Below are 72,089 nucleotides of genomic sequence, written 5' to 3'. Positions count from 1 at the left end.
GTGTGAGGAGGGGAGTTCATTTTTCTGGTCCACTCTGTTTGGTGTTCGGTATGCTTCTTGTACCTTAATAGTTATCTCCTTTTTGAGGTTGGGGAAATTTTCTTCTATGATTTTGTGGAAAACATTTTCTGTGTCTTTGGCCTGTGTGCCTTCTCCTTCCTCTATTCCTATTCTTCCTAGACTTGGTCTTCTCACAGTGTCCCAGATTTCCTGGATGTTTTGTGCCTGGATTTTTTTATTTATTTATTTAACACTTACTTTGACCGAGGTGTCTGTTTCTTCTATCCTATCTTCAGTGCCTGAGATTCTCTCTTCCATCTCTTGTATTCTGTTGATGAGGTTTGCCTCCGAGTTTCCTGCTCAAGTTCCTACATTTTTCACTTGCAGTTTTCCCTCAGTTTGAATTGTATTTATTGATTCTATTTGCACTTGTAAGTCTTGAACTGTTTTCTTCTTCTCATTACACTGTTATTGTTCTCACAGATTTCTTTAACCGATTTGTCCATTTCCTCTCTAAGGAAATGAACAGAGTGTATTCATAAAGGCCATTTTTGAAGTCCTTGTCTGGTGCTTCAACTACATTGCATTGCTCAGGGCCTGCCGTGGTAGGGTTGCTGGGCTTTAGTGGAGACGTATTGTTGTTGATTGTGTTTTTACACCAGTGTCTAAGCATCTGGGTTTGGGGTGATTGTAATTGTAGGAGCTGATGGTGTTCTCATCTTTGGTTTCTGTTGCCCTTTCTGGTTCTTAAGGAGTGCCATGGCTATGGGTTGCCTGGTAGGGAGCACGTCTGGGATCCTGCCAGGTATGGCCACTGGGTATTCAAGGAGTGCCTGTGGAAGTTGGAGGCTGAGATAGCAGGATGGGGTGCTGAGAAGATCCTTGTCATCTGCTAGAGGTGGGGCTCAGAGGAAGGGGAGGCTACATAGTGGTATGCTGCCGAGATGTGGATGAGCAGGAGGATTGGATTTGGAAAAGAGGAGGGAGACCAAGAGCCTGAAGGTCGCCTACCTGCTTCCCTGCGTTTTGATGTTGTTGACGCTCCCCCCCCCCCCATGCTCTCTCTGTTGTGTCTTTCTGGATCTCTTACAACATTCATGCTTAGTGCCTCTTCTATTTCCCACGTCCCACTATTTTCCCAAAACAGTCTTCTCATGTATCCCAAGCTGGCACTGAACTCATTGTGGTGTTGGCACTGATTTTCCTATTCTCCTGCCTTTACCTCCAGAATGCGGGGACTATGGCCATGCACACCTGATTTTATTTGGTGCTGGGGTGAAACTCGGAGCTTTAAACATGCCAGGCAAGCACTCTACCAACTGAGCTTTGTCCCCAGCCCTGACTTCCCATTTTTTCAGGAAACTATTTACAGCTCTATCTTCTAGTTCCTGTACGGAAACACACTTTTAAACTCTGTAATTATTTTGGAGATTTGTTTATTTTATGTGTATGGGTATTTTGCCTGTGTGTGTATATATGTGCACCACATGCATGTCTGTTGCCATGGATCCTGGAACTGGAGTTACAGACAGTTGTGAGCCACCACGTGGTTGCTGGGAATTGAACCTGAGTCTCCCAGAGGAGCACTCAGTGCTCCCAAATGCTGAAACGTTTCTCCAGGTCCTCAACTTCGTATTTTGAACTGAGTGTATAGACAGGAAGTTTCAAGAAGTCCCCATGGGCATGCCTTCCTGCAGGCTAGAGTTATTGGCAGAAACTTGGCTCAGATCCTTCGGTCTTACCTCCGTGGCAGGGTTTGGGAAGGGTGCCTACGAAGCTGGCGGGTGCTCTCAGTTGCCTTCCGGCACCAGGAGCAGGGCGGGCAGAGGCCCTGCCATCTTTGCAGCCTGGGGTCTCCTAACCATGCCACTCTTTGCTATCCAACTCTCTGAAGTCCCTTTCTCACGGCCTCTGGTTCACCTTCTGCACGGATGGGCCCTGCAGGTGAGAAAAGGGGAGTCAAGCCACGAGGAGGGCCCTCCACACCCCTCTTGTCGGCTCACACCGTGCCCCAGGTGCAGTCATAGCTGAACTGCCCCCACCCCAGGGGTTTAGAGGACTCCTAAAGGGTACTGTGTATGAAATCCCAGTCTCTGGGAACTTTGCTCCTAGGAGGGACTTTTGCTTCTCAGTTTGCCAAGTCAGGTACTGTGTCTACCTACTGGCCGGCTTCTGGAATTTCATTGCTGCTGCCCGCTTTCCATTCTGTCATTCCTCACTTGCCCTGCAGATGGCGTCCCTCTGTTTCACCAGTTAGATTTCCCCAACTAGCATTCAACACTCAAAGGAGCAGATCTTGCAGACCATCAGCCCCCGGATTTCCGATGATGTGCCCACTGCTGTGGGAAGAGAGGCTTCGGAGTGATGCTTTCCGAGAATCACCCAGAGCGGGAGACAGCTCGGTTGATAAAGAGCTTCCATGCAAGCACAAGTTGGGACCCCGGCATCCGCATAAAAAAGCCAAGCATGGTTGTGTGCGTGCGCCTGTAACCTCAGAATGCTGGCAGGGAGGGCAGAGACAGTAGGATCCCGAGGAGTCACCGGTCAGTCAAGCTCTACACTCAGTGAGAGCTTGTCTCAAAACTAAGGCATAGAAACAAAGAAAGACACTCAATGTTGACCTCCGGCTTCTACATGCATGTGCAACTGGACACGCGCGCGCGCGCACACACACACACACACACACACACACGCACACACACACACCCTTCTGGGGCTGGTAAAATGTCTCAGCAGTTTAGAATACTTGCTGTTCTTGCAGAGGACCCTACTTTGGTTCCCATCACCTACATGACAGCTCGCAACTGTTCTTAGCTCCAGTTTTAGAGGATCTGACGACTTCTCCTGCCTCTGAGGGCACCAAACACACACAGTGTACTTAAATACAGTGTACTTGCATACATGCAAGCCAAACACTTAGGAAAAAAAAAAAGAATACTTAGCTCTTTCTCCATAATCTGCCCCCCACACACACACACACTTTGAGAGAGGGTCACATGTAACGCAGGCTGACTTAAAACTCACTATATAGCCCAGGCTGACCTAAAACTCACTATGTAGCCTAGGATGATCTTGGACTTCAGATCCTTCTGTTCTACCTTCCCAGTGCTGTGGTTATAGATGTTCGTTACTCTGTTTGGTTTATGCAGTACTGGGGATCTAATCCAGGGACTTAAGTGTGCTAGGCAAGCATTCTAGAAACTGAGTTCTATTCCCCAGATCAGTCCATGTAATTTCTTATCCCCCTAGGAGCTTGGTAGCATCTGAACAGGAGCCTTCCCTTATGTATCTCGGGGATGATCACCCATAGCCCGGGAGTATGAGTCCGGGATATCTTTCCTCATCAGTTCAGGGACACTTAGGTAGTAACAGTGCTTGGCCAGTTCTTGTGCTTGGCCAGTTCTCACCAGTAGGTGGCACTATGTGATTGTGAGTCCCAAGCTGCACTTCTTGAATCCTCCATGGTGGCTGCCTAGCCTGCAGAGGACAGACGGGCCTGGGGAGCCTTGCCTTGGAGGCCCTTTACCACCTCTCTTTTACGTTTAGTGAATTTCCCATGCGGGAAGCTGGGGAGGCGGATAGAGAAGAAACGGAAGAACGTCAAACGGGACACAGACCCAGAAGATGAACAAGAAGTAGACCCAAGGATCGTCAACGGAACGCTGACGAAGCAGGGAGACAGTCCTTGGCAGGTGAGGGGGAGACAGTCTTCTGGGACCCCTGCTGGCTCGGGACAAGTGTTGCTGCTTGAGGGGACAGGGTGAGAGCTGGTAAGGCTAGGAGCTGGCATGTGCTGGGAAAGGCATGTGTCTTAGTTAGAGTTACTGGTGCTGTGATGCAACACCATGCCCAAAGAAACTTGGGAAGGAAAGAGTTTGTTCGGCTTACATTTCTACATTACAGTCCACAATCAAAGGAAATCAGGACAGGGATTCAAGCAGGGCAGGGACCTGGGGGCAGAAACTGATGCAGAGGCCATGGAGAGGTGCTGCTCACTGGCTTGCTCTCCATGCTCGCTCAACCTGCTTTGAAATAGAACCCAGGACACCAGCCCATGTGATGCCGCACCCGCAATGGGCGGGGCCATCCTCTGTCAATCATAAATTAAGAAGGTGCCTTCCAATTGGATCTTACGGAGGCATTTTCTCAATTGAGTGTCCCTCCTTTTGGATGACTCCAACTTGTGTCAAGGTGACATAAAACTAGCCAGCACAGCATAGACGGGAGCAAGCAGGAGGAAGCGTTCCAATGTTGAGGAAGGGATGGAGAGACAGAGCTTTTGTGGCTGGGAACTGAGGCGGGGACTATGTTTCTGGAGCAGGGTCTTGTATAGGAGAGCTAGAAGAGAGTGCTGACCCGAGCATCCCCAGCTTCGACATAGGAGTAAAAATTGGTTGTTTCTCACCTTTGCCAGGCTCTGGATGAGGAGTATACTAGTAGTCCACTGATTTGGGGAGTTTAGAAAACTCTGGAAATAGCTCATTAGGATGAGAACCAGGATGGCCACCAGGACAGGGGCAGAGGGAGGCCCAAGAGAGATACCTCAAGCAGCCTGAGTGCCACAAAGGTTTCCCTGAGGATGCAAGGCCTGGCCCAAGGCCCAGCAGGAGAGTACTTTGACCCTGGTCTGGCAGAAGGCGATTATAGGAACTGTGTAGGCTATGTCGGGGAGATGCCCTAACACAGGCCAACACCAGACCGTGTAACAAAGAGAAAACACTGGGAAAGACCTTAAGTCTATGTGTGCCAGTGGGACCAGGAACGCAGGGGAGTGTGCTTGAGAACTTCTGAGAGCCATGTAAGCCTTGGATCCCGTGCTAGGAGTTGTCAGAGGCAGCCCTGTGATGTTACTTTCAGGCAATCCTTCTGGACTCCAAGAAGAAGCTGGCCTGCGGAGGAGTGCTCATCCACACCTCCTGGGTGCTGACGGCGGCCCACTGCATGGAGAACACCAAGAAGCTTACCGTGAGGCTTGGTGAGGGCTGCAGCTGGGCAGGAGCAGCCGGAGGCCAGGGATGGAGCAGGGGAAGCAGGCTTGCTGCCCCAGGGTTGGCAATGCTGACAGTGACTTAGGCTCCACAGAGGACGCTTGGGGGACAGAGGCATCTATCTGTGTTAGCACAGGTTCACACTGGGACTCCAGTCAGCTGGGAGATTTTCTGGGGCTCATTTCAGACCTAGGTCCACACGTTTGTAAGTGAGGGGTGTCACACAGCCAGGTCTCCTCACTCCCACTCCTAGGGAGCCAGTTCTGTGTAGGCCTCAGCACCTGGCCATGGTCAGATCCAGGACACTGTGTGTGTGACCTTCACAAAGACTGACAGGGTGGAGCAGTGCAACACTGGCCTGCCTTGCTAGCTGCTCCCCCAGGAGTCTGAGGGTCCCCAAGTCTAGGCCCTACTCTGTGACGATTTCTGGAGGGACTTTTAGCAGACACTACACCAAAAAGAAGAAAAGTGGGTCAAGGAATAGCCTAGGGGTCAAGATGAGGACTCTAGTTCAATGCCCAGCACCTACGTGGAATCCAGATGTGGTAGTGTACGGCTAAGAGGCAGAGACAGGAGGGTCCCTGGCCTGCTGACCAGCCAGTCCACCTGCATCTGTGACCTTCAGCTTCAGTGAGAGGTTCTGCCTCAAATATAAGGCGGAGAGCAATCGAGGAAGACACTCAACATTGATCTTTGGCCTCTGTATGCACTCACACACACGCACAGGCACCCTCACACACAGGCATCCTCCATGGACGCAAGCACATACATACATATGCAACACATACATAATAAGAGAAAGGGTGCCCTGAGAATGACAAAATCGATATGATATACCTTCAGCGTGGACAACGGCCTGTGGCCCTGCTTCCCAGAGCCATCAGCTGGTAGGGAGGACCTGTCTCTTCTCTGTGGTCCAGACCATTCTTCCTAGCAGTGTCTGGGGCTTGCTGATGATCCCCTTTGGGTCTGGCCGCCATGGACCTAGTCTCTCCAGCAGTGTTGATCTTTGTTCTCTTCCTGTCGTCTACAGGCGTCTCTGGCTTCTCTGCTCTTTCCACTGTGAATTCTGAATGCAGAGCAGCCCCCTGCCCCTTAGGAACTTATGCCCTTGGGCCCATCTCCTAATGCTCCTGGCAGGAAAACTCACCTCTGCTAAGGATCTGGGTGGGGCACAGGGACCCAGCTCAGGACTTCTGGGCAGCAGAAGCACTGAGGTCAAGCAGGCTCCTCCCGCCCCCTCCCAGCCTACTCTGATAGCATCCTTGCTTTGCAGGTGAGTATGATCTGCGGCGCAGGGACCACTGGGAATTGGACCTGGACATCAAGGAGGTCCTCGTCCACCCTAACTACAGTCGGAGCACCAGTGACAATGACATCGCCCTGCTCCGCCTGGCCCAGCCAGCCACTCTCTCTAAGACCATAGTGCCCATCTGCCTGCCGGACAATGGCCTGGCAGAGCGGGAGCTCACTCAGGCCGGCCGGGAGACGGTGGTGACAGGCTGGGGCTATCAGAGTGACAGAGACAAAGACGGGAGGAGGAACCGTACCTCTGTCCTCACCTTCATCCGCATCCCTGTGGCCCCACGGAATGAGTGCATGCAGGTCATGAACAATGTGGTCTCGGAGAACATGCTGTGTGCGGGCATCCTTGGTGACAATAGAGACGCCTGTGATGGGGACAGTGGGGGACCTATGGTGGTCTTCTTTCGGGGCACCTGGTTCCTTGTGGGCCTAGTGAGCTGGGGTGAGGGCTGTGGGCACCTCAACAACTATGGCGTCTACACTAAAGTAAGCCGCTACCTAGAATGGATCCACAGCCACATTGACGACAAGGATGCCTCCCTGAAGAGCCAGCGGGTGTAGCACCTCTCCCTGCTCATGCCTGGACCTCACTCTTAGAGTGAGGCTGGGCTAGTGAATACTATAGCAGAGGACATTAAAGGGGCATGTAACAAACATACCCACTTGAGTTCCTGTCTGTCTTTCCATCCTTTTTTATGGGCTATACCGGAGAAAAGTAACATTAATTGAGCATCTACTATACACCAGGTGCTTTATGAAAAGAACCTGCTTAACTCCCAAAGCAGTTCTGTGGGGTGGGGGTAGGGGAAGATCCAGCAGGATCTGAGGCAGATATAACTTGGGAAGGGTGGTTTATAGACAGGAACTTTTTTTAATGTCACTACAAGAGACTAGAGCCTTTCTCGGGGTCTCAGAAAGACCAGTGCTAGTTGCACATTAGAAAAGCTTACTGGTGGCCTATGACAGAGGCAGGTGGGGCTCAGAAGGGTCATGTGGTGGAGCCAGGATTCAAACCAAGGACACTCTCCCAAGCTCAGCTGCTTCTCCATTGTTCCTGGGAGCAGCTGGAGTGTGGGGTGAGGTGAGGGTGGGGTGGGGGGTGAGTGTGTGTGTATACGGGTGTGCATGCACATATGTGTGTTTGGAGGCAGGAGGACAACTTCATGTGTTGTTTCTCAAGCACTGTCCCTTTTTTTTTTTTTTTTTCAGCCCAGGATATCTAACTGGCCTGAAATCTATGCAGTAGGCTAGACTGGCTGGCCAGCAAGCCCCCCACCCCCACTCCCAGCTTTGACAAGTGGAGACAGAGGATCAGTAGCCCACTGGGGAAGTAGCCAGATGTCCAGAAGGTGCTGCTCAGAATGACCTTACAGCCCTGGTGAGGAAGCTGTTTAAGAACGAAGTGATGAGCTGGGTGTGGTGGTAGCACCTGTATTTCCCGCTGCTCATGGAGCCATAACACCCCCACACACCCACACACACTTTTTCCCTAACTTTCTCAGGCCTTACATGGAAATATGGGCCCAGGTTGGAATGCCAAAATGTAGTGGTTTCACACACACACACACACACACACACACACACACACACACACACACTTTGAGGGCCTACCAACCAGCTCCCAAATAAGTACATGGAGACTTATTCTTACTTATGAATGCCTGGCCTTAGCTTGGCTTGTTTCTAGCCAGTTTTTCTAACTTGAGTTATCCTGTCTATCTTTCGCCTCTGGGCTTTACGTTTGTTCTATATACCTCTTTGCTTCTCACTCTGTGACTGGCTGTGTGACTGGGTGATTGGCCCCTGGCGTCCTCCTCTCCTCCTTTTCTCACGCCTCCCTCTTCTCCTAGGCCTAGATTTTTCCTGTTTATTCTCTCTGCCCAGCAGCCCCACCTGTTTCTCTCCTGCCTAGCTATTGGCCATTCAGCTCTTTATTAGCTCATTAAGGTGTTTTAGACAAGCAAAGTAACACAGCTTTACAGAGTTAAACAAAAATGCAACATAAAAGAATGCAACACGGGAGCTGGAGAGATGGCTCAGAGGTTAAGAGCACTGGCTGTTCTTCCAGAGGTCCTGAGTTCAATTCCCAGCACCCACATGGTGGCTCACAACCATCTGTAATGAGATCTGGCTCCCTCTTCTGGCTTGCAGGGATACATGCAGGCAGAACAATGTATACATAATAAATAAATAAATATTAAAAAAAAAAGAATGCAACACATCTTTGCATCATTAAACAAGCATTCCACAGCATAAACACATGTAACAATGTTAAAATACTATTCCACAACAGGAAGCAGCCTGCTCATTCTCCCCTGGCCACAGCTTCCCAATGGAGCTGACATCAGACTTCTGCCTGGGCCTTTCCACGGCCATGCACCATCTGCCCAAAGGAGCCTCCTGCTGCCTCTTTCTCTTACTTTTTTTTTTTTTTTTTTTTTTTGGTTTTTCGAGACGACAGGGTTTCTCTGTGTAGCTTTGCGCCTTTTCCTGGAACTCACTCTGTATCCCAAGCTGGCCTCGAACTCACAGAGATCCGCCTGGCTCTGCCTCCCAAGTGCTGGGATTAAAGGCGTGCGCCACCACTGCCCGGCCTTCTCTCACTTTTTTAACAGAGACATTCAGCTGTGCTTCATGAATGACCTGCTCACCACGCTAAGTAGCTAATGTATCAGGTTGGATGGAAAATAAGACCTTGCAAAAACTCGGCTTTGCTATAGGAGATGTCAATTTGTAGTGTGATTTAAATAGCCAGGAGTGTCCAGGGACAGATTCTGAGAAGGTTGGACTTACACTATGCTACAGGGCTATGTTGGTTTCTAGAACTCAGACATTCTCGTTTATTAATATTCTATGTAGTGATCCCTGACTACCATTCCAAAGGAAAAATAGAAATCCAAGTTATATGAAACTGAAGCAGCAGGCAACAGCCAGAAAAGGGGAGAAGACACCAGTGTGATCATTAATACCCATTTCTGGCTGGAATATTTTTTAAAACCTTTTTCTGATGTTTATCCATTTGCGGAAAAAATGAAATGGTACAAAGAACACATTTCTCTGGTTTTGTAACATTTGGCTCATTGTGAAGAGAGGATTTCTCCACACTCTAGAAATGGGAGTGCTTTTCCATGAATTAAACGGAAGTCACATTGTGTTAAGAAAACCTTTGTTGTTAGCCAGGCCTAGTGATGCACATCTTTAGTTGCAGCACTGGTGGGCAGAGGCAGGCGGAGCTCTGTGAGTTTGAGGCCAGCTTGGTCTACATAGCAAGTTCTAGACTAGTCAAGTTTACACAGTGAGGCCCCGTCACAAAACAACTGAATATGGAACAGACAACAAACCACCACTGAACCCTTCGCTGTTTCATTAGATTGGAGGTAGCTAAAAGACACAGGACGCAGAAAAGAGACTAGAGAGACTGACTCAGCTGGACTGGTCATTTCAAACATCAGTGGGCAGGCACAGCGGTAAGGAGTGTCTGCCGGAGCGGGAGGGGAGACTTTGGGTTTATATGGGAGGTTTGGGAAATACAACTGCTGGGGCGACATATAAGCCCACAGTTTCTCTCTCCTGGAGCTGTTTGTCCAAACAAGAACATTTTATCTTTAGAAACTGCCTTACCCCAGCTGTCAGGATGTGGGTCACAGTGGGTGCCTGAGTTTGGTAATGGCAGCGATGGGGCTGTGGAGTTTCAGTATAGGGCTTTGGTCAAGGTCTGGCTGAGTTTGTCCAAGGTTTATTCTAATAGTTATATGGAGACAAACTGCCACATTTTTTTTCTTATTAGGTGGTGGTGTATTTATTTTTGTTGTGTTGTTTTTAATTTTTAAAGATTTATTTCATTTTGTGTGGAGTGTTTTGCCTGCATGATTATATGTATACCATGTGCATGCCTAGTACCTGTAGAGGACAGAGAGGGCATCGGATCACTTGGAACTGGAGTTATGGATGGTTGTGAACTATCATGTGGATTCCGGGAACTGAACCCTGGTCTCCTGCAAGAGCAACAAGTGCTCTTAATGACTGAGCATTTTTTCCAGCCCCAAGTGGGAAATTTGTTTAACAGAATTTTCCATTCAAAAAACGTTTACAGGGCAGCAAGATGGCTCAGCAGGTAAGAACTCTTGCCGCACAAGCCAGGCAACCCGAACCCCACGCCTGCAGCCATGTGAAACAGCAGATGTAGTGGTGTGCGTCTATAATTCCAACACTCCCATTTCGAGAAAGAACTGTCTGGAAGCTTGTGGAGCAGCTAGCCTGTAGTATACAGCATGGCAGGAATCCTGCCTCAAAACAAAGTGAAACAAAGCCAACTCCTGAAAGTTGTCCCTTGATCTCCACATATACACACCCACACATATACATCATATATAAACAGACACATACAGAACAGTAAAAATTTTTGAATGTTTGCTTATATTGAAGTAGAATAAAGCAGAAAAGACCAACTATTAGATACTGGTTTATCAGTTTATTCAGTGATTTACTCAAAGCGTTGCTTGTACTGTTTACCAAGCATGACTTCACTTGCTCCCTGGAACGGAATGACCTGGAGACACAGCTGAAAGGTCATTGCCCTTAACAACCTGGTGACTGCCACATATACTTCCGTCAAATCTTACTTCTTTGCCCACCTCACCTTATGGTTTGAGTATAAAAAGAGAATGCAAACTGGCCCCGGGACTGAAGCCTTCCAGGAGCTATCCTGGCTTCAGACCACCAGGGAGATCTCTCTTCCACTCTCATTGGTCCTGGAATGCTTATTCCAGAATGATTCCGGCAACAGTCTCATTTTACATGATGATACTGGGGCTGTTTATGGAGCAGCGTGTGTTGACGTTTAAGTATGAAGCAATATGCTGCTGGTAACGACGAGTGCATTTATCACTCCCTGAACAAAGCTGCCAAATAAACACAGATTCGCACTTTCATCTTCAGTAGATCCGTGGAGTGTTTCAAAAGCAGTTTGGGCAAACATTAAACCGTGGTTTCTGAAACAGTGCATGCCTGTGGCTGGCCAGACTTTCCTGCTTCTGCACAATCTCGTTCTTCTCAGCAATGTCAATGACATGTAAGGAAAAGGAGATAATATTCTTAAGTTCAAGTTTAGATTGGTCAAAATGATAAGTTATTGTCTACTCAGACATAAATGAGATATCTATATCACCCCCTCCAAGGCTCAGGGGACATCAGAAGGGGCAGAAAGAATGTGAGAGCTGGAGGAAGCGGCGGAATGTTGTAGAATGCTGTCTTCCAGGCATGACATGGATGTTGCTTTTATCTTTTCCCTTCTTCTTCTTCTTCTTCTTCTTCTTCTTCTTCTTCTTCTTCTTCTTCTTCTTCTTCTTCTTCTTCTTCTTTCTTCTTCTTCTTCTTTCTTCTTCTTCTTCAAGACAAGGTTTCTCTGTATAGCCCTGGCTGTCCTAGAACTCACTGTGTAGACCAGGCTGGCCTCTAACTCAGAAAGATGCACCTGCCCCGCCTCCTGAGTGCTGGGATTAAAGTCATGCGCCACCACACCCCAAATCTGATCATATAGGAGGGAGGGGCTCACAAGGCCCCGCCCCAGTGAAGGATCTGTTAACTCATGTTAACATCTAATGAAGGTAGTTTTAACTATTGTGGGGGCGGGGGCAAGACATTTTCTTCAGTGGTGTAGCCACTGGTAGGTGCCCATGCTCCTGTATAACCCCTTACCCAAGCTCAGACAAAAAAACCCTAACGAAACTCATTAGGTCACCCCCCACATCTCCACCCCACCCCAAAAAGAGACAGGAAAGTAGAAGGGGACTGGTTGGGAAGATGGATGGGGGGAAGGGGTGGCTGTCCTCGTTAGCTTTGTCAACTTGACATTAGAGACACCTGGGAAGAGGGGTCATCAATTGAATTCTTGATCGGATTGGCCTGTGGTCATGCTTTGATTGATGATTGAGTATGGAAGGGCCAAGCCTACCATGTGTGCACCTAGGCAGGTGGGCCTAGGTTGATTAAGAAAGCTAGCTGAGCATAAGCCAGTGAGCCAACCACTAAGCAGATTCCCGCATGGTTTCTGCTTGAGTTCCTATCCTGATTCCCCAGGATAGGACTACAACTCAGAACTCTTTCTTTTACCAAAATGCCTTGGGTATGGTGTTAATCACAGCAATAGAATGAAACTAGGAGGGTGGGGAAGTAAAAAGGATAAAGGAGGGAGGTGAATATGATCTAACACATTAGATACATGAAATATCATAATGAAACCAATTATAACCAATATATACTAATAAAAGACCAAATGCTCCAAAGTAACTCCATCTCGTGTTGCATCCTACTGCCCTCTAGCCCAGGCTAAACACACCCTGCTGAGCAGAGCATTCTCATGCAGCCATGCCTGTAGCTTCAGGAAGTCCATGGTTTTACAATATAAAACAAACTTTTAATTACACCCGTGTTAGGTAGTGCTGAGGATCAAACTCAGGGCTTTAGACTGCAGGGTGTGGTGGTGTATGCTCTAGGTCTTACATGAAATAGGTTTTCAAATATGAATTGTCCGTCGTATTGGCTAGGTGTTGTAGTGCACACCTTTAACCCCAGCACTCAGGAGGCAGAGGCAGGAGGATCTCTGTGAGTTTGAGACCAGCCTGGTCTACACAGTGAGTTCCAGGCCAGCTAGGACTAGATACTGTGACCCTGTCTCAAAAAGAAAATAGAATTTTCAATAGAAGTCTGGCGCAAGCTTACCTCATGAGGAAATGGTCTTTATAAAGATTCTTTTACTGCACATTCCAGTCAGTACAGAATTCCTATTTCCCTTCAACACTTGAAATACCTTTTATAATTCAAACACATTACCAATGAATGTTTTACAGTAGGTCAATATGACTGCTCGTTTATAAACCAGCTAAATTAAAACTAAATTTAAATGCATTATATAGTGTTAGTCAGGTTTTTCTGAAGGAATAGAATGGTTTGCAAGCTGTGGTCTAGCTAGTCCAGCAATAGCTTCTCCTGACAGAAAGCCTGAGAATATGGTCTATCCATAAGTCTGGATGTCTCAGCCATCCCAATCTGGTGCTGGTGTCTTGGAATATTCATAGAGAGCTGCTGGTCTTCAGGCTACATTGAAATCCTGAAGAAGTAGGTTCTAACACCAGCAAAAGAATGACTCAGCACCAGTATGGATGGATTTACCAGAGTGAGGGCAAGCAGGCAAAAAGCAATGCTTTCTTCTTCCATGTCCTTTTATGTGGGCTGCCACCAGAAGGCGTGGTTCAGATTTAGGGTGGGTCTTCTCCAATCAAGAAAAATCCCTCACAGGTGTACCCAGATGCTTGCATTTTAACTGGTACCAGGTGTAGTCAAGTTGACAGCCAGATTAGGCATGATACCAGATGTATTTGGGCCTCTGTGCCAAAGGAGAGAGAGAGAGAGAGAGAGAGAGAGAGAGAGAGAGAGAGAGAGAGAGAGAGAGAGAGAGAGATTGGTAAGTCATTACCTTCCCTCTAAATCACAGAAAGTGACTTTTCATATACAGTGTAAATACCTTGTAGAGCATCGGCTACTCCATTTCCTAACCTAAAGCACCCAGCATTCCATACACTGAGGTGGGAATCCATACATCTGACTTTATTTTCTTCTTGCCAAGCTTCAGCTAGCTGCTATTGGATATGACTTTTGTTGTCAGTTTCGATGCTATTGTTTTGTTTTTTTGCACTAAGGATCCGGCCCAGGGATTGTGATGCTAAGCACATACTCTACCACTGAGCCATCTTCCATCTTTCTTTCTATACACATTAAACTTTCTAAGACAGCAAGTTACCATGTACAGGGAGTTAGTTCAATTAAAATAACTTCATCTTGCTTTTTCTCTTAAGCCCATGACTGTGTTTACCTAAAGAGAAAGCCAAGTTGACATGAGGTAAAAGTGACATTGCTTCTGCAGACAAGTATTGTTTAGCATTGAGTATCTCGTGTTTACAGCTAATAATGCTTCTTCAGCTAGTCCCACTATCCTATTTAGCCGAATGATATTTACTCTGGCCCATTTCCGAGACTGTTAGAGAAATCTTTTAAGTGTTGGACACAGTGATGGGATTAATAGGCATGAACCATCACACCAGTTTGCTCTGTTTGTAAACTTGGGAAAGTGACATCTAGGTATGTGGGCAGTCTATTTACAGACCTATAAGCTCTCAGTCTGTAGGCAGCAGGGATCCCAGAATCATCTAGGGGATGAAGGTAGAGAGCTGAAGGTAACAGGAGCAGCATCTGGTCTGGGATGTTAACAGTTCTTTGTGTCTGCCCAGCATTTAGTTAAAGAATAAGCTAGAACCAGAAAGAACCATGTTTGAATTTCAGATCCACCAAGTGTGAATTCTATGATCTTGGTCCTTTCTGAATCAGCTTCCTTATCTGTAACTGTAATTCTTGCTTGATAACTGTTCTATTATGTGTAATTTTACTATGTTAAAGTTAAAGCCTTCCTTTTTGATTAGACAAAAAAGAGGATATTATAGATATAATAGGATAAAGGTCAACAACTTGTTTAAAATGTTTTACATTGCTATGGATCTTAGTTTATTGATACAAATTTAAAGTTAATTTTGTTATACTGTATGTAGATTTCTACTCATATTATGTTTGTGCAGCTCATTTGAAATTGTAATGTATAATTAAGAAATACAGATTAATTAGTCATCTATAATAGTCAAACTTATAGTCATATTAGTTAAGTTTTCTAGGTATACATAGATTTATTTCAGTTAGGTAGATAATCTTCAATGTTTTAAAAACTTAGACTTTCTCAACAGTGAGACATGTCTGCTCCTGGCAGCACCGATTTACTTCAAAGAGGAAGATGGGCATCAAAGACACTCTATATGGAGTTTATCTTCTTCTTGGCAAAAATAGCCATTTGGGTAAGAAACTGTTCTTGCCTTGACTGCTTGACAAAATGTTGTATCAACTGGACATGCAGGACCCATGGGAAGGTGACTACTGAACTTTGCAAGGTGAGATGGGCCTTCAGGTTCCTGCTTCACAGAGGAGACTGACAGACATTCTACAGAACACAGGGAGAAGTGACTAAAAAATTCTAGGCCTATGGGCTGAAGAAGAATGTCCCAACATTGCAGAGGAACTTTGGGTGACTGTCCAGGCAGGTAGCTGTCTCTGTCATTTCCAGACTTTTGGAAGTTGCTTCCCATGCATTTCTTGTTTACCTAGGTAATATTACATCCTTCTGAGTTCTTTGATGTAGTTGAAGACTAGATAGTTACAATTATAATTTTCCTTGGTTTTGATGAAAGCTAAATTAGATATGAAACTTTAGACTCACAAATATAGGACAGAATATTTTCTTTAATTTTGCCCAATATAAATAGACTAGATATTGTAACTGTAATTCTTGCTTGATAACTGTTCTATCATATGTAATTTTACTATGCTAAAATTAAAACCTTCCTTTTTGATTAGAAAGAAAAGGTAAAGTGCTGTGGGATGTCTTTCTGTATGCCGTGAATATGTGTTGCTCTGATTGGTTGATAAATAAAATGCTGATTGGCCAGTAGCCAGACAGGAAGTATAGGCAGGGCAAGCAGATGAGAAGAATGCTGGGAAGAGGAAGGCTGAGTCAGGAGTTGCCAGCCAGACAAAGAGGAAGCAAGATGACAAGGCAGAACTGAGAAAAGGTACCAAGCCACAGGGCTAAACATAAATAAGAATTATGGGTTAATTTAAGTGTAAGAGCTAGTCAGTAATAAGCCTGAGCTAATGGCCAAGCAGTTGTAAATAATATAAGCCTGTGTGTTTACTTGGGGGACATGAGTGGGAGAGATTTGTCCCGACCACCAGCCAACCAGGACACAGGAAACTTCCAACTACACTTATCCCCAAAAGTTACATCAGAACTTACGCTATAAAACTTAATAGCATTAATGACACTATATTCAATTGCTTAACAAGGAGAAGCCACTAAGTATGTAGCAGCAGGCTGGAGAGATGGCTCAGAGGTTAAGAGCACTGACTGCTCTTCCAGAGGTCCTGAGTTCAATTCCCAGTAACCACATGGTGGCTTACAACCATCTGTAATGAGATCTGGTGCCCTCTTCTGTATACATAATAAGTAAATCTTTTTTTTTTTTTTTAAGTATGTGGCAGCAAGTCACAATAACACTTATCCTCCACAAAGCTCTCCTGGATCTCCAGTCAAATATCTATAAAGCCGATCACCCTACATTTTAAACTAGCTTTGCTCATCAACCTTCCCTCAAAGCATGACTATATCAAGGTCTTATTGATCTTTGATTCTCTGCTACTTGGTAATGCTTCATACCTAGCAGAACTAATTAGTGAATGAACTATCAAAAGAACACTATTCATTAATAAAGTTTATTGAGTGTGCTGTGGGGCACATCACTGAAAAGCAGATGGAGCTACTGCCCTCATAGGGATTCCTCAATGCTGCAAAATGCCTTGGAGAAAAATAAAGCAGATTAAGGAGTAACAAAGTAAGGGGAAGCTTCACAGGCAAGGTAACATTTGAACAGAGACCTGGAGGAAGCAAGATGCATGGGCATTTGAGAATGCAGAGTTGGGTGCTGGGTGCAAAGAGTATCATCCAGATCAAGAAAATGCGCAAGTACAAGAGTCCTGATGCACAGAAATTCTGGGTGCGGGTGAGCAGGAAGCTGGAGAGTGAGTGGTGGAACTGGAGGGGTTTAGACGAGATCAGAGAAGCAGTGGGGCAGAACAGGCATAGGGATACAGATCATGTGCTGCAAGGGGTGAATTAACAATTTAATTGGAGTACTAGTGATTAAACCAAGCGCTTTGCACATGCTAGGCAAGGGTCCTCTCACCAACCTACACTTGCAGTGTCAATCATTCTTCATTTCATTCATTTGGAGACAGTATCTCTCTACAGACCCCTGGCTGTCCTGGAACTCACTATATAGAGCAGGCTGGCCTCAAACTGACATCTGCCTCTGCCTTCTGAGAGCTGGGATTAAAGGTGTGCACCAATGTACCAACTACACCAGCTAAATCACTTTTTGAAAATAAAATTCATTTTTACTTACTTAGTATATGTGTTTGTGAGCGTGCACACACGCACTGCATGGAGGTGGCTGTGGAAGCTCAAATGGGGCATTGAATCCTCTGGAGCTGGAGTTACAGGCAGTTGTGAGCTGCCTGATATTAGGTGTTAGGAACTAATCTTGGGTCCTCTGGAAGAGCAGCAAGTACTCTCATCCACTGAACCATCCCTCTAGCTCCCCCTTTGTAAATACACATACTCTGTTGGTGTGGGTGCCACAGTGCATGTTTAAACGGCAGAGGACAAACAACTCTGGGAGCTAGTTCTCTCCTGTGATATGGGTCCCAGAGATCAAACTCAAAATGAAAGGCTTGTCTGAGAGTGTTTTTACCCACTGAGCCATCTTGCTGGCCTCTACATCATTCTTTAATAAACATGGAAACTATTAGCCAAGCATGGTAGTGCATGTCTTTAATCCCAGCACTCGGGAGGCAGAGGCAGGTGGATCTCTGTGAGTTCGAGGTTAGCCTGGTCTACATAACAGCAAGGTCTGTTACATAGAGAAACTCTGTCTCAAAAAACAACAAAAAAGATGTAAACTATTTTTCTTGAGCATCTTGAAAAATCTCTATTTGTCTATTTTAAAATGCAGCAAAAGCCAGGTCTGATGGTACACACCTGCTATTCCAGAATTCAGGAGTTCCAGGGCACCACAGGGAGATCATGACTTAAACAAATGATAAGATGCAGTAGAAAGAAAAACTGTTTCGGTCTTAAATCACTTCATGTAAGGGCGGAATTCTCAAGGGCTTTGCATTCTCATCTATGCAGACAGAATACTGTACAGCAAAGAAAAGCCTTCTCCGAGAATTCTAAGGATGTATGCCTGTCCCCCAGTGCTGGGGTAGGTCACACTTTTATTGTTTCAGGATCTGATAGCTCCTCAGATACCACCACAGGGAGCTCTACTCATGTTCCCACCTCCTAGGTTGGCCAGAGACTCTGCATGTCTGGGATGTCCCAGAGCATCACTAGGTATGGATCCAGGCTACCAACTGTGCCCTACTCTCATCAGGTGAGAAAGCTCATTCTGGGCTCAGCACAACTCTGAACCTCATTAAAGTATCTTTATCAAGGCTCACATCTACATCCCTCCTTTCCCTGGAGTGTACCAGACTCTGAATCGGCTGGGTGAGAACAAACCTACAACTACAGCCCACCTACACAGTTGCCTCTCCTTAGGCATTTGGGCTGTTGGATTGGCCCTTCTCTCAGTGCTGTGTTTGCTCTGGGAATTCCCAGTCTTTACAAGTGCCAGGGCTACTGTAACTGACTCAACCTGTGGATAATTTAACCCAACAGTGGAAAGGATTTAAGACTACTCAGGTCCTAACAAAAATCTCTGAACTTGATGTTTGTTTGAAGACAACTGCCTAACCATGTATGAATATGGCTGATATTTTTTTTCAAGACAGGGTTTCTCCATGCAGTTTTGGTGCCTGTCCTAGATCTCACTCTGTAGACCAGGCTGGCCTCAAACTCACAGAGATCCACCTGCTTCTGCCTCCCGAGTGCTGGGATTAAAGGCATGAGCCACCACCACCCCAGCATATGGCTGAATCTTATCTTTTGCCCACTTGTACACTACCAAGGAGTTTCATTAGGATTATTAGCTTTACTGGTACTGTAAAGTCTTCCATTTATCGTTTAAGGAATGAGTGTATTGAGCAGTAACAGAAAAAAAAAAAAGGCAGGAAACTGGGAAAGACTACAAATAGATATTACTTTAGATGGTAAAAGTTTACACCATCTAAGAACAATTCTAAGAATGCATTTTAAATACCAGCATTTTATACAAAACATACAATATAACCGAGAACTCTGGAAACAATGAATTAACCTTAGGGCCAGTGAGATGGATCAGTGCATAAAGGCATTTGCCAGACAAGCCTGACAACCTGATTTTAATCCCTGGAACCCATGTAAAGAACAAATGAGAGAACTGATTCCACAAAGTTGGTCTCCAACCTCCATGTGTGCTGTGGCTCACAGGCACTTTGCTACTATATACATACAAGCACTAAATCAATTCAAAGAACTGACTTTTGGTCTATGGAGTGTCTACTTACTGTGGGGCTTTTGACAGGAGTAATTAACTTTGGACTTAGCTTTCTTCACTTTTACCTTACCTTACCTCACTTTTAAAAAGGTAATGACAACTACTGCTTATGGAGCTGCATCAGCTCCAGCACATGGACCTAGTGTGAAGCAGGCACAGGGGGCGGTTCTGCTTCCTCTCTGTTGGGGTGAGATAGTTCCTGTCATGCATCTGTGCCATGGGGTTGGCTTGCAAGGTTTTCCATTAAAAGCTTTTTGTCGTTATAGGGATTGAACCCATAGCTTCACACTCAATAGGCAAGCATTGGGGAAACAATATCCCCAGCCCTAAAAGTTTTGTTTTTTTTAAAGACATGGACACAATGTATAGCCCTGACTGGCCTGGAACTCACTATGTAGAACAGCCAGTCTAGCCTTGAATTCATAGAGATCCACCTGCCTTGGTCTTCCCCCGTGCTGTGATTAAAAGTGTATGCCACCATATTTGACCCGAAAAGGTTTTTAAAAGCAGAGTTTGTTGATAAAAGATCAATTTCATTCTGAATTTAAGGTTAACATAATTATGCAGGTTATTTTGTCTCATTTAGGACAGGGTCTCACCATGCAGCTCAGACTGTATCTTGGAATTCACTTCATAGCCCAGGCTGGTCTGTGTGTGATCCTTCTGTCTCACTCTCTCAAGTGCTGGTGTTACAGGAATACACAACTACACTCAGCTTCTTACTTCACCTTAAACATTATTCTCAAGAAATGCTTGAGTAGCTTTATCCATGGTTAATCTTGAATGTCAACTTGAGGGGATTTAGAATCCCCATGAGATCAGAATCACCACCTTTGGGCATATTTGTAAAGGATTATCTAGTTCAGGTTAATTGATACGAGAAGACCTACCCTGAATATGTTTGAATGGACCCATTCTCTGGGCTGGAGTCCTGAACTGAGTCAAAGGAGAGAGGGGGCTGAGCACTAGTGTTCACCTCTGTTTCCTGACTGTGGATGTGATACGACCCTGCCTCCCTGTATTCCCTCTCACGGTGCACCCTCAGACTGTGAGCCAAAACAAACCTTCTTCCCTTAAGATGGTCTTGTCAGGTATTTAACTAAGACACGGGGTTTTCTTTCTTCTATCAATAAATCAATAATAGCAATGATTAAGAAAGATCTTTAGGTAAAAGCCAAGGAATGTTAAAATCTGAATAATGAAAGTGAATGCACTTTCTACTCCATGTTAAGATCCATGCTACAACATGGGTGGTGGTGTCACACGCCTTTAATCCCAGCACTGAGGCAGAGGCAGGAGGATCTCTGTGAGTTCAAGGCCAGTCTGGTCTACAGAGTGAGTTCCTGTACAGCCAGGGCTGTTTCACAGAGAAACCTTGTCTCGAAAATCAAAACAAAACAAACAAAAAGGAAAGTGACCCAGATGTGCTGGCATACATTTTTTTAAAATGGGGCTGGAGAGATGGCTACTGCCTGTAACTCCAGAATCCAATACCCTCACACAGACTTACAGGCAGGCAAAACACCCATGCACAAAAAATAAAAATAAATTAAAAAAAAATCCACGTTACACTTTCTACTCCATGTAGAAATGATCCAGTTACTAAGGTGGCCAAGGGAGCAGGAATCAGGAAGGCTCTGGAATCAGACCTTGGTCTCAACACTTGCTCTGCAACTAAACGAGTGGAACAGTGGAGTCTTCATGCCATTTTCCTCATCTGTGATGCAGGAATAGTATCTTACAGAATTAGGATATACTTCTGTCCTAGTTGTGTATCTGTTTCTGTGATCAATTACCCTGACAAAAAGCAGCTTAGGGAAGAGGGCGTTTATTTTTGCTCACAATTCCAGGTTACAGTCCATCACTGTGAGGTGAATGCAGGAACCTGAAATGGCTAGCAGCATTCACAGTCAAGAACAAAGAGAATGAATGTACACATGCCTCCTGGGCTCTGCTGGCGTTCGCTACTCTTACAGTCTAGGGCCCACCCCCAGGGAATGGTGCTGCCCACAGCAGACAGGCCTTCCAGCCTCAATTAATATAATCAAGACCATTTCCCAGAGACATGCCACAGCCCAACCAAATCTAGACAAATCCTCATTGAGGCTGCCCTCCTAGGTGATTCTAGATTGTAGAACTAACCTGCCACAATGTCAAAAGTGAAAGGTTACATAGTAGCTCAGCTCAACAAACTGAATTAAGAAAATTAGACAGAGCCAGGTGTAGTGGTGCACACCTTTAATCCTAGCACTCAAGGAGCAGAGACCGGCGATTCTGTGAGTTTGGGGCCAGCCTGGTCCACACAGTGAGTTCCACAGCAGCCAGGAGCTCATTCTTCTGGCTTGGCCTTTCTTCTTCCCTGACTTGACTTTCAAAGGAGGCTTGGAATAGCTGTGTATGACTATACTGGCTGACTTCCACAAGACCAGTGCTTACTACCTACTAGCCTCTGATGGTCTTAATATAGAACTTCTCTGGGAAAACTTACTCTACTTCCTTCTTACTTCTAGTTAAAACCCTTCTTACTGCTCAAGAAATGTGCACCAAAGAGAATTAGGAATCATGCCTTCTGAAAACTCAAAGGGCAGGTGATTCTCTCTCTCTGATGCTCAAACTATGGGTACTGAATTCTGTATCACAAGAAAACCTCATATGTTAACTGACAATTGGTGTCTGCATCCTTTAATTGATGTGAAAAAACACCAGGACCAAGGCAAGAGTTTATTTGGGGCTTATAGCTCCAGAGGGTTAGAATCCACAATGGCAGAGTGAAGGTAGGAAGGTTCGGGTGGAAGCTACACCTCAGCTCCCCTCCCCCATCTCAGAAAGTCCTCCCCCAGAGATGCTCAAGACCACACTACAGGGTATTTAAACTGTCTCCCAGAGAACAGCCATGTGGTTTTTCAGTGTCTTCTCATCTCCTCTTTGGGGGCCAAGAAATCACCTAGGAGCATTTTACTCATTAGACCTGGACTTTTTTTTTTTTTTTTTTTGGTTTTTCGAGACAGGGTTTCTCTGTGTAGTTTTGTGCCTTTCCTGGGACTCACTTGGTAGCCCAGGCTGGCCTCGAACTCACAGAGATCCGCCTGGCTCTGCCTCCCGAGTGCTGGGATTAAAGGCGTGCGCCACCACCGCCCAGCTAGACCTGGACTTTTAATTCAGTTTGATTTGGTTTAATTTGGATTACTGTGCCAGGGGAGAGGCTTAATATCGGAGTATGGAAACTTTTCATCTGGTGCTGAGGTGAGTCCAGTCTTCCTGTGACCACCGGCACGGCCGTGGGAAGCTACGCTCACTCTCTCTCCCCACACTTGCTCTCCGCCAGACTGAATCAACTTTTGGTCAATGAGTTGCCCATTCCAAGTCACTGGCTTTAGGGGTCTGGGACCCCTCCCGATCTTGGGGTACCTTGCCAAGATGTGGCCACACCAGGGCAACCCCTTTCCACACACTGGCCTAACGCCCCCACCCCACCCCTGACTTCTCACACCGGGTCTGCATGACCTCTATGTCATTCAGGCCTCTGCTCTCACTCCGGAGGAGCAAGGTCGAGTTCAGGCAGCAGGGAGACAGTATGCAGACCAAACCTACCTAGAGGACAATACGGTCCCTGTGGGTGATGTGGCAGTGCCAGCTGCAGAGCCCTACTGGGACAACCAACCGGGTCAGAACAGCCGCCAGAGGTGAGATCTCATGGTCTTGCAACTGCCTCCTCCAGGATATAGAAATGGTCTCGGACAAAGCTGTTAATTTGATAAGCTCTGAGAGATTACGCAGTGTGCTGATGAAAATCTGGCTGTTTTTCTAAGTTGACTACAAGAGACCATGGTTCAGTAATACCTGCCTTGACCCAGCCTCCCCAGTGGGAGCCACAGTCCTGGCCACCCTTTTCATTTCTCAGTCGGTACTGGACATTAGAAAGAAATTAAAAAGGGCAGAGGAGGGTCCCCCAAGCCCCACACAGGAATTGTGAAAACGGCTTTTAAAGTTTTTAATGCCCAAGAAGAGGCACTGTGGAGGCCATGTCCCATCGGCTGACAGCCTGGACACTGGAAATCTGAATGCCCCCACGCAGGCTCGTCCTCTATGTCAAGCTACAAAGGTCTAGCCTCACTGACACTGGCATCCGAGACTCTTCTAGCCTTCAAACTCTTCAGCCTGGCAGAGGATTGACGTGGCCTAGACTTGGTGACTCCCATCGCCCTCTCTGAGCCTAGCTAGGGTAATGCTGCAGGAGGCAGGTAAGTCCATTGACTTTCTTCTTTTGGACATGGGAGCTAACCTAGTCTATTTTTTTCCCCCAGAGCTGAGGATTGAACCCAGGGCCTAGCAAGCGCTCTACCACTGAGCTAAATCCCCAAACCCTAACCTAGTCTATTTTAACCTCTCACTTGGGTCCCACAGTTCCCTCGACAATTTGTCACAGGGGTGGACGGGACCCCTCCTTCCCACTTAAGACCCTGTCACTGGCCTGTATTCTTACATAATGATTCTTCTCACACTCTTTTCTAGTCATACCCACTTGCCCTGTACCTCTACTTGGTCGTGATAATCTCAGTTACTCTGGGACTACACTCACCTTGGCTCCCATACCCTGTCCTGATTCCCACCTTCTCCCCTTAATAGCCTTACAGGCTCCTACCCCAGACTGTCCTGTCCCTACCTTCCCATATCCAGTAGATCCCCAAGTATGGGATACCTCCACTTCAGTAGTGACTACTTACCACTAGCCAGTTCTAATTTACCTTCAGGACTCCCCCTTCCCTTCAGACCCAGGTTTTGTGTGGTTTTTTTTTTTTTTCCCTGAAACCTATTGCCGAGGCCTTAAGCCCATTATCATCTGACTTTTACCCTCGGGGACTTTTAATTACTATCACCTCACCCTGCAACACCCCCATTCTTCCCATACGTAAGCCCTCCAGAGCTTACCATTTAGTTCAAGACCTCCACCTCATTAACGAGGCAGTTATTTGAACAGGCCCAGTGGTTAACTACCCACACAACTTCCTCTCTAACATCCCTCCTGCCACATCCCACTTTACTGTTCTGCACCTGAAAGATGCCTTCTTCACTATCCCTTTATACCCTGACTCATACTTCCTCTTTGCCTTCACCTGGGAGGACCCTGACACCTGGTCCTCCAGACAGCTTACATGGACTGTTCTCCCTCAGGGTTTTTAGGACAACCCTCATTTTTTTGGCCCAACTCTGGCTCAGGATCTTTCCACCCTTGACCCTGGTCCTAGCACACTCCTCCAATATGTAGATGACCTCCTTCTCTGCAGCCCACCCCTACTCTGCCTCTGTCCCAACAGGCCACCTCTTCACTCCTGAACTACCTCGGCTCCCTGGGATACCGTTTCCCCACCTAAGGCTCAGCTATGCTCTCCCACTAGGGTGTATTTGGGTGTTCAACTCAGCCCAGGGCCTAAGACCCTCACCTCTGACAGAGTCCAAGCCCTGGGGGATTTACAGCCCGCAGACCAGATTCTCTCATTTTGGGGCCTGTGGGATTCTTCCGTCACTGGATCCCTAACTTTACCATTATGGCCAAGCCCCTATACCGGGCAGCCAGAGAGAGACTCCCAAGGGGCTCCTCATCCACCCAGTCACTGTCCACTGCCCCTTCATTTTACTGCAAGACACCCTTCTAACAGCCCCCACACTACTTCTTCCAGACCTCTCCCAACCTTATCACCTTTATACAGATAAAAGGTTGGTAGTCGCCACCGGAGTTCTAGTCCAACTGGTTGGGCCTTCCAACTGGGCCACCACATTTCTGTTCCAACAACTAGACCCCACCGTATGCAGATGGCAGCCATGCTTGAGAGCCCTAACTGCAGCAGCTGAACTCACACGAGAGGCTCTCAAGATCACCCTGTTCCAGCCAATCATGGTCCACTCCATCCGCTGCCTCTCAGACCTTCTAAGTCACTCCTCTCTCTCGCTCCTTGGACCTTCACTAGTCCAAGTCTTTTCATTCACTGTTTCTAGAACCCTCCTAAATTACTGTGGCCTCCAGCCCTGCCCTAAACCCTGCAACCCTCCTTCCTGTCCCTTCTTCCTCTGGTATCTCCTCTCACTCCTGCCCAGTCTGTGGAGGCCTTACGCTCATGCCAGCCTGGTCTCCTAGACCAACCCCTCACAAACCCCCCAACTCACCCTCTTAGTTGATGTAAGTTCTCTTACAGATAGATAAGGAAATAGCCAGGTGGTGTATGTAGTGGTCATTTCCACTACACAGTTGAAGCGACCCACCTGTCAACTGGGACCTCTTTACAAAAGGCCAAATTAATCACCTTGACTTGAGTGCTCCAAATAGCCAAGGGTCAAGGGGCTAACATCTATACCAACTCTAAATATACCTTTTTAATAGCCCATAGTCATTCTGTCCTGTGGAGGAAAAGGGGCTTCCTCACTACCAGGGGCACTCCCATAGTTAATGGACCCAAGCTCTTGGAGCCCTCCAGCTCCCTGCAGAAGTAGCCAAAATTCACTGCCAGGGACATCCGTCCTCCAAGGACCCAGTGGCCTTAGGCAATGCCAAGGCTGACTCAGTAGCCCAGGAATTGGCCTCCAGCTCCTCTGGACCAACAGAACATATTTGTTTTTGACACCCTCCTATCAGCCCTGTTATCAACCAGAGGAGAGAGACGAACTCCTAAAACGGGGCCCCGCAGACAAGGGATGGATGGTTCTACTTAAACAACCGCCTCATCCTCCCTCAGGACCAGGCGCTGTCCATCATTTCAGACGTCCACCACCTTACACACAGGCCCCAAAGCCTTGTTCCATTTCTTACAGCCCCTCTTTGACCCCACCCATCCTTGAGCTCGTATTTCACAGGTTCACTCCTCCTGCCAGACCTGTGCAAAGGCCAACCCACAGGGGGCCCTCCAGATACGTCAGGCTCTGCACCAGCTTTGAGGACACATGCCCACTCATAAAAAGCTGTTATCAACCTTTGTTGACACATTTACAGGATGGATAGAAACCCTCCCCACCTTCAGGGAAACAGCAGATGTGGTGGCTCAAGTACTCCTGGACCACATCATCCCTCTATTTGGCCTGCCACAGACCATACAAATGAACAATGAGCCAGTCTTCACTTCCAAGGTCGTGGAGCTCTTGTTGGAAGTTCTCAACATTTCCTGGAAGCTCCACATCCCCTACCATCCACAATCCTTGGGAAAGGTTGAGAAGACCAATGGACTCTTCATTGAACTCAGGTTGTCTTGGCCCTCCCTCCTCCCCATGGCCCTTACTCGCCTCCAAGCCACCCCATACTCTCCAACAGGCCTAAGCCCTTTTGAGCTCCTTTACGAAGGTCCTTCTTCCTCAATCACCACCTCCTGGCCCAGACCCCTCCACTAGCCAGGTACCTCCCCTACCTCTCCTTCATGAGGTCCCTTCTCCATTCACATGCTAACAGCTGACTCCCTGCCCCCACACCAATGGACCCAACTTAGCCCTGAGCCTGCCCCACTCTCCTGAGGGGACCAAGTACTCCTCAAACAGCTAGCTCCTAAGTCTCTTGAGCCCCGATGGACAGGACACTACACTGTGATCCTTACCACCCTTTTGGCTGCCAAGCTCCTCGGACACCAATGCTGATACCATCTCTCTCAGCTCAAGCAGGAACCTAGTCAGGACACATGGTACGTCCAGCGGCTGGAACCCTCCAGCCTCTGATTTTCTAAGATGTCCCAGTGAAGGACCTATCTGCTCTTCTGCCTTGCGCATTCATCTTTGTCAGTAGATCCAGGATTCTTAATGGCAGTCATAGGGCAGGTGTTAATAATTAATTTTTTCCTAGCAATTTGCCTTGCCTGCTTCCTCAAGAAACAGATTCCTGAGGTCTCCAGGATGGCAGTTAACTAGATGCTTCGAAACCTATACCTCCGAGTGTGAGCCCACTGACTCCCAACTCCCCCTCCCTGCATCATCCAATGACCGCAGGAAGTAGCTAGACATAAACCAGCGTCCACATACCCAAAGAGTGTGGGATGTTCGGGTGGAAGCTCTACCTCAGTCCCCCACTCCCCGATCTCTCTCTCTCTCTCTCTCTCTCTCTCTCTCTCTCTCTCTCTCCAAACTCTGTCCCATCTCAGAAAACCTGCTAGAAGTTGGCTCTTTCCCCAGAGATGCTCAAGACCACACTTACAGGGTAAGTGTAAACTGTCCCCCAGAGAACGGCCACGTGGTTTTTTTGGTCTCTTCTTCCCATCTCCTCTCTGGGGGTCGAAAAATCATCTGGGAGCATTTTACTCATTAAACCCAGACTTTTAATTCTTAATTCGGTTTGATTTGGATTACAGTGTCAGCAGAGAGGCTTAATATCAGGGTACAGAAATTTTTCAGGTAGCAGGTGGCAGGCAGGAGCAGCAGCTGAGAGCTCACATCTTTATCTGCAAACAGGAAACAAAAGAGAACTAACTCAAAATGGCATCAATCTTCTGAAACCTCAAAGCCCACCCCAGTGCTATTCTTCCAGGAAGGCCACACCTCCTAACTCTATAGAGAGAGCCACCAACTGTGGTGTTCAAATGCCTTCAGGTATTCAAATGCCTTCAGCTTCTGGGGGACATCTCATTCAAATCACCACATTCCACTCCATGGCACATACAGGCTTATGGCCACATCATAGTGCAAAATGCATTTAGTGCAAAATGCAAACTTCAAAAGTCCCCATAGTCTTCCAGTCTCAACACACTTTAAAAGTCCAAAGTCTCTGAGACTCAAGGAAATTTTTTAATTGGAATCCCCTGCCAAATCAAAAGCAATTACATACTTCCAACATACAATGGCACAGAATATATATTACCATTCCAAAATTGAGGAATCACAGCATAGTGAAGAAATACTGTACCAAAGGAAGGCCAAAACACAGCAGGGCAAACCTCCAAATCCTGTAGCTCCATGTCTGATGTCAAAGGGCTTAAATGGCCCTCCCCTTTTGGTTTTGCTGCCTCTAAGACAGATCTTTCTTTCTCAGGGTGGGTTCTACTTTTTGTATGAAGCTCTCCTTGGCAGATATGCCTTGGCTCTGGCACCTCTAACATCTTGTGGTCTTCGTGCAATTCACACTTGACTTCCACATGCCTGGCCCCAGTGGCTCTCCTTGACTGTGGAGGCAGATTCTACAACTCCTTTACATGCGTGTCCTTCATGACTCTAAGCCAGAACTTGATGGCTGACACTGACATTTTATTAATTCCTTAGGTCTTTTCCTTTCACAAGTTGGAAGTTCAGCTGAGTGGGGTCTTGGCAAGAGGGCATCCATTCCAACGCAGATTTGGCCTCCCATAACAGTTATAGTCTGTCTTCCAGCACAAGCCTTGGCTGTAAAATTAACTTTGCCAGTATCCTTTTCCTCTCCAAGCTCTACATTTTGTATTTCTTTCTGCCCTATTTGCTCTTCATTGTAGACATGCAAAAAATAATTTCTAATAACCACAAAACAGTTAGTTTATTAGGCTGTTTTGAAATCTCCTTTGCCAAAGATATTAGTCTATTACTTTTAAATTTAACCTCAGGCAAGTTCTTACAAAAAGGGCAGAAGGCCACCATATTCTTTGCCAAATATTAAAAGAATGGTCTCCAGTTCAGTTGCTTATATTGTTCCCCTCTGAGAACTTGTGAGCTAGGCCACCATAGTTCACGCTACTTTCAAGAAAGTTCCTACTAGAATGGCCCATTAAGCTCTGCTTACAGCATCCAATGGCTTTTCTTAGTCCAGAGTTCCAAAGGCTTCCACATTGCTCCCCGAACCACACGGTCAAGTCTATCACAGTAGTACCCCACTCCTGGTACCAACTTCTACATTACTTTTCTATTGTGATAAAACACCATGACCAAGGCAACTTGTAGGTGGTTTATTTTGGGCTTACGGTTTCAGAGGGTTGGAATCCATGATAAAAGACTGAGGACAGCAGGTGACAAGCATGAGAAGCAGCTGAAAGCGTGCATCTTGAACCACGAGCAGCAAACAGAAGGTGGTAACTCAAAATGTCACGAGTCCTTTGAAACCTCAAAGCCCACCTCCAGTAATATACTTCCAGCAAGGTCACACTTCTTAACCTTCCATAAACAGCCACCAACTGCAGACCAAGTATTTAAATGCCCCAGATTTATGGGTGTTGCGTAGCAGTTTCCTCTGAGGTTGACACATTCCATCTCCCAGGGAAGCTCCTTAAAACAGAAAGTAAATAACTCAAAATAGCTTCAAGAAGTCCCTGAGACTGACCAGATTTACCTTTCATTTCAGTCAGAAATAAGGTCGGCTGAGCGTCACTCTCGGATGAGCCAAGCTGCAAAGATGACTGAGAGAGGCCAAGCTGCAAAGAAGACTTAGACCAGCTGTCTGGAGGAAGTAGAGACTGGCTGACCTGTCTGGAAGAAGGGCCTTAGATTGGTAAGGACACTCTCTAACCTGTTGAGTTCCCAGCTTTTGTGAGCTGTCACCCATGCTGAGTGGGCTTTGGTCATGCAGCTGTCTTTGAGTCATTTCTGCTCCTGTGACCCCAATAAAACTCACTGGTTCACCAAGTTGGATTTCAGCGGTATCCATATTTTTTGTCTGTCATGGACTCTCTATCTGTGGTGAGCAGACAGGTGTGTGTTACATCTCCCCAGAAACATCTGTCACACAATAACTGGTCTTCAAAAAGGAAAGGACGGGTGAAACAGGGGGCTGCTAGACTCCGTAGGTAATGTGTTAACTGTGGCAGCCTAAAACAATGAGTTCAATGTTTAGAATCCATGAAAGGCGGGAGAGAACTGACTCTACAAAGTTGTCCTCTGACTTCTACATATGCTATGCAGTGCCCTTGCATACATACATCACATACACACATGAAATAATATATATTTTTAGTGAGGGAGAAATGAAGAACGCAGAGGAAGTTCATTACCACCAGACCTACCTTTAAGAAATGCAGAAGGGAATCCTTTAAGTTGTAAAGAAAGGATACCAGGCATAAACTCAAAGCTATATAAGAATATAAAAATTTTCCTATAATTATAAACACACAAACAGAAAAACTAGTACTATTGTAATTTTGGTTCACAACTTTTTTATTCTTTAACAGTATTTAAAATAGAAAAGCATAGAAAGTTATAAACTTGTTCTTGGACACACATTATGCTATTTGTGACATTGATAATGTAAAAAAGGGAGATAGAGCTATAAAGAGAAGAAGCTTTGTATGTGATCGAAGCTATTAGTTTAAAATAGATTGTTGTAACTTTAGGATGTTTCATGTAAACCTCATAAAAACCGCATATATAATATACACAAAAAGAAATGAAAGTAAATCAAACAAGCCACTATAAATATCAACTACACACACACATACACACACACACACACACACACACACACACACGCATGCACATGCACACGCACACACACACAACAGTAAAAGAAGTAATGAAGGACAAAAAACTTTAAGACATAGAGAACAACAAAATAGCAAGAGTGAGCCCTTTCCTTTAATAGTTACAGTAGTTACTTTGTCAATGGATTTAATTACCAAATAGAATATACAGCTTGGAAGAATGTGTTCAAGACCCAAGGTTCAACTATATATTTTATACAGGAGACTCACTTTAGAAGTAAACACACTAAATTGATAGAATGAAAAGCATGTCCCATTCAACTACAGTAACCCAAAGAGGGAAGTAGCACATAGGACACAGAAAAAAAGGACTTCAGTCAAAGCTGCTTCAAGAGACAAAGGCAATTACATAATGAAATAAGGATATTTATATCACCAATCAGACACAGCAATTATCAACAAAGACATGCCAACTAAAATTGCTAAGTGTATGAAGGAAATATTGACAGAGAACTATGGAAGGAATAAAACTGTTCAAGGGTTACATATAGAATAGTAAGGCAGATAAACAAGAAAAAACAAAACTTGAACACCACCATAGACTATGTGGACTTCAAAACACATATACAGAGCACATCACCCAATAATCAGAAAACACATTTTTCTCAAGTGCATATGAAACAGTTCCCCATATACATCAGGGCCACAAAGAGCCTTAACACATTAAGGGAAACTACAAACCCCACAAACATGTGTAAAATAAATAGGACCCTCATCCCAGACAGGGTTTCTCTGTAGCCCTGGCTGTCCTGGAACTCACTCTGTAGACCAGGCTGGCCTCAAACTTAGAAATCAGCCTGCCTCTGCCTCCCAAGTGCTGGGATTAAAGGCGTGCACCACCAGCTAAATAGAACATTTTTAAACAACTGATGGTTGAAAGAAGACATCACCAGGGAAATTAGAATACTCTCTGAAACAAACAAACAAACAACCCACAAAACAGCAGAAGTGTTGGGGTACAACAAAAGCAATGCTGAAATTCACGGCTATGCAGCAAGGTTCTCAATAGCCGAATTTTATTCTTCAAGGAAGAAGGAAAAGAGCAAGCAAGCAAAAAGATCAGAGGAAAAATAACACAATCAACAATTGGTCTTTCAAATAACTGACATAACTGACAAACTTTCAGCTAGATTGGCTAGGAAAGGGGGGGAAAAGCTCAACTAACTAAAGTTAGAAACCAATGAGGACACTGGGCTAGGGAGATGGCTTAGTAGATAAAGTGAGTTCAGATCCCTGGAAAAATCTAGGCAGGGGTGTGGCTCTCTGTAATCCCAGGACTTAAAGAGACAGAGACGGGGGATCCCTAGGGCAACATGACTAACTGGTCTAGCCAGTCAGGGCCTCTGTATTCAATAAATAAAGTAGAGATAAAGGAAGACACCCGTCCCCTGCATATATCTGTGCACACACGTGAATACACATACACACGGTGATATACCTTTAAAAGGAGTGGGTATATCATGACAGGTTTTCCAAGAATGAAAATGAAGCACTATAAACTGTATCTCATCAATATATCCATTGGATAACAGATGAAATAGAAAAACCACCAACTTTGATTCATGAAGAAATATAAATCTACCCAGGCAGCCCTCTAACTAGTAAGATTACATCTACTATTAAAACCGTCCAAGCAGAGCACACAGGACAGTAAAGTCTACCAACCATCTAAAGAACAGTATTTTTTTTTCTATTTGAGACAGGTTCTCGACATAGAGTCTTGGATGACCAGGCTGGCCTTACACTCAGAGATCCTCCTGCCTCTGCCTCCCAAGTGTTAGAATTAAAGGCATGCACTACCATGCCTGGCCAAATTAAAATTAATTCTGACAAATTATTCTGAAAATTTACAAAGGAGGAAGCATTTCCAAAGTATGAGGCCAGCACTACCCTGATAACAAAACAAACAGGCACAACAATAAAACTACAGGTCAAAGTGCTACAAAAAAAATCATTAAAAACCAAACCAAACCATAATCACAACAAAAAAAGCCTAACATGGACTACCAAGCCTCGTAACATGAGTGTGATCTTCAGAATCCACAAGGTAGAATGAAAAATGACTCATGTTATCCTCTGCTACACAATCACACACACACACTAAATGTAAAGTTAAAAAATTTCTAGCAAACAGAATTCAACAATACATTAAAGGGGTTATATGGGGTTGGAGAGATGATGGCTCAGTGGTTAAGAATACTGGCTGCTCTTGCAGAAGACCCCAGGTTTAATTCCCAGCACCTGCATGGCAGATGACAACCATCTTATTAACTCTAGTTCCAGCATACCAATGCCCTCTTACAGTCTCTATGGGCACCAGGCACACATAGGGTGAACACACATATATACATGTAAGTAGATATTTTATAAAGTAAAATAAAACTTTTTCAAAAAGTATTAGGTATTATGTCACAATTAAATGGTAGGATGATGTAGCATAACAATAATAACGAAAATGAATGATGGGTTGGGGGTGACAGTTCAGTTGGTAGAGTAGATTGCCTTGTAAGCAGGAGGACATGTGTTTGAGGCCCCAGGATCTAGGAAAAGTCATATGTGATGGTGTACATTTATAATCCCAACACAGGGAAGCAGAGAAAGGTGGATGCCTGGGCCTTACTGGCTAGCCAGCCAAGCCTATTTGGAGAGTTCCAGGACAGTGAGAGACCCTGACTCAGAAAACAAGATGGATGATGCCTGAGGAATGATCCTCAGGGGTTTCCTCTGACCTCCACACCAATGTGCACCTGTGCAACAGGCACTCATGCATACATACGTGTAATTGAAAACACACACACACACACACACACACACACACACAAATACACACATTAGTGAAATACACGGTATCAAGATGAAGAAAAACTCACAATGATTTCAAATGATACAGAAAAAGCATTTCACAAAATTCAATATCCTGTCATGATAAAAACTCAATAAATTAAAAGTAGAAGTCAAAACCACAAAAGTCTACAATACTCAGTGAATAAAGACAAAGCCTTTTCTTTAAAGCCAAGAAAACAAGAATGCCCATTTTCATCACCTGTATTCAACTTTCTACTAGAAATTCTAACAATCAGGCAAGAAGAGGAAGTAAGGTATCCAAACAGAAAGGAAGAGATAAAATTACCTGTTCCATTTGCTCATACTAATGAACAATGATCCTTAAATGGAAATTAAGAAAATTATTCAATTTAGAATAAAGAATTAAAATACTTAGGAATAAATTCAACCAAAGACTTCAAATGGAAAGATATTTTCTGCTTGAGGACCAGAATACTTACAATTGTTAAAACTCAGTACTACTTCAAATGGCAGATTTAAAACAATCTGTTAAAAATCCATTGATGGCTACAAACAGAGAAGTCACCCTAAAATTCATATAAAACCTCAAGGAACCCCAGATAGCCAAAACAATACCGAATAGAAAAGTGGAGGGGACAAGAAGATGGTTCTTCAGGTAAGTGTCTGCTGTGCAAGCCTGATGACCACAGAACTCAGGCAGAAGAACCTACTCCCAAAAGTCATCCTCTGACTTCCACATGCAGCTGTGGCATATGCCTGCACACATCCACACAATTTTTTCTCTTAATTTCAAGGAACCCCAAACAACCAAAACAATGTTGAAAAGTGAATAGATCATATTACTTCAGAATTTACTATGAAGCTCCAGTAGCCAAAACAGTATCATGGGTTTAGAAAGAACAAAACATCAAAAGGAATGAAGTAAAATACAGAAATAAACCCTCATACAGACAGCCAAATCAGTTTTGAGAAGGGATCCAGGGCCATCAATGAGGAAGGGACAATCTTTTCAACAAATGATGTAAGGAAATCCAAATTCCTAAGAATAAAAGCAGACCCTTTTATAACATACAATTATCTCAAAAATGGATCAAAACCTTTTTTACATAGCCCTTACATAAAGCTATGTAACTCATTTGGTGATACCACAGCATAGGAAATAAGTTACATCAAAATTAAAATTACTTTTGTACCAAAGAACACGATCAAGAGTCAAAAGAACGGGAGAGACTATTTGTAAATCATGCATCTGACAAGGCATTTATACATGTATATCTAAAAAGGCCGGTAAGATAATTCAGTGGTCAAAGTGCTTGCTGCAAGTCTTGTAACCTGTTTCATCCTTAGAATCTACGTAAAAGTGGAAGGCAAGAACTCCATAAACTCATGATTTTCCATAAGCATACCATGGTACATGTGTCCCCATTCACAATAAATTAAAAAGTGGGTTCCTAGAATAGTCTAAATCAGAGGCAGAAAGCAGAATGAAGTTGTCAAGAGCTGGAAGAAGCTAAGGGTTTTGTTTGTTCATTTTGAGGCAGGATCTATGCAGACTTAGCTGTCCTGGAGCTCACTATATAGACTAAGATGGCTTTGAACTCATAGAGCTCCTCCTGCTCTGCCTCCTTAGTGCTGGGATTAAAGGTGCGTACCACCATGCCCTGCCTACAGCTAAATTGTGTTAAGATGAAGATTTCTAGAGATGGCTTTCACAATATGAATTCAGCCAATGCACCTAAACTGTACAGTTCAGATACAAATCTTTTGCCAAAATGAAAATAAAAACCTGAGTGACTAGGCAACATTCCTGTACAGTCCTGAGACAAACTGTCCAGGCTGGCTTTGTACTTATTAGGTAGCCAGGTGTCTGTGGTGCATGCCAGGCAAGCACTCTACCAACAGAGCTGCATTATTCAGGCCCTAAAAACCATGTTATGCTTAGATATCTGGAGCTTAAGAGGAAAGCTTGCCTATGAGCTACTCACACGGGCTGCAAAAGAAATCATATAGAGAGAACATAATGAAAGTGGCAGGATGGGAAATATTGAAGAGTCTTATTATATGGGAGCTATTTCAGTATTCTGAAAATTCAGTAAATGGGAATTAAAAAGGCAATAGGTCAGGCTTGGGACGACCCTAAAAAAGACACACAGCAAAGATAATTTAAACTTAGTAATTTCTCTTTAAATAGTGTAGAACCTCCCATCCCCTTCAACTCCAGGGTATGGTTTCATCACTTGCTTGCTGTATTTACCTTACCTAACACTGTGGTAAGTGGAGCTCATCCCAAGACACCAAAACTCGAATAATTCTCAAAATCCTTCTGTTCATGTTTAGAACTAATTTGTGGTTCATTATAGACTGTTTATCACTTTTAGCTAATGGAATCAAACAATGCTGGGGTTGATCTGCCTCCACCTAGTACTGAGCTGCTTTGTGAGGTCCTTCTGCGTCAGCCCACCTGCTCTCCTATGCAGAGTACTCATGGGCTTTGACAGGCTCTTCCCCACCCCCAACCCCATTTTGGGTTTTTGAGACAGGGTCTCTCTGTGTAGCTCTGGCTGTCCTAGAACTCTCTATGTAGACCAGGCTGGGATTAAAGGCATGAACCATAGGGCCTGGCTTTAAGATTTTACTTTTCTGGTTGTGAGCCTCGCCTTTAACGGCTGAGTCCTGTGTGTGCAGGTGCAGAGGCCAGAAGAGGGTGCTGGATCCCCTAATGCTGGAATTACAGGCAATTGTGAGCTGTTCAACATGGGTGTTGGAAATAGGTCCTCTGCAAGAACAGCAAGTGCTCTTTATCACTGAGTCCTTTCTTCCAGTCCCCCTTTTATTGGGGGAGGGGGGTTCAAGACACAGTTTCTCTGTATAGCTCTGGCTGTCCTAGAACTCTTTATGTAGACCGGGTTGGCCTTGAACTCAGAGATCCTCGTACCTCTACCTCCCAGTGCTGGGATTAAAAGTGTGCACCACCACACCTGGCTTGAGAGGTTCTTACAGAGAGTTTTAGTCCATGAAATCCACATTCCTTCAACTGTCCAAAGGTCATTGAGGCCAATAATACTCTGTTTTTAAAAAATCAAGGCCTCACTTTGTATCAGAAAAGGATTTTTTTTGTAATTAATGGGTTACTGATAAAATTTTCTTGATCTACAGAAATCTCTCATGATTTTTAAGAATTCTAAAAATTGAACAAGAAACCCAAACTGTGTTTCTCCCTTTTCTATTTGCCCAATTGCTATATGTAACTGAGTAACTTTCAATTACATCTGTATTTAAGAGTTTCTTAACCTTTTCTTTCCACAGCTTAACTCCCAAGATTTAGAAAAGAAAAAAAAAAAATCCCTACTAAGAGAAACAAGTTTGTTGTACTTCAACCCCAACTGGGATACCATAATCTTTATTTGAACAGGGTCTTGCTAAGTGTCAGGCTGGTGGGGGAACTCCCAATCCTCCTGCCTCCACTTCCAGCGTGCTACACAATTCAATTCTGATACCAAATGCTCAGGGTTAATGTAAGAATCCACAGTGCTAGGGATCAGGCTTCCTCCACAAGACTGCCCCGACCTCAGACATGAGCTGCAAGTCATATCTTCAGGCCATCAACATTCCAGGATGGCTGTGAAGTGGGACGTTCCCAAGAACTTCTTGGTTTAACAGTTTGCTGAAAGATTCACATAACTCAGAAAAGTACTATGTCTTTCAATAAAAAATTGTAGTTATGACCAGTCTTACTAAAAAAGATACAAATTCGGCCAACCAGGTCAATGAAAATTCAGGAGTGGTCTAGAGGGTAATGCAGAGCTTCTGTGCCCTTGATCTCCTGGCACATCGACACAGTTGCAGTGTCCAGAGCATTTAAGTCTTGCCATGTAATCCAGGCTAGCCTCAGACTCATGATCCTCAGTTCGACATCGCTCTCCCAAATGTTGGAATTACAGGTGTGCATGGCACCTGGCTTGTCCAGAGTTCTTTACTGGGGCCTCACTACAAAGGCATGATTGACTAATCAAACAGGCAATGTGACTACCCCAAGCGTATTTCTGGTGACCAGCCTCCACCACAGAGCAATCTCAGGGGCCTACAATGAGCCAAATCAAGAGTATAACAAAGATATTTCAAGAATCCTAAGGATTTGAGATATTCCTTGTTGGGAGCCTGGGACAAAGCCCAGACAAATTCCTCGTCATATCACAAACAAGTAGCAGAAAGGACTGTTTTTTGTCCTCACAGAGAATTTCTCTAAGACAATGATGAGACAACCCCCCAAAACCAGAATGAAATTTTATTACGTACAGTTTATAGAAGCAGGAGTAGTATTCTTCTGTACAAAGTAGACAACAACTGGTCTTAAATACAACGGAGAAAAACGTTAGTCCTACGACCACAGGTAGAGACACGCTTAAACATTGAAAAGTATCTTCTTTCTTGATAGTCCATTGTGCATTTAGAGATGGGGACGTGTCCCAGGCAAGGTCACAATGGCATTTTATTGCCTTCGATGCTGATTTTCACTGCATGTGCAGATCTGCTTTTTTTCCTGATATCTGTGAACTTTCTCATCTGTTTATCCAGTCGACTGATACCTTTCTTGGAGGTTGCCTGAAACTAAGATTGGGGAAAATTGAAGAACAAATTATTGAAATATGTAAACCTAGCAGTCAGAGAGCCTGAAGCTTAACAATAACCAGAACATACTTTGGTGACCAGCAGAACAGAGCAAGTGTTAGAAAAAAAACTATCGACCTCTCAGTAATGACAACTGGTTGTCGTCTATGCTTTATTTTTAATTTTGCCACAGCCCATAGAAACTTCTAGATGACAGAATTTCATCACTGACATCTGACTATATGTGCTAACTACTTGACATATGACTTCAAACAGTGCTGGTACTAAAAAACACAAAACAAAGAAAAGTCATTAGAGAAAGACTTTAAACATAACCAACACAGGCAAATCTTGAGGTGCTGAAGTTCTAGATTCAGCCTTGGGGTGAGTTTCTGCTCTGCTTCAGCAGGATCCAGAATCCTATGCAAACTATACCTGGTGGTCTCTACTACTACCAGGACATCTCCTACTTGCTTTTACAGTTAAAGGCTTAATTGAGGTTTTTTGTTGTTGTTTTGCTTTGTTAAAAACATATATTTAAAAACTATTTTGAATATTGCATGTCTTGTATGTGGTTCCCAAGGAATTGACAGCTTTTATAAAATAAATCTGGAAAAGTCAATCACTGATGTCAAAGACCAGTGTGAGTTCTTGCTAACTGTAGCTAAAAATTCAGATGTTGAGAATGGTGAGTGTGGTGGTTTGAATGTGAATGGCACCCACAGGTTCATGTATTTGAATGCTTGGTCACCAGGAAACGGAACTGTTTGAAAGGATTATAAGGACTGGGGGGCGTGGCCTTACTGGAGGAAGAGTGTCACTGCAGGTGGGTTCCGAGGTTTCAAAAGCCCATGCCAGGCCCAGATTCTCTCTTTGCCTGTGGATTAGGATCTAACTCTCAGCTATGCTCCAGTGCCGTGAGTGCCACCATGCCCCTCTGTGATGACAATGGACTGACTAACCCTCCCGAAACTGTAAGCAAGCCCCTAATTAATTGCCTTCTTTTACAAGAGTTGCCTAGATCATGGTGTCTCTTCCCAGCAATAGAACAGTGACTAAGACAGTGAGTGACCTTCCCTGCTGGCTACATTGCCATGAAGGCTGGTGTGGGTTATGGGGCAGTGGGGAAAGAGGAGAAATAGTCATCCACGGTATTATCCAGCAGTAAACCTGAATGCTACAATACTGACTTGCCACTGGTGCAATAATGGCATGACCATCTTTCTCAGAACCACTTTCTCAGTCCATTTGAGAGAATTTATGCGTGGTACTGTAAACCCAACCAAAACCCACAGCTTGGGAGGCCATATGCCCTAGGAGGGGAATCTATTACTATTGTGTTGCTACACTGTCATGTTATCAAAGCGCCTTTAAACACCCATGGTTATATTCATAACATTAGTCCTGCTCTCAGTCTTGGTCAGAGAAGCTTCTTTCTACAGTGGGCATTAGTTAATGTAGTGACTCATAATTAGTCAAAATGCTGAGAATGAGTGACTGTTCAGTTGTTAGCCATAAATGAGAGAGCTGTATCAACACCCCTAAGGCTCAGGGAACACAGAGGAAGAGGGGTGGAAAGAATGTTAAGAGCCAAAAGATGGGGAGGAGTGCTGTGAAATGCTGTCTTGTGGACGTGACATGAGCGTTGTACTCATTCATGAGCTCACTGCAGCTATGGTTACCTGCCCAAGATTACGCCAACAGGATCAGCCAGCATTCCAGCAGACAGCAGGAACTGGACTCAATGACTTACAAAACTATATATATAAATAGGGGATAGTGAGATGGCTCAGCAGGTAAAGACACTTTCTGCCAAGCCTGATGACCTGAGTTTGATTCTCAGAACCTAAGTGGTAGAAGCAGAGAACCAACTCCTAAGAGTTGTACTCTGACATCCATAGGTACATTGTGGCACACATACCCATACACGTACAAGCACATGCACAAACAAGGAAATTAAAAACCAAAACCAAAAATCTACAGAAGGAGAAGATATGAATGCAGGAAAGGTGTATGGGTATCCAGAAAGATAAGGGAGGGGATGTTGGGGGGTTGGAAGGGTAGGAAGATATATTGTATACATGTATGAATTGGCAAAGAATATTACAAAATAAAAAAGAATGGTGAATGATTAGTGACAGGTGTTTTTCTTTTACTTCTCCCCAAATATTTACTACTAAATCACCTCCAAAGTTAAGAGTCTCAGAAACAGCAAAGAAGGTAAGCTAAAGACTCTCCTGAAGTTGTGCACTGTGAGCCGCCTTAGTCCACTCATGGTCTCAGCCTCACCCTAATATGAAGCTATTTCTTTACCAGCCAAGGAACCAGCTTTCTATGGCATTCTTGAAGTTTTCTAGGAATATCCCAACCCCACATTATTCAATACTTGGCACTAGTACTCTCAGCATAAAGTTCACTATCAGATGAGAAAATGTTGTATTACCAGCGTAACATCCCTTGCTTCCTTTTCACTTTTGTACAAGGAGTTGGTGGAGGGAGGCCTTACTGCTCCAATCTCTGACAATTAATTACCTGACTCCCTGAAGCTCTACATACCAAGCTGGACTTCTCTTTGCTCACTCCCAGGATCTTCTCTAACAGCTTGAACCCTAGGATCTGTTTGGCATTAGCACCAAGGACACACCAGGCTAGTGCCAGACTACTCCTGCTCACTGCATATATGTAACCTGCAAAGTTGCTCAATGATCTAAGGTTCATCACAGACATCCAGTACCTAACACGTCAAATCCAATGATCTTCATTTCCTGATTCATCAGTTCTGTAACATTCCTTCGGATGTTAGAAGCCATAATGTTTTATCAAGAGGGGAAAAAAAAAAAAGCCTGTAGAAGACTAGCAAGGAGTGTTTGCTAAAAACACAAAACAAAAATGGGGGGGGGGTTTAAAACTATATGACAACACATTAAATCACTAAGAATGGGTGTCAAATGGTTTTTTTGTCATGTTAAGTTAAAACCAAACCTTTAAACTCAAGTTAGAAGAGTATGATCACATTGCAGACTGAAAATTCTTAAAAAGGCTAATGTTCATGCATGCATAAAAAGGAGCAAAAAGCTATAATCCAAAATGTAAACTTATAGTGAGAGTATGTTATATTAATTTTATTTGTAATGCCTGTATTTTAAAACTTTAGACAAAAATATGCATTGCCTCTGCCATTTTACTTTTTTTTTTTTTTTTTTTTTTTTTTTGTAAATAGTTCCAGCATTCAGAGGCAGATAGGGATCTCTGAGTTTGAGGCCAGTGTGCTCTACATAGCAAATTTTGGGCCAGCTAAAATTTTGTATCTCAAAATAAAGAAGTTTTAAAAATCAGAAATAAACAAATTATTATATAGTCACATAAATCACAGAGACTATTACACTTAAAAATTATAAATCCCCAATGTGGATTAATGAGAAACGAACAAAATGATATGTCAGTCTGGCTGGTAGAGTTACATTTTGGCAGCCTAGATAAATACCAGCAAATTATGACTGGAAATACAGGAAGGAAGCTCTCTCTTACACTGGAGAAAAATGACAGATAGCTCTCCTACCCCTGAGGATATGGGCTCACAGCCAGCCACAACAGCAGATGGGCACACAGCCCCTAGAAACATGGAGTCTGCTTCCAGAGCAGACTGGCCAACAAACTTTTATTACATTTTTGTGGCTACACTGTCATTTCCAATTTTCAAAAACAAAAGTACTAGGAACGGAAATATGAATGAAGTAGCTAAAATGAGGGAGGGTGCAGTGAGAAAATATAAGGTTAAAAAACCAAACAGTTGCCAGGTGGTGGTGGTGCACACCTTTAATCCCAGCACTCGGAGGCAGAGGCAGGCAGATCTCTGTGAGTTCAAGGCCAGCCTGGGCTACAGAGTGAGTTCCAGGAAAGGTGCAAAGCTACACAGAGAAACCCTGTCTTGAAAAAAAAAATGTTAATAAAGGGATACCAAGGAGAAATGAATATTGATTTAGATATGGAACCAGAAAAAAGGGAAGTACAAGTAGAGGAAGATGTCCTCTGCATAAAACTAAGTCCTTTATTTGTCTATAGTTAATTGCACATCACAGCAATGTCAAGTGGCAGCACATGAGTGGACTGAAGGAAGGTGAGGGAGAAGCACAAAAGGCAGCAGCAGACACTGCACCCAGCAGCAAGCTGTCACGCCGGCCTCAGTGTCAGCGGCTTATGGCCAGGTGATGGATATCTGTGCATCTGCATGCCCAGCAAAATGTTTTATATAAAGAATTCTTGATAAATACTACAGGAAAAGTCACTTCCCGTCCACAAAAAACCCACTAAGCAGTTTGTATGCCTGTAATGTAGACTATGATTCTGGGCCCAAATAAAAAGGCTTTTTTTCAGTCAGGCAGTAGTGGTGCACACCTTTAATTCTAGCACTCAGGAAACAGGCAGACAGATCTCCAAGCTCAAGGCCTGCCTGGTCTACAGAGTGAGTTCAAGGACAGTCAAGACTACAGAGAAACCCTGTCACAAAAAAAAAATTTTTTTTAAAGACTTTTTCATAAAAATAGGTAACAATCAGGAAAAATATAATGTTTACTGGGAACGTAATGATCTATTAGTCTCTAGGATACTGACATAGAAGAGGACCTCAGTGCGAGGCCTTAATGTCTTAGGATGCTGCCCAATAGCATTAATTCAGAAGCTGAATTCAGGCCAGGCCTTTTCTGGCTAAGAAAGCACATACTCTCTTGGCAATTCAAGCCCATGCATAGCTCATGCTTCCTTGGGAATACCTCTTGTATACACTCTGGCAGGGCCAGGACTACAGGGGCATTCTGTTGCCTTCAATGCTGAACTTGACAGCACGGTGCACTTTGCTGAGCCTCTTCTGTTCTGCAAACCGCCTCTTATGCTTTTCCAACCGACTTAGGCCCTTTTTAAGAATACCAGGCTAGAAAGAGTGGTTTGATGGGAGAAAAAGATTACCAAGAACCAGCATTTGGGTAATGTCTTCACTGACGACAGGGCAAGTGTCTATTCTGACAATTTCACAACAAATGTTTAAGCAGATGGAGAGAAAGAGAGAGAAGGCTCTGAGAAAGCAGGTACATTTTATTTCTCATGATTCTTTAAGTGAATGAATACCTAAGAGATCCCAAAACAGATCTTGTGAATGAAATAAACCATAACTGCTACACACATTATTAAACATAAAGGGGAAAATTCAAATGGTTTTGCTCTTCCTCTGCTCACTCACCCTGGATGACTCCATTTCTACATTCCACTTGGGCCTGACGACATAGTCCTTGTTTGATGGCATTGGAACTCTAGCGCGGGCACAGAAGCCAGGATCTCCAGGTCTAAGAGCCCTGAGGAAGGGAAGAAAAACTAATTATTTAGCTGGCCACAGGAGTCTAAGCGAGATTTCACCCTTGTAAACCCAGGCCCATCACATTCAGCTGCAATGTTTCAATCCCCTGTCATCCCACCATTATACTGCTAGTGTGTGAACTACTCACTCTTCAATGCCAATTTCCTTTTTATATGAATTCTTGCTTCTCCTTGGCTTCAGATGTAATCATGCCCTGTCCTTTCCAAGGCTAGTCTCAAGAAAACTTTGTTTTTAAATTTCTATGTATGAGCATTTGCCTTCATATATGCACATGTACCACTAGAAAAGGAAGTCAGGCCCCTTGGAACTGGAGTTACAAACAGTATGAACCACAATGTGAGAGCAGGCAACCAACCGTAGGTCCTCTGCAATAACAGCAAACGCTCTTGAGCCATCTCTCCAACTCAAATACTCCAAATCCTAAGTTCTCTAACGAAGTCTTGAGAGTCACTAGGCGATGAGGAAAAATGAGGTTGTCTAAATGACAACCTAATGGAGAAAACTTTGTGAGGTCACTACAAATTCCCTTGCAGTTATAAGAAGTAATAGAGAGACCCCAGTGTCTCTCTCAATGGTAACAACTTTCCAAACTATAGTGTATCACAGTGAGGACACTGACACAATCTACTTTTATCTTATCTCCTTCCCATTTCTCAGTTTTTCTTGTACTCATTCATGCTTATATTCAGACAACTTTGAAAATAACCATGCCACACTAAGATCACAATTCTTAGTAAGTAAAGCCCTTCTGTCAGTGTCTGGGCATTTAAGCCATTCAATCTTTAGGAACTCCCCCTAGATGTATGGAGAGCAGACTTATACCTGCTGGGAGTAGGGAGCAAGCATCTATACTCTTCCCTCCAGGCTCTGTTCCAGCGTATAAGAACACATCTTCTCTACTGGGTCTTTGGCTACACTCCTCTGCCAAACTGGTTAGTTCATTTCTTATTCTAGGCTCTAAACTGAACATTCCCCCCAGCTATGGAGATAACCATCAAATCTGTGTCTAGCATGACTAGACCCCATGGTGTTGAAGAATATCTCATTAAATATCTCACCGTGAATAGCTTGAAAAATAACTTACTACTGATTTCTTCAAATCTACTTATCCTTAGTTTTAGTGATTGGTAGTATCACTGTCTCCATACTGCAGTTTAAATATTTGGTTAGAATCTTCAATTGTAAACCAACTTCTATCTAAACATGTCACCGACTCTAAGCACTACCTCCACAATGTCTTCTCAGCCTTCTGCTACCCTCTGACTAACCCCATTTAGCTGTGTCACTGCCTGCAGCCCACTGCTTTACTGTCCAAACGATGCCTTCAGAACCAGCATTTCTAATCAAATATGACAGTTTCTCACAAAGGCTCAAAACCTTCTGCTGAATTATAAAGAGAAGCAAACCTTCCACAGCCTGACCTGGGCTCCTGCTGGTCCACACCTGCATCTCCAGGACTGTCTCTTACCACACCTGTCACCTCACACTGCCGCTGCTTCAGCACATGCCCTGCCATTCTGAAACCAGGACGGCACACGTGCCTACACATCTTGGTCTATCGCCTTTCATGAAACTATACTTGACAACACGGGAAAATTTTAAGTTTCTTTTGTATTCTTTAAGCTTTAAACTAAAAGAATTCTAGTACTTAGCAAGCAGCCACAAAATACTTGTTAAGTGAACTATTAATTCTTCAGAGCACCCAATATAAATTGAAAAAAATCACCCTTTATCAATGGGAACACATAATTTAATACCATTCTTACAATGAAGTAAAAACAGAGATGCTCTATACATGCTAAGGAAAATCAAGGCAAAACCCTTACTTACTTTTCCTCTCCTGTCAGCACCTTCTCCAAGTCTCTTCGCGGTGTCTGACCACCAGTGCTGGGAAAAGAACAAACAAGTGAGATACCAGGATCTTAAATCCTTACAACTAGGAAAAGCACATCCAACTATCAAATTCATACCAAGGAAAGTGCCTTTCTACTGAATCACAGAAACCATGATGTGTGTGTGCATGTGAGGGAGTGCAGTGGTGGTCAGAGGGTAACTTTCCTTTCTGACTTCACTTGGGTTCTTGGGATCACTCAGGCTGCCAGACTTGCACAGCAATTGCCTTTACCCTCTGAGCTGACTTGCTGGCCTGAGAACTTGTAATCGTTTTAAAGTATTGTTCACCTTAATACTCATTCATGAAGCAGGTTTCATTCTGGGTGATCTACACTAACTATACTTGTAACTGATAACCCTGCCCTCAAGGAAGTATCCAGAAAACTGAAAAATTGAACCAACATTTTTTCCCCCTAGAGTTTTGGAACTGGGACTGAGAAAGTTGTTTTCTGCAAATGGCTAGAACACTCCAATCTGTAGCACTCCACCACTGTGTCCCAGAAAGGTCCTCCCGTACACACTACATGAGATTTCACGTGTGCATTCCTACCTGTTCCCTCATACCTGCTCAGTCTCCGTCGCTGAGGCATTTGCTCTAGATCCCTCTGCTCCCTTTCTTCTCTTGTCATTCCTTTATAGTTTGAGGTGAGACCAAATATAGGCCGAGACCACTCGTCTGCAGTAAGGAAAATAGTAATTATTTAGCCTACAAAACAGCATTTCTCCTGGGTTGTTAAATAATCACACCCTAGTAGTGGGCAGTATTATAGGCATTTATAGAGCATTCCTTTTTAAAATGTGGAGCACAGGAAGGATGAAAACAAACCTAGAGTTCATAATCAATATGTACTTCAGTTAGGACCCAGACCTCTCTGGCATAAACAGGTAAGTGTAAGAAAAGGTCTTGGAGGCAACCCACAGCAAAATGGCTTTCTTGACAGTAGTGCTCTCTACATAGCCTCTCATTTAATCTTTATAATAACCCAAAGAAAACAAAGAATTACTAAAATCTCTTTATTACACAGGTGGAGGCCAAGCTTGAAGATTAAGTCACTAGCTGAGGATTTGCAGGAAGGCAGTGGAGTCAAGACTATGAACTAGGCATGGTTAATTCCAGGGCCTGCATTTTCCTCTCTCCATGTTCTTGGTGCACAGCTAGAAGCCATATGCTTTTAATCGCTGTAGTTAATACTGGAAAGCATATTTAAATAAACTTAAGAGCATTTTAAGTCTAAGAGAGAAAAGTTAGTACCTGTACATAGGCACTAAAATTCTTCTATTCCACTTTACTAAATCATTTTAAACAAATACTGGTAAAAATACAGTTTTTACACATGCACATCTCTCCCTCTATAGACATTAACAAATAAAAAGCAAATTTTACATACTGATTAATTTCCCTGCCATATCCTTGTTGGACCTTGATTCCTTAGGGTGTTTATACAGATACATCACTGCTCGTCCAATCCCACTATGCTTCAGGGTCTCCTGGCTCACACTAGGTAGCTGGGGAACAAAAACATGCATATTAACATGCATATTAACATAAAACATGCACAATATTAACAAAATACATGCATATTAATTACTCAGGAGCTAGGGGGCATGCTAATTTAGAGATCTTCAAGGCCTTATTTGTTCACATTAGAACTAACACAAAATTCCATTTTCAGGATCTATAAAGACATGGAACATCCTTTGTGCTGACATCAAAAGTCAAGATTTCAGTATTAGTGAAGTAAAATATAATAATGCAAGGAAATACCAACTACGTATACTTAAGAGGACAGCAGTTCTGCCCAGGCCTTGGAATCCAACATACCTAAGCCTCAATCTATGCACAACCGCCAGCTAGCTGCATGACCTTAGATAAATCCTTACCTTGTCTTGTTTTCCTCATCTACAAAATGGAGGCAATATCCCTATCTTACAAGTTTATTGTGAAAGACCAATAAGCCAATACAAACACAAAGCATCTAGCACAGTGTTTGACACACAGAGGTTCTTTCAAGTTTCTTCAGATGTCAAGCAGGGTATCCTAATCATACAAAAAGGGAACCCAATTAGAGATTCCAATTCAAGTTTATAATCTCTAAATGTAGTACACTTTCTACTTCAATTACCTCTCTACTTGCTCACTACTGGACTGCTCTTCCAAGAAACCCATGGCTGCACTAAAAACTCTTTCCTTGAAAGCTGTCATCAACCAAATTTTATAAGGTTTTTCTTTTTATGCTCATTTTATTTAGTATGGTCTCTTTTCCCAAAACCCCCTTTCTGGCAGACTGTAGCTAAACAAATTTATAAGGAAATGGTACAAAATACAGGTCTCGACTACAGAAAAGAATGAGATATTTAATGAATTAGATTATCTGTGCTAACCTCTTGCAGAATCTTCAACAGCTCCTCCCGAATCTTCAGTGCAGGCAAACTCCTGTCCGGCAGAGGTGAGAGCCATTCTTTGATGGCAGACATCACGCCACTGTCAATAAATGTTTCTTTAAGGTCCTGCCTGAAATAATGATGATGAACATGATCATAATGCCAAGTCTATCACCCTCTGATTTTACTTACACAGTGATGTTTCAAAAAAACTGCTTTTAAAGAATTATTTACATACTCAATATTTACTCAACCCCTTTTTCCTAGTTTCAAAAGCAGCATGAAAGTTAGCTTACACGTCAAAGGTAACTCACTAAGATATGCAGGTTTTACAAAATAGATTAAAACTGGTATCAGTGATACAGATAGTTAAAAAAAAAAAAAAAGCCCAATATTCCAACTTAAAAAAAAAAAAAAAAAAAAAAAAGAGGCTGGAGAGGTGGCTCAGCAGTTAAAGAGCACGGGTTGCTCTTCCAGAGGACCTGAGTTCAATTACCAGCACCCACATGGCAGCTCACACCTGTCTGTAACTCCAGTTCCAGGGGATTTGACACCCTCACACTAATGTCCATAAAGTAAAATTAAATAAATTATTTTAAAAAAATCAACCTATAGGTCATTTCAGAGTGCGGAAAACAGAACTGTGCTATTCTCTGACAGAAAACAAGGAAAATATAGATTTCCTAGCAGGGGGAACAATATTTCAATCGAATACCATATTTAAATTCTGCTTTGTGCAATGGAATGAATTAGAAAATTTGGCGATGGAGAAGTTTTCTAGTTGGATCCCCAGTGTGCTAAGGCATTTCTTCAACTATCAAAACAAGGCTGTGACTTTATAGAGAATTGCCCAACAAGGACTTGGGAAGAGCGCCATTCAAGAAGAGCAATGACTGACGAATAGGGTCAGATAAATCTACAGCACAGACAGGCTGCAAGCAATAGCTCCCAGGCTTGCTGTTTCCTACCACCTTGGGAAAAATACATGAAAGTTTACAAGGTCTCAATTGTCCATAAATGATAAAATTAGTAAATTTCCAGGTTTTCTTTAATATTACCAGTTTTCTGTCTGTTCAAAAAGCACTAAGGCTTAAGAAAAATTCATGAACCGGGTGGTGGCAGAGCATGCCTTTAACCCCAGCCCTCAGGGGGCAGAGGTGGGCAGATATCCGTGAGTTTGAAACCAGTCTGGAAGTTCTAGGACAGCCAGGGCTACATAGAGAGATCTTGTCTCAAAAAACAAAGATTTATGAAGAACCATAATTGAGGAAAATTTACTCATCTCTAATTTTTTGTGGTCCAACAGAAGGCCATAATTATTCAATAGTTCTAAAACAATAGTGTACAGGTTGAATATCATTTTATAGGTCAGAATTTGTTTGCTTTCTTCTTGTTATTTTTTTCTGTGTAGCCTTGGTCGCCCAGGAACTCACTCTGTAGACCAGACTGGCCTCAAAATCAGAGATCTACCTGTCTCTGCCTCCAGAATGCTGGGATTAAAGGAGTGCATGCACCACCATCATCCAACTTGAATATCATTTTATTAAAAGGAAATTTTTTTCCCCAAGAAAACAAAATACTTACTTTTTAAGGTGCATAACCACAGTAGGCAATAAAGTTAATTTTTTCAGTGCTGGCTTTTTTTGATTATTCAATTGCCTGTCTTCCTATTCAGAAAACAGAACACCCCCCCCCACAAAAAAAAAGGGTTTAAAATAAAGCAGCATTACTCTTAATATGCAATTATAACAACCACTACAATTCTGAACCTCAAAATAGTTATTCAAAGAAAATATAATTTTCCTGAAGGAAAAGGATGAGCTATTTTACACAAAGCCAAACTCCTTATCTGTCTAGTCAATGAAACCCATAGTTACATTGTTTTTTAACTATCAGAACAGAGAGGGATAATTTCATTGATAGTACTGACAAGTCTTCAAGGTTTTGGAGTTTACTCAAGGAACAAAATACAGCTGGGAAGGGCTGGAGAGATGGCTCACTGGTTAAGAGCACTGACTGCTCTTCCAGAGGTCCTGAGTTCAATTCCCAGCAACCACATGGTGGCTCACAACCACTTGTAATGAGATCTGGTGCCCTCTTCTGGCCTACAGTCATACATGCCGTATACATAATAAATAAATAAATCTTTAAAAAAAAAAAAAAATACAGCTGGGAAAGTCTGCTTTATCGTCAAGAATTATCTTTCCATAAGTAGGAGGGTAGGACCTATTGCCAAAAAATATTACTTGGGTAATTTCTACTTTTTTTTTTTAAATCATAAAATACTATATTCTACAAATATACAACAGCATATCCAATGTTCATTTCAACAAACAAACACAGGGTTGGTCTTCATTTAACTATATGTCTACCTATTTCTCCCTTCACCCTTGACCTGTTTTAAATAAACACAAGACAAATCATCAAAACAATGGGCTATCTCAGCAAGGGGCTGGTGGTGAAGCTCAGTCATCGAGCATTTGCCTTTGGCGGCCAAGTGCCTGGGTTCAGTCCCCAGCGCCTTGGGCTGGAGAGATGGCTCAGAGGTTAAGAGCACTGACTGTTCTTCCAGAGGTCCTGAGTTCAATTCCCAGCAACCACATGATGGCTCACAACCATCTATAATAAGATCTGGTGCCCTCTTCTGGCCTGCAAGCATGCATACACTATATACATAATAAATAAATCTTTAAAAAACAAACAAACAAACAAACAAACAAACAAACAAAAACCAAAAGTACCTCTGCAAGTGTTTCTCAAGGATCAGAATTTATTTTTTAAAAATATTTACCAATTTTTAATAATTTGGATGGATACAGATATATATTTCCCAGTACACTGAGTCCGCTGCAATCTCTTGATCAGGGGCAAACCAACAAATGACTTTATGGCATATTTTATATTTGAATAGACATCAACCTTGGTAGTGGACCAGGAGCTATGACAACAAACCTCCTATTCACTTAAAAAAGATTCAGTTTTACTTACCATTTTTTTTTCTAACCATGTGGCTAAATTTTGGAAATTAAGATTATTTACAAGATTAAAATTTAGCAAGTACATACTTTATTACAGAAAGCAAGATACCTTTTTACAGCAGCCTAAGGTTAAACATTTAAAGAAAGAAGATGCCACACCATCCATTTGGTGGAGGAAAGAGCAGGTAACCTAGAAGCGACATCTTACCTCCGCAGCTTCATTCATCTTTACGATCATGGCACTCACAACGTCATCTGCATCACTAATAAAAGTGCCCCCATCTCGATTTCGTCTGCGTTTGCCACACATGTTCTTTTTCCGTTGTAACATCATCTCAAAATCTGACAGGAAGTCCATACTAGGCAGTAACACAAAATCAAGCTCTTTAATCACTCACCTTTAATTACAATTGAGAACACCAAACTGTCTAGTCTTCAGTCAAAGAAGTGCTACTTTGGTTTTGTTTTGTTTTTTTTGAGACAGAGTCTCTCTACATATCCCTGGCTGTCCTAGAATGCACTCTGTAGACCAGGCTGGCCTCAAACTCACAGATCCACCTGCCTCTGCCTCCCGAGGGCTGGGACTAAAGGCGTGCGCCATCATGCCTGGCGAAGTGCTACTTTTTAAAAAAGCTCAAATACGCATAACTTAGTACCACAAGAACAGTGAATGAACCTTACACTTTATATCTAATTCCTGCTCTATAATACTGATAAATATGAATCACAAATAGGCCTCAGTTTTCCACACACCACATTCACATCTGTCACCTATTAGCTTGAGAATGAACATTTCAAGTCCTCAGTCAGGAGCATATTCAGTTGAGGTATACTGCTTTTTTAGGAATAGAATATTTGAATGTTTTTGTCTTATGAACCATGACTAGAAAAAAATGGAAAAAAAATCAACTGTTGCTGTTTAGTAATAAAGAGCACAACTCAAAACAAAGTTGACTGTAGGCATGCTAAGTGCCTGACCTTTACGGCCCTCATTACTTACACTTGAGAGGGTGTTACCTCACTCTGCCACATGCTAATAAATTCAAACTTCTAAAAGCAGCACCCTGCTTCTTAATTCTTGCACATCACTGAAAGTATTATATACATTTCTTAAAGTATAAGCTTTACAACTGTGAGCAGTTGTAAAGAATAAATCACCCGGCCGGGCGGTGGTGGCGCACACCTGTAATCCCAGCACTCGTGAGGCAGAGGCAGGTGGATCTCTGTGAGTTCGAGACCAGCCTGGTCTACAGAGCTAGTTCAGGACAGGCTCCAAAGCTACAGAGAAACCCTGTCTCGAAGAAGAAAAAAAAAAAAAGAATAAATCACCCTATTCATGGCATCATCTTTTTCTGGACATGGTTCACAACTATTTTAACAAAAGTAAGTTAAGTATAATTAAACAGCATTTTGGTATTGACTTTAGATTTATTTCCCCTGTCACCCAAAATGAACTTTTTCCCCTCCCTGAAAAAATTTTTATATTGTTATTTTTTAGTAGAGTTTATCTTATAAGAAATAAATTAGAAGTGTCATATAGTCTATAATTTAAGACATCTGAGCATACAGCAAATAACAGCAAACAACTCCCTGACACTATTTGAGGAAGTGAAGGGAGAGAAAAAAAAACAAAAACAAAAAAAACCCTCTTCCAAGTCTGAAAACCTAGATGAGAAACAGGAAAGCTCAGTAGTCTGTACCATCAAGACCTTTCTGGGGTTGAAATTTCTAAAAACTAACAACAAAAACACTCACTGCTTTCCTCTCTTTATGTTATCATCAGAGTCGGAATCTTCCGCTTCTTTTAGCTGTGTTTCACTCTTCTCTTCCTCCAAATCTTCTTGGTTAAACCCCTAAAGGTACAGTGAGTTAGCCCAGTCACCATAACCACCTTACAGATCTCCTTCTGCAAACACCTCCCGATTTCTCACATTAAATAATATATCCACAAAGGACAACGAGCACTGATTAGGTATCAAAAGGAGTGTAGCAAAAGCTCCCTCCTTAGCCACCAGTGTGGGGAGTTTGCTTGGTTCTAGAAAAGCCCATACTCATGTGAGTGAGCACTTTCACGCTTTAGCGTCTCCTTTTAGTATGCATAGGTCAGTGTACTCTTCACAGAGGGTAGGAGATACGGTCCTGCACTTTCCAAATTCTACAACCTAAAATACTTTTATTCTTTGTAAGGCTATTTCACTTTTTACTATTTCACTGAAATTATTAGAGAACTGCTACCACAGAAACGAAACAATTCACAGTTAAAAGGAATAGTCCCATCTTATACTTACTGTAAATTCCTCTTCTTCTTCATCACCAGATTCTCCAAATATATCTGCAATAAGATTTCTAGAAAACCAAATATAAAAGCACTCATCAGCTTTCTTATATTTGCATATGTACTGTTTTTCACAAACCAGGTATTATTTATGGGTCGTAAAATGAGCAGACTTTAGGCATAAAGTTCAACAGGCTTTAAACAAATGTATACACTCATATAACCAGTGCCCTAATCGAAGAAGCCCATTTCCCCATAGCCTTTTCTCACATAGTACTCAACCCACAGGTGAAGGTGTTTTGCTTTGTTGTTCCAAATACTCTACTGACTGAGCCACACCTCCAGCCCCTTACAGCCCTTTTAAATGAGCCCTCCACCACCAAGACCCAGAGGTAATCAATCTCTGACCCTAGCACCATGAATTCTGCCAGCTCTTAAATGTCATGTAAATGGAGCCATAACACATTCCTTTCAATCCCCTCTGGTCAACATATTATTTGAGACCCACTCATGTTGTAGTGTGTGGTAATACTTCAGCACTGACCCTGACCCTAACCCTGAGACCCACTCATTTTGTAGTGTGTGGTAATACTTCAGCACTGACCCTGACCCCGAGACCCACTAATGTTGTAGTGTGTGGTAATACTTCAGCACTGACGTCCTAAAGTCAAAGCCAAGCAGTTAGGCAGCTGAGGTTTTGCACCTCATAAAGTCCCTCTTTACTACTGAAGAGCCCTGGAAACCCCGTTCTCACTTACTCTTCCTCATTGCCTGATTCACTATCACTCCCAAACAGATCCTTCTCTTCACTCTTCTTTACAGACGATTCTTCTTTCCCCACGTCCTCTTCACTGTCAGATGCTACTGTCTTCTCTCTTTTACTTGATTTGTCTGATACAACATCACTATCAGAGTCGTCAGCATCAGAGACAACTCGACTCTTCTTTGCCGCTGTTAGAAAATAAAATCATTCACGTTATTTTGTTTTTTTTTTAATTAATTATTTATTATGTATACAATGTTCTACCTGTATGTATGTCTATAGGCCAGAAGAGGGCATTATAGATGGTTGTGAGCCACCATGTGGTTGTTGGGAATTGAACTCAGGTCCTCTGGAAGTGCTCTTAACCTCTGAGCCATCTCTCCAGCCCCCTATTCACGTTATTTTGTTATGTGTTACTAATTGTAATGTGCTGTGAAAATGTGAGCACTGGAAAAAAAAAATCAAATAGTTAACAACTGGTGTAGCTCAGTAGTAGAGCATTTGCCTAGCAAGCTCAAGGCCCTGGGGTTCTATTCTCAGCTCAAAAACATGTAAACAGACACAACGATAGTCATTTTATACATTTTCTGCTACTTTCCCTAGGAAGGAGAGGCTAAATGATAAATCATCAATGTAAGTGAGCATCAGTAAGCACCTTTCCTTTGGGGACTGAGAAAACTTGAATACAGTCTGCTGGGCAGAAGGGACATCCTTTCTGTGCTGTGCAGCCTTCAATCTAAACTGTGAATTCCCCATGTTCCTTCTGGTAGTATCAGACTTCTGGGTAAGACAGTGGACCTTAGGCTGCTTCTGTGAAAACCAGTGAAGCCCAGATTTAAATAAGAAAAAGCCAAGTGTACCTCAACAAGAGAAATAAAGGAAAGCTTGGGAAATTCTTGAAGGTAAGACAGGACTCTGGAAAGAACAGGAACAAAGACAAAGAATACAGAGCAGCCAGCCAAACACTTCCAAAAAGTAAGCTAGATGAAAGCCAGGTAGCCATACCCTCAGGGCAATCTACAGCTCTTATGAGCCCCAAAATCAGTTGGGGTTTATTAAGACAATGATTCTTCCAGAGGAAGAGAAACCTATGAATCATAGGGCAACAGCCAGGCATAATCTTCAGAGAATCTTTGTTAAAAACTGAGCTACCCCAGGGGCCTGAAATCAGGAAGATCCACAGGTCTCGGAGTTGCGGTTTGGCTTGCCGCCACCCCTGCTGAGGGAGGGCCCAGAGAGGCAGTGGTAGAAAGGAGAGCTGGATCATAATGGACCAAAGGGTGCAGGCAGCAGAAGGCTGCATCAGGCTAGGAAGTGAGTAAGAAAAGACAAGGAACAGATCTCATCTGTGTGAGCTGCCCCAGGGTCTGATAGCTCTGAGCTAGAGCAGCAGATCCAAATGTGGAACCATTTATCTGTTGTTCCCTGCTCTAGAGTCCAAGAACTCTGAAAGCCAAGAACTTGAGAGCCACAGTTGCATCTCTCTAGCAGTGTGATCAGTACTCAGGAGGCCTTAAAAATAGGAACTTGGCCTGGCAATGGTGAGGCATGCCTTAATCCCAGAACTAGGGAGGCAAGTGGACCTGAGCTCCGAGTTTGAGGCCAGCCTGATAGAGTTCCAGGACAGCCAGGGCTACACAGAAACCCTGTGTTGAAAAACAAACAAAAACCATGACAGAAAATGTCAGTGCTGTGGTTGCTTTCTACACTGCCAAGGAACGTGGAGCCTTCCCCATTCCAAGCCAGAACAGGCAGCCAATCTAGGTGGAACCATTTGGGGAGTCTGGTGAGGATCGGGAACCTGCCCAGTCCACAGACTGTGGTATGCCAAGCTCAGTGTGGCCAGTCAGAGGCTCTGATATACCAAAATGAAAGAAAAACTGAAGATAACTCTGATAGACATCAGATACCCAGACAAATCACAACACCCACATACACAGAGCATAAACTAAGTTCAACTGACCCTCTCCTGTTCACAGAAGTGGCAATCTTCAATTTTTAAGGAACCATAAAGAAACTATGCCCATACGGCAACTTTTTTCTTTTCTTTTTTCATGTAATTTTTTTCTCCTCCACATTTAAGCGGAATTTTTTATTGTATTGAATTTTTAATTTTGGTTATTCTCCTTTACATATTCATTGAATTTGTTTATGCATTTTTTATTACCACTGTTGAACAGCATTTCCTCTTTTCCTTAGTTTCATATTTTTCCGTTTGGCCCCTGTGTCTCGGTCTTTCCTTACCCCATCATTAGTAGTTCTGGCTTTACCTCACTGGCTTTAAAAAAAAAAAACAAAAACCCAACATCTTTTAAAATTCCCATTCTTCCATTTATCTGATTTTGTTTTGAACACTCTCATTACTGAAGCGTTTGTTTTGTCTTCAGCGTCTGTCTATTATGCCTTCCTTCACGTCACTGACTACCTCCACACTTGCCCTAGGTAATTTCCAACTTCACAGACACTCCACAGTAGCTGTACCATTTCCAGTCCTCCGCCCACTGGTGTATTACGTGCAATGGCTAATCTCAAGCCTCTTTCTAGATCTCGTGTGGTCTGATGATGTCACTGCTACAGCAGTCCGTCCCCTTCTCACTTACTGATACAGGACTGAGCCTTCAAGAGCAGACTGTTCAGTAAAATGACTGCCGTCCCCAGACTAAGAAAGATATCCGAACCAGTAAGTCTGTAAATCACTACAGAAATACAATACACATACTGAAGCAGCTAAAATGCCAGACAAAAATTTCAAAACTTTTCTGGTAAAAATGATCAATAACCTGAAAGCATACAAAGCAGATAAATTAAATCCACTCCCAGAGAGCTGAGTCAGCAACACACAGGAGAAAAAGTCTACAAAATAGATAAGAAATCTGAATGGAAAAAGCAATACAGAAGAAAAAGCAAGAAAACTTGAGATTTTAGGTGTGTGTGCGTGGGGGGGGAATGTTAGAAACACAAACTCAGTGAAATAAATAATATGACTGTATGTACAGTGTTTTCTCCTGTACCAACTGTCATTATAGAGGAGTGTATTTCTTTATCTACAAAGACAAGTTGCATAAAAAGGTATTAAGTAAAAAGTATTACTTGTAAAAACGGAGTCTGGGGTAGCAAAATTATGGTCTCTAAACAGAATCCCTCCAAACCCTCCTGTAGGTGGGTACTCAACAAGGTTTAACATTTAACAAAGACAAGGACTTCTGAAGCTCATTTCCTGTCCAAGGGGAAATGTGAATTAGCAGTCACAGAGAACCCCAGCTCAGAACTATTTTCTTCAGTGGTGGAACCACTGGTAAGGTACGTGACTTCTGTAAAGTAAACCTAATAAAACTCATTTGGTTATAAAAACAGGACAAAAACAAAAAATGTCCATAAGAAGGTATGAGGGAGCAGTGGAAGTGGGACAAGACAGGATAACGAGGTTAAGTGTGATTAATATCCTATATACTTGTATGTGAAAAGGCCATGACGAAACTAACATTACAACTAATATACGCTAATAAAATATACCAGAAAAGGGTCCAATATTTCAGTTACAAATATAGACAACAAGGAAAGCTATAGCCCGATATAACTCCTTACTTGCTTTTTCTTCGTCTTCACTATCAGAGAGCACAGCAGCCTTCCGCTTTGCTACTTTCTCCTCATCTCCCTCCTTTTCTTCATCTTCATCACTGTCCATTTTCTGCCTTTTCGGTCCTTCCTCCTCACTGTCAGAGCTGTGGAGTCTTTTTCTGTCTGCATGGCCCTCTGACTCATTCTGCATTTCCGAATCTTCCCTCTTACTCTCTCCATCACTATCATCTGACTCGGGCTTGTCTTTGTGTCTGGAGACATCCTCAGCTTCCGAATCACTAGCAGGTCCTTTCTGAGGCTCCTCGCTTTCCGAGTCGCTGACTCGGGGTTTGGGGAGCTCCTCGCTTTCCGAGTCACTGGCCTGTGGCCTTGGAGGATCCTCACTTTCCGAGTCGCTGACTCGGGGTTTGGGGAGCTCCTCGCTTTCCGAGTCACTAGCTTGTGGCCTTGGAGGATCCTCACTTTCCGAGTCGCTGACTCGGGGTTTGGGGAGCTCCTCGCTTTCCGAGTCACTGGCCTGTGGCCTTGAAGGATCCTCACTTTCTGAGTCACTGATCCGAGGTTTGGGGAGCTCCTCACTTTCTGAATCACTGATCCGAGGTTTGGGAGGCTCCTCATTTTCTGAGTCACTGGCCTGGGGTCTTGGGGGATCTTCGCTGTCAGACTCGCTGACCTGAGGCTGCAGAGTGTCCTCAGCTTCAGAGTCACTGGCAGCAGGTTTTCTAACCTCTTCCTTTTCGGAGTCACTTGCGTGCCCATTGAGAAGCTCTTCGTTTTCAGAGTCGCTCCCATGCTGGTTGACATCTTCGTTTTCAGAGTCACTGGCAGGAGACTCTGCATGCTCCTCAGATTCAGAGTCACTGTCTTTTGGCCTGTGAAGTTCCTCACTTTCCGAGTCACTGGCATTAAGATTGGAGGGCTTATCATTCTCAGAGTCTGTTCCATTATGTCTCTTGTTCAAGCCATCTTCTCGATCACTAGTTTCATTCTGAAAACATAAGGAAAAATTAGCACTGTCAAAAAAAAAGGTAGTGCAACCTTAAAATTTTTCAGCAATTTTTTTAAAATGTAGGAATATGCGTATACTTAAAGAAGACTGTTCATCCTATACCAATAAAGAAACATCACTTTAACCTAAGGCCAGTCTGTGAAATGGACTGTCATAGTCTTGTTCCCAAAGAGAAGTATAACCAAATCTGTAAAGCATACCCTTATATATAGAGGTCTCTATTTTTAAAAACAGCCTTAACTCCTCATATAATTCTAGTTACCCATAGAAATATAAGCAAACATACAACCAAGTTTTTCACAAAGGTATAATCCCGAGTTTTATAAAATTAGCATTATTTTAAGGAAAAAAGCTTTAATATAAAAATTTTAATTATTCAAATAGTCAAACAGAATATATTCATTCGCCCATGAAAATCTCAACAAACTAAAAGCCAGCATTACACCTGGCTGTTTCCTGTTGGTTGGTTCACTTTCTCTTCATAACAAGAAAACAGACTTCCTTGTAAACAGAGGATGTGGTGTACTCAGGAGGCTGAGGCAGGAGGCATGTGAGCTTGAGGCCTGCCTGGGCTATAAAGTAAGAGACCCTGTGTCCAAAAAATAGGGCGGGGATGAGAAGGAATGGTAGAGGAAGGAATATGGGGAGGGATAACTAATACTTAAGGCTTTTTGAAAAAGTCATATGGAAACCTGCTACTGTAGAAACTTCCTAGAATATATACACATATAAAGAAGAGTTTAAATGGAACTAATATATAACAGTGTGACAATATCCTAACTGGATACCACATGCTACCAAATAAAAACCCAGTACCAAGAACAGGATTTCTTTTTGAATAACTCTTTCAAAATAAAGTCCAAGCCAGCCATGGTGGAACATACTTGAAATCCCAGAACTAAGGGGGTAAAGGAGAGGCCCACATTCAAGGCTAGTCAGGGATATACAGTGAAGAACAGGCTAGCCAGGGCTACATAGCAAGACTTCAGAGAGACACAAACAATGTTTTAGTTACTTCTCTTCCGTTGTGATTCCAGCACTGTCATCTTCAGCAGGCATGCATGCAAGGCACTGGAGCAGCACCCGAGTGCTCACATCTCTGCCCACAAACAGGAAGCAAGGAGCTCTAATTCAAAATGGCACGAGACTTATGAAGCCTCAAAACCTAGCCCCAGTGACATACTACCTCCAAGAAGGCCATACTGTCTACTTCTTCCCAAATAGCCACCAACTGAGCACCAAGTGTTGAAGAGAGTTATAGTGGACCACCATAAGTCAAACCACAATAGACACAGAGAGAAACAAGGTTCAAGGTACAAACATGATATATACATCACATACAAATGATGAAAAGATAAAAATTAAACATGCCAAAAACAAGTATTTTAAGATTTAGAGTAGTCTAGAACCTCAATTTTATTTTTAGAACCTCAATTTCCAATAAAATATTCTGTCCTAAAAAGTATAAGGAGAAGCTCAGTGGCATGGCTCAATGGGAAGGGCACTTGCTACCAAGCCTAGTAACTCTGAGTTTGGTCCCCAGAATCCACATGGTAAGAGAGAATTGACTTCTCCAAGTTGTCCTCTTGTCCTCTAACCTACAGATACCTACACACACACACACACACACACACACACACACACACACACACACACACACAGAATAACAACAAAATCCCCCAAAAGAGGTAAGAGAGCTAGGTCTTAAAGTGCACAGATGTAGCAGTTGGCACCACAGGACATTAACTCAAGATTAACATGCTACAGGTTATTTCAAAACAGAGATAATTGGGTCTTTACCCTGAAGTACCATCAATAGTGTGACACGGCTCTAACTACTAAACCCTAAACTTCAACATAAAAAAAAAAAATCCAAATTTTAGTTGTGTATGGTGGCATGTACCTTTAATCACAGAATTCAGGAAGCAGAGGTAGGTGGTGAGTTTGAGGCCATCTAGGGCTACATATTGAGATTTTGGGGGAAAAATAAATAAAAAAGCCTAAAATTTAAATACCTCAGAGAGACAAGCTAACTGGCCCAAGGAAGTTGGATGTGACTTAACTCACAGAGGTTAACAGGCAACACAGAAACACTAGGAGACAACATGAGCGGGGTAGCCCTCCCAAAGTGTATCTGCTACCCTCTAACCTAGATTTCCTAACGCATGGGATATGCACTGCAAAATAAGCAACTATTACAAGGATATTACACAGGATACTAACTGTGAAACAGGAATTCCTATCATTTTAAAATTTTACTTATTTTTTTTAAAACAGAATTTCACTATGTAGCTCTGGCTGTCCTGGAACTTGCCATGTTGACCAGGCTGGCCTTGAACTCACAGAGATGCTTCTGTCTGTGCCTCCTAAGTGCTAAGATTAAAGGTGTGCTCCACCACACTTGGCTCCTATCATTTTTAGCTTCATAAACACCTGAGCACTCATTCATTATGTAGCAGCATGAAGGGAAGAAAAAGAGCAATAGCCCCAGCCAAGAAAGCTAGTTCTGGCCATAGGCACACAACACATCTTCTATCTCAGAACCTGGAAGGCAAAATCACTCAGACCTCTGTGAGCTTAAGACCAGCCTGATCTAAATAGTGGAGTTCCAGGCTAGCCAGAGCTACATGGTGAGACCCTGTCTCAAAACAAACACAACCAAAAAAAAAAAAAAAAAAAAAAAAAGAGGAAGAACTAGTAAATAGACTCAAGCAGAGGGTAAAGACATTACAGAATTTGAGAAGACTGTATTAAACATTATATAGCTAAAAGGTCTGAAAGTTATTAAAATACTTTAAATTTTTGGCCTATTTTTAGCAATCAAACTGAAAACTTAAACTTTTTTTTTTTTAAATAGAAATCAGAAACAAAATATAAGAACATTACAAATTGTCACCAAAGTTTCTTTTCTTTCTTTCTTTTTTGATTTTTTGAAACAGGGTTTCTCTGTGTAACAGCCTTGGCTGTCCTGGAACTCACTTTGTAGACCAGGCTGGCTTTGAACTCACAGACATCCACCTGTCTCTCCCTCTTGAGTGCTGGGATTAATGTGTACACCACCACCGCCTGACCAAAATTTCTTAAAACACAACCCACCACCCACTCCACCCCCACCCCACCCCGGGCCACCCAGATTGGCCTCAAATTCACTACATAGCTAGATGACCTTGAACTTCTAATCCTTCCTGATTCTACCTCCTGAAAGCTGGGATTACAATTGCGCACAACTACATCCAGTTTATACAGTACTAGGAATTGTACTCCTAGGAACTGGAGGGGACTATAACGTTCTAGGCAAGCACTCTATCAATTGAGCTACATCCCCAGACCAAATGTCATCTTTTTAACAAGCAAAAAATTCCCACTTAGAACTGTCAGAAAACTGAGCACTTTGAGGATCTTAGGAAGCTTTAGAAATGTCTGTATCTCAAGTTTTCTTTGCAACCATTCACACTGCAGTTATTTATAATTGGTTATCTATCATAATCATCTTGTTCATTTCAGCATTCAAATAGCAATCATGCTGAAACAGATTAGGTCCACAGCACATAACAGAAATAATCGACCTTTCAGTTGTGAGCCTTAGCTTTTAACTGCTGAGCCACCTCTCAGCCTGAATTAACATTCTTAAAGTGAAAAGAAAATAGCTGTAAAGCAATGATTTGTAATACGAGGGAAGGGAAAGGAAAAGAAGGAGGAGTCTTTATTAAATATCACAATTCTATCAATCCAATGTAAGCTCCCAGGGAGAATTTCAATGTTTTAAAAATTCAAGTTTTACCAACCGGGTGGTGGTGGCATACACCTTTTACCCCAGCACTTAGGAGACAGAGGCAAATGGATCTCTGTGAGATCAAGGATAGCCTGGTCCACAGAGTGAGTTCCAGGACAGCGAGGGCTACACAGAGAAACCCTGTCTTGAAAAACAAAACAAACAAAAAACTTGGCAGCCATAAAGTTTGGCAAAAACACTCCTCATGAAGCCTTTTCCATCCTTCTCTCTGCACAGAATAGATTTTGTGCAATATAATGTGAAAGTTAAGAAGAGAGACTTTAGAGTCACAGAACCTGGGAAACCACAGACCTGCCATTTTCCATTGTGTGACCTAGGAAAACATTCTCAGTGCCTCTGTCAGAAACAGGAATTATACTTTAAAGAGCTGCTCTGAACATTAAATGCATGAAAAGCTGCTAATAACAAAACCTTACTACTTACAATTATTAAATATACAATCATTAAAGACACAGCACAAACATATCCTATGATAGTGGAGCTAGTCATTCCTCTTTCATATCCCCCTATAATATCTTCTATTTCTACATCACCAAAAAATACGACTCCACCTTTATTCCAAGTCAAAAATTTTAAATTTATTTTATATGCATTCGCTGTGTGTGTGTGTGTGTGTGTGTGCGCGCGCCTGGTGCCTGCAGAGCCAGAAGAGGGCATCAGATCCCCTGGAACTGGAGTTATAGGCGGCTGTGAGCCACCATGTGGGTCCTGGGAATAGAACCTGTGTCCTCTATAAGAGCAATAAGTGCTCTAAATCACTGAGCCATCTCTCTAGACACCCATTTTGACAACATTTTATAGAATTCATGGAACAGTACTTGTATAAAACCCCACACAAAGGGGGCCAGGGAGATGGCTCAATGGTTAAGAGCACTTCCAGAAGATGTAGGTTCAGTTCCTAGCACTCACATGGTGGCTCACAACTATCTGTAACTCCAATTTCAGGAGATCTGATGCTCTCTTCTGGCCTCCAAGGGCACTGCATACATGTGATGTAAAAACATACATAGAAGTTGAACATACACATAAAATTAAAAAATAAATTTTTAGAGCCAGGCGGTGGTGGCACATGCCTTTAATCCCAGCACCCGAGAGGCAGAGCCAGGCAGATCTCTGTGAGTTCGAGGCCAGCCTGGGCTACACAGTGAGATCCAGGACAGGCAACAAAACTACAGAGAAATCCTGTCCTGGGGGGAAAAAAAATTAAGCTGGGTGATAGTACAAACCTTTAATCCCAGCACTTGGGAAGAGGCAGATGGATCTCAATGATTTGAGGGCAGCCTGTTCTACAGAGCAAGTTCCAGGCTAGCAATATAGTGAGACTGTTTCAAATACAAAGTTCACTCAAACTTTCCAGGGAGCACACAATATGAAAATACCCTGGGTTTTTCAGGAAGCCATTAAGATGGATCTACAAGAGTTTCAAACAGCAGTAACTACCCTGTGTCCTCAGTCACTCCTCAGAGTGGGCCAGGGGAGGTCAATGACCTTCAGCCAGGAACCTCCAGTCTCCTCTCAATCAGGCAAAAAGTAAATCTTATGGTGGAGATGGTAACTAAGGCTATTTTCACAGAAACCTGTGGCCACTCCATGGGGTCAGACCAATCTGGTCACCACTGATAAGTCCCATTGACTGGTTGATACACTCAACTCTCAAATGTAAAAGGTAAGGAAGGTTTGGGGCCCAACACTGAATGGGGAGGCACATGAGCATTAATGACACCAGACACTTTATTTCCTGTCAAATGTTTGCAGAGATCATTTTTAATATGGAAAGGTCCTGAGAGCCAGAAAAAGAAGTAGAAACAAAGTCAAACAAGGACCTCCAGAAGGCACTAAACTTTACTAACATCCCAGTGAAAGCAGTGGGATCAAATTTAAAGTCTCTGGAAAAGGTCTCCAGGGCAAAGAGACGTGAAACTCCTAAATTCAGCAAGAGGCCAGAGTCTGTAATACCTGAACCAAGACCACTTTCTTTCCAATCTCAAAGCTTATGATTCTAACGTAGAGATTCTATTCTAGACCATCCAATTACATAGTCAGGCCCTCCTACCCCCATCCTCAGTGGGACAGCTGTCTTTCTAGAGGAAGCAAGATATCCTGCCTTAAGACTTTGTGGAGGCTAAATCCTGGGTGAATGCATTCCAGATCAGGAGTCCTATCTTCTGTCTCATCATTAATCAAAGGCCATACCTTTGGCACAACATTTAGAAAATACAAGGGCTCTTGTCGCTCTTCCCCCAGCTTATAAGAATGACAATGAGCTACTTCATCCCTGCCTCTTGCTGAGAGCTCAGCTTCCAAAGCTGTGGTGTCAGCCAGGGAAAATTCACCATCTTCCCACCACTAGTTTCAGAGTCCTAGAGAAAACACAGGCTTAAACTAAATCACTCCTGGTCACTCCCAAAGAAATGGCCTTCATATATAACCAGACTTGAGGAAATTGTGGCAGAAGGCACTTGGGAAGGGATTCAGACAGAGGCTACACTAGCTACACTTAGGCCAGTTAGTTTGTAGGGCTGCACCAGGGACTAGAGCCAGGAAGAGGGGCTAAAGCAATGGCTCAGCAGATAAGAGACCTGGTGCTCTACCAGAGAACCTGGGTTTCACTGCCTCAAAACTCCAATTCCAAGGGATTCGATACACTCTCTGGCTCTGCAGGTATCAGGAATGCATCTGGTGCTCAGGCACACACGCAGGCAAAACACACATAAATAATAACAAAAAGGGACAGCTAGGAGTAGTCATTCTGGGATCACACTGTTCTTAGAAACTATCATTCCAAAGAGCCAGAATTTGGTGGGATTATTTAGAAAGCAATACATGCCACAATGTATTGTTCAAAACAGTATAAACAAGGGACAACAAGGAAGTTCAGTGGCCTGGTGTGGTGAAGGAAAAAAGGAGCTTTGACCCTCTACATGCCAACAGTTAGAGGATCACCAAATAAGCACTCAACAAACCAGAGTACACACTGCAAACGTGAAGAAACTAACAGCACCTTGTGGATATGTACTATGTAGCTAGGTCCAGAATGGGCCTTTATTTGTCATTATTTCCTGAACATAGCATTCCGACTGTATACGTATGGAAAGTAGTCTAGCAACGACTGAAACCATAGAGAACAAAGTGCCTATTACACAAAAACTATACCTTAAAAAGAATTATTTTTGAGATAGGGAACTGACTAGTGGCCCAGGCTAACCTTCAAACTTACAGCAATCCTCCTCTTTTCCAAAGTGCTAGAATTTCAGGCATGGCCCACCATGCCTGGCTTGCTATTTTAAATATGTTACTTTTTGGTGCTGAAACTCCAGCTCAAGGTTTCACGCATGGCAAGAACACACACCACCACTAAGCTATCCCCCATCACTTGTGTCATTTATATAATAAGCAATGTGAGCATCCTTGATGGCAGGGATGAGGGAAAGAGTCCTGGAATCAATTTCCATGGACAAAGGGATGACTGTACTGTTATATCCATATTATGAAATCATTAAAACTACACTCAGTGAGATTTTCTTAATAACATAGAGAAATACTTAATATGCTATCTTAAGCAAAGAGATGATATACAGACACAAAATATACATAATATCTTAAGTAACTTAAAAGTACTTAAGTAACTTATATGCACAGGAAGGGGGCTAATATGTAGGAGAAATAATCTCTACAGGTCACTTCTGAGACAGTAGCATGTTAATCTTAATTTCTTCTTTAAAATGATTTAATTTCCAAGTTTTCCACATGTACATTTACTTATTTAGAATACGTAGTAGTACAGATAAGCAGTTGTCACTGTTTACCACTAAGTATGAGGTTGAGAATAGCCACCTTAACAGGTTCTAAGCTGACACAGTTAATACTGTCCCAAGGTGGAAACTTAAAACGCCAAGATAGATGGTTCAGCAGCCAAGAACACTGGCTGTTCTTTCAGAGGACCTGGGTTCAATTCCTAGCACCCACATGGTGTCTGTACCTCTAGTCCTAGGATCTAATACTCTCTTCCAGACTCTTCAGGCAGCAGGCACACACTCAGTATACAGACATACATGCAGGCAAACCACACACACACACACACACACACACACACACACACACACACACACACAAGATGGAAAAAAAGCCACATGTTAAATGTACTGCAAAGATTTACACTGTCAATAATTTTTTTTTTTTTAAAGATGTATTTATTACATATACAGTGTTCTGCCTGCATGTATCCCTGCAGGGCAGAAGAGGGCACCAGATCTCATCATGGATGGTTGTGAGCCACCATGTGGTTGCTGGGAATTGAACTCAGGACCTCTGGAAGAACAGTCGGTGCTCTTAACCCCTGAGCCATCTCTCCAGCCCCACTGTCAATAATTCTTGCCAAGAGTGGTGGCACAAACCTTTAACCCCAGCACTTGGGAGGCAGAGGCAGGTGGATCTCTGTGAGTTCAAGGCCACCCTGGTCTACAAAGCAAGTTCCGGACAACCAGGGCTGTTACACAGAGAAATCCTGTCTCAAACAAAACAAAACAAAACAAAACAAAACCTGTTAAAAATTTTACTTTTAGGGGCTGGAGAGATGGCTCAGTGGTTAAGAGCATAAGTTGCTTATCCAGAGGACACAGGTTCAATTCCCAACACCCAATTGGCTGCTCAGAACTATCTGTAACTCCAGTTCCAGACCCCTTCTGGCCTCTGAAGGCACCAAGCATACATGTGGTGCATGGACATACACAGAGGCAAAACACCCATACACATAAAATAAAATATAAAGAAATCTTACTTTTATTGTGTGTGTGTGTGTGTGTGTGTGTGTGTGTGTGTGTGTGTGTGTGTGTGTGTCTGTCTGTCGGCACGTGTGCACACATGCCTGTAAAGGCCAGAAAGGATCCCAGATTCCTTGAAGCTAGAAGCACACCTGACAAGGGTACTGCCACCTGAACTTGGGTCCTTTTAGAAGAGCAGCAGGTTCTTTTAACCACTGAGTCATCTTCTCAGGCCCTACACTATTAATAATTCTTACCTGTCATTAATTTAAAATAGAACTTAACTTACTTAATAGTCTCTACAACACTGAGTGACATCAAAATACCTAAATAACAAACCTTCTAGAACTTGTAATTTGCTCTCTGACCTTCCATGCCCCTTAGAGAGTACAATCTCTACACTTGCTCTTGGTGTCCCTTGAGGACTTTAAACATACTATCACTGGAGGCAATGGCAGGAATGTTCTTCCCTTAGAGACACATGCCTACCTGGCTATTTCCTTGGCCTCCTTCCCCAACCATTCCCTTAAAATAGATCTCCTTTGTAATAAGGCCTACATGGACCTACTCAACATGGAAGACTACCTCCAATTTTTGTACCCTACATTGCTCTAATTCTGTTCTATTTGTCACTTTCTAACAAATTATACAATTTATGTATACATACACATTATATACTTTAAAGTATACACACACATATATAGTTTAATGTCTCTTTCTACTGGAACATAAGCCCAATAATGGAATTTTGACTTTTAGTCACGTGTATGTCCAAAGCACCTTTAAAAAAAGCACGACACACAGCAAGTGCTCAACAAATTAAGTTCAATGTATACATGAATGATGTTAATGTATAAACTGAAAAATGACATGACTGTAATGAGAGTCAATACAATTTCTAAGACATATCTACTACGTAAAATTAAACCATTTTCTATGCTTATGTAACAAATGTCAGTCATAAAATTCTTAGAAAATACACCCACCTTTATCATTCCTATTTCTTTTAGTGTACATCTACTGAAGACTTATACTGATTTATTGGAAAGGTACAATTTTATGTTGTTAATACTAAGAGAGGCTATATGACTAGAAAGGTATATTAAGTAGTTTCAAAAATATTTAGGACAAATGTTAAAATGCATACAAAATTCACCACTATTTGGTCACTAAACTAAAACAGCTTTTAAAACTACTTTTGCCCTAAGTACAGTTGTACATGCCTGTAATCCCAGCTACATGGAAGGCTGCTAAAGCAGAAAAATCAAAAAGTTCACAACCAGCTTGGGTTACATAAAGAGAATCCAAGGCTCTCGCCAGGCAATTTAGTAAGATTCTGCCTTAAAAGTAAAAATAGGGCTGGTATGAGATGGCTCCATGGGTAAAGGCATTCATTTGCCACAACCTAAATTCAACCCTCAGATTCCACTTGATGGAAGGAGAGAACTAATTCCTGCAAGTTGTCCTCAGACCTCCACACCATGGCACGCCCAGCCCTCACCCCTAAATAAATACAATGAAAAATTAAAAGGTAACTCAGTGGTAGTGTTTACTTTCCTAGCAGATGCAAAGCTCTGGGTTTAATCCCAAGCAACACAATAACAAAATAAAACAAACACAGCAAAACAGTACATTTGAGTTATAGCCCTAGATCTTGCCAAAGATCAAACAAGTCTAATTCCTGACACAAACTTTAATAAATTTTATCTCCCCTATTTCAAGTGGTATTGTTGACTGCAAATGCTTACTGCCCTTGCCAGATATTATTTAGGGATGGTGAAGCCTACTAATAGATCATACTCTGAATAAACAGGCATAGCTGAAAAAAACTGCCTAGTATTTAAAATCTGACCCACCACAACTTTTTCCCGTGATTATCAGTGACCAGATTATCCCTATTCATTTGAAAATAATCTTCTATTAATTTATACCCTTTACGTTCAGGGATGAAAGCCTAAAGGCTGAGGCAATCTCTAAAACTCCCAAATAAAATAGGTGCCATAGAAATGTAAGGAAAAGCCTCCCCAAAGACACTGTACCTCTGAATGCCGGTCTATACTTCCAGTGTCAGATCCAGAGTGCTGCTCATTTACATCATCCTCACCATCTGATCCTGAATCCCGCTCGTCCTGTACTGGGGTAGCACCACCATCATCTGCTTAAAAACAAAACAAAACCCCACTTAGGGTGTAAAATAGATGATATCTGTAATAATGTTTATGATTACACTTAAAATGAACATCCACAGTTAAGATGAGCACACCTAATATAAAAGCCAAAAGGTACTACTATTGAAGAAGTATAGCTACTGAAGCAAATGTTCTGAAGAAAACAACAGAATACTCACATAAATACCAACAACTAATACCATGTAATGCGGCACATAGAGCAATGAAAATATTTCATAAAGACGAAGCCAAGAAAAACCACTAAATGCCAAGTCAAAATCATCTAAATAATAGTTTCAATTTCTTATTGTCTATTTTTCCAGGGCACTGACCATGCTCTAATGCACTATATGACTTAACAAGTTATTTTGTTTACTATGGACTTTTTTTTGATTCATAACTGAATCTCTGGAGGACAGAATACTGTGTTACATGGTATACAGGAAGTGTTTATTTATAAATGGAGAGCATAAGGAACTTTAGCCCAGAAATACTGAAAATTCAATTAATTATAAACTATAATTTTATAGAATAAATAGTAAATATGAACTGTCACCTAACCTTAACCAACACCTTAAAAATACAAAGTAAAAGTATCCGAGAGGTATTTAGGGATACTGAAAGACATGACTTGATTAGCAGTTTAAGAAATAAGTAAACAGGCCGGGCGGTGGTGGTGCACGCCTTTAATCCCAGCACTTGGGAGGCAGAGCCAGGCGGATCTCTGTGAGTTCGAGGCCAGCTTGGGCCACCAAGTGAGTTCCAGGAGAGGCGCAAAGCTACACAGAGAAACCCTGTCTTGAAAAACCAAAAGAGAAATAAGTAAACAAATAAATAAAAATTAAATGAAACAGTCAACTACAAGAAAGCCAAAACTGTAGTATAAAAATGGATGACTTTCATACTGATGAGATATTCTATTCACCTAAAGGGTAAAGTTTATAGCTGGGCATGGCACAGGCCTCTAATCCCAGTGCTGGGGAGGTGGAGACAGAGGCAGGAGGATCTCTGTGATTTTGAGGCCAGTCTGGCCTACAGAGCAAATTCCAAGACAGCCAAGGCTGCACAGAGAAAACCTGTCTTGAAAAACAAACAAACAAAAAGCCAGACATGAAAAAAATAAAAAATAAAAATAATAATAATAATAATACAGCTAAAAACACACCTTTAATCCTAGCATTAGGGAGGTGGAGACAGGCTGATCTCTGATCTCTGAGGATTCCAGGCCAGTCTAGTCTACAAAGTGAGTTTCAGGCCAGCCACGGCTACAGAGTGAGACTGTCTCAAAAAACAAAAACAAAACCAACAACAACTAAAAGAATGGTGTATTAGGGAACTGCTGTCTTTATGCTACCTCAGTTTTTCTTCTAACACAACCTACGCACGAACCCTATTACACTGAATTTTTCAAACTTCATTTTAAAATGCCAATGAACTGAAAAATATTTTGAAAACGTGAAAAAATGTTTTAAGCAAAACAGCAGTGGAGGTCCAGGACGACAGAGTCTGTTGTCATCACTGTTAGGTCATTAGCAATTGAAGTCAAAACAGAAAACAGCTTAATTCTTTTTGTTTGTTTGTTTTGTTTTTTTGTTTTTTGAGACAGGGTTTCTCTGTGTAGCTTTGCGCCTTTTCCTGGATCTTGCTCTGTAGCCCAGGCTGGCCTCGAACTCACAAAGATCCACCTGCCTCTGCCTCCGAGTGCTGAGATTAAAGGCGTGCGCCACCACCGCCCGGCTAGAAAACAGCTTAATTCTTGACCATCCATTGCAGTACTTTCCATACAGAAAGTCCAAAAGAAATCAGCACACAGCTGTTTTACCCAGGCAGGCCCTTGCCTTGTTCATCTTTACACCTAACGTGTCCTAGCATAAAAGTGGAGCCGATTTAGTGTGGAAGGCACGAATGTCACCCTAAGTACCAGGGACTCGCCCTTTGCTTTGAAATGCGTATGTAAACTTAAAGAACCTGCGCTTTCTTCCCGGGAAGCCAGTATTACGGGAGAAATTACAACTAGCCCTAACTGGGAAAGAGTCTAGGAAGGATCCCCGTCCCCCATCGAGCAGTTTCTTAGGATCCTGGAACAACTCAACTCCTGACAACCCCCTTAAAAGGACAGACCTCTCCCCTGGGAGACAGCCGTGACAACTTGAGCGAAAATCCTTCCTCAACCGGGAAGACACATTCCCTTAAGACTTCCCTCTCCGGGGCTCCAGCTCCCGCCCCGCCTCGCCGGGACACCTGAGGCGGCAGGAAGGGGACATTCTCCCCCCGGGGCCTCTCCCCTCCAGGCTGGGGCGCGAGGCCAAGCCGCGGCGCGGTCCCACCCGTCCCGACCCACCTGACTGGTCACCGCTGTAGTACTCCGAGTCCATGGCAGGCGGGCTCTCGGCGGGGAGTGTCCGCGACACGCGCCGCCCCCGTCACGTCCTTCCTGGCGGGGTGACCTCCCTCGGCGGCGCCGCGCGTCTGCCCGGTCCCAGAGTCCGGAGAAGTCGTCGGCAGCGGCAGGCAAGGACGCTTCGCCCTGGAAACCCCAGCTACCAGAAAGGGCCGTACCTCACAGGCCGGCAAAGTGAAGCTCCGCGCGCAACTCTTCCCAGAAGCACCTCTGGGGCCAAAATGGCGTCTGCCCGCGACCCTCAAAGAGACGCAACGCGCAGGCGCCGTCACCCTTCCGTCGGCCAATCAGAAGGCGCTATGCTAATATGACGCCATGGCAGCGTCGGGAAGGAGACGGCTGGGAGAATGGAGTGGGAGCGCCAAGTTCGGCTGTAGTTAAATACCGACCGCGAGCCGGATTTGGACTGTCTCCAGTAGGAGTAATGGTACTCGCTTGGTTCGGTGTCCGAGCTTGCTGTGAGGAGCATCTGAGTTTCTGCG

The 72,089-nt window shown here is 43.2% G+C and overlaps 2 protein-coding genes across 9 annotated transcripts in view; one reads left to right on the top strand and one right to left on the bottom strand.

Annotated features, from left to right (window-relative positions):
* The window catches only part of Proc (protein C, inactivator of coagulation factors Va and VIIIa), a 15,807-nt gene extending 8,887 nt beyond the window's left edge, over nt 1-6,920 (top strand). For all 3 annotated transcript variants that reach the window (XM_059246443.1, XM_059246444.1, XM_059246445.1), the window contains 3 exons: nt 3,547-3,692; nt 4,858-4,975; nt 6,265-6,920. In XM_059246443.1, coding sequence (XP_059102426.1) covers nt 3,547-3,692; nt 4,858-4,975; nt 6,265-6,854 — 854 coding nt within the window. In that variant the 3' untranslated portion in view covers nt 6,855-6,920. The remainder of the gene's footprint in view (nt 1-3,546; nt 3,693-4,857; nt 4,976-6,264) is intronic.
* Nucleotides 6,921-27,688: 20,768 nt separating this feature from the next.
* Iws1 (interacts with SUPT6H, CTD assembly factor 1) lies at nt 27,689-71,839 on the bottom strand. Of its 6 annotated transcripts, XR_009375366.1 has the most exons (16): nt 71,548-71,838; nt 69,078-69,193; nt 57,483-58,464; nt 53,893-54,085; nt 53,148-53,205; nt 52,615-52,712; nt 51,068-51,218; nt 49,466-49,548; nt 47,882-48,011; nt 46,888-47,005; nt 46,064-46,175; nt 45,437-45,493; nt 43,472-43,583; nt 37,927-38,238; nt 29,682-29,818; nt 27,689-27,834 (listed from the first exon to the last, which is right to left on the bottom strand). XR_009375366.1 is itself a non-coding variant. In XM_059246680.1 (14 exons), the coding sequence occupies exons 1-14, from the start codon at nt 71,579-71,581 to the stop codon at nt 27,823-27,825; spliced, it is 2,256 nt and encodes a 751-aa protein (XP_059102663.1). In that variant the 5' UTR covers nt 71,582-71,839; the 3' UTR covers nt 27,689-27,822. The 6 variants fall into 6 exon arrangements, 4 of the variants coding, with proteins under 4 accessions (XP_059102663.1, XP_059102662.1, XP_059102665.1 ...); XR_009375367.1 differs by lacking the exon at nt 29,682-29,818; XM_059246680.1 differs by lacking the exons at nt 29,682-29,818; nt 37,927-38,238 and having other exon boundaries at nt 71,548-71,839.
* Between the last annotated feature and the right edge of the window lie 250 nt (nt 71,840-72,089).

Source organism: Peromyscus eremicus, chromosome 19, assembly GCF_949786415.1.
Source record: "Peromyscus eremicus chromosome 19, PerEre_H2_v1, whole genome shotgun sequence".
Taxonomy (NCBI): Eukaryota; Metazoa; Chordata; class Mammalia; order Rodentia; family Cricetidae; genus Peromyscus; species Peromyscus eremicus.
Note: the sequence above shows the minus strand (reverse complement) of the source record. Positions and strands in the feature narration are given on the sequence as shown.

What these genes read in the sequence shown, in the direction of transcription:
- Iws1 (XM_059246679.1), bottom strand. Translation starts at nt 71,581, where the DNA reads ATGGACTCGGAGTACTACAGCGGTGACCAGTCAG. An exon ending in GTGGTTATGCACCTTAAAAA is followed by an intron (nt 48,012 to 49,465) that starts GTAAGTATTTTG and finishes TCATTATTTCAG; the next exon opens with GCAGGACCTTAAAGAAACAT. An exon ending in TATGGCAGGGAAATTAATCA is followed by an intron (nt 46,176 to 46,887) that starts GTATGTAAAATT and finishes TCCTTACTGCAG; the next exon opens with ACGAGTGGTCTCGGCCTATA.